Here is a 68,769-nt window from a genome sequence, read left to right as displayed (position 1 = left end):
CAAATATTTTACTTTGTTTAGTACAAATGTTTTTTTTTTATTACAGCCCCACTGTTAAAGGGGGGATTTGGTCAGTATATTCGAAAATGCACTATATCTATGCCAACCACAGGTACTGTGCCGCTATAGGGCTGCTTCTCTGGGTCAGAGGTTGTTCCCTACCTACAAGGTAAGGGAACTGGGGTAAAATTGCTGAGAGTGTTTTAAAGCTGATTGTTATTTAGTTGAGTGACCTATGGGTATCCCCAACAGTTTTGGACTGGCCCTGCAGGGCATTGGGAAAAAAAACCCAGTGGGCCCTGTGGCCCCCACTGACCCAGGCCCGCTCCCCTGCCACTGATAACTGGGCGCCTGTGCTCCCCCTCCCATTGTGGCACCAAGGAGGACGTTCAGGACACTATGGGGAGGGGGGGGGGGGGTGCACAACAGTGTAGCAGATCCCAACTGGGTTGGGGGCCCCCAGGTTGCAGCCCCATTGGGCTCTGGACACCCATTCTAAAAATGCTCCCATGCCCCATGGATCCCTCATGGTAGGAATGAGAATAGCACTCAATACAACACCCAAGTCTAGACATGACTCCTTCAGTTACACTGAGTGGGAGAAACAATAGCTTATCTGAAAGCAGTTGCATTGTGTAGCGCTGGCTCTTTCTAAAAGCATGGGATCAGGTACAATGCACAGATATGGCACCTACACACCAATATTACAGATAAATAACATACAATTATCGTTTCAAGAATAACATTTTGTAAAATGAATTATTTGTAATGTACAATAATAGCAATAATAAGGACACCATAAAGATCATGACAGAATCCATTTAAGATCTTCAGAGCTATGTGTCAGTAAATTTCATTAGATGGTAAAGGAAAGTGTCCATCCTTGCACTAGAAACTGCCAATCCCTGCTGCTAATCCATCATGGAAAAATGAATGCGCTGTGCGGAGGGCATGTTCCCAATGAAGGACATTCTGCCAGCTGGTCCACTGCCTGGAAAACCGAGTCTCAAAACACAGGGCAGGTGTAAGACTACAAGGCGCATTTACTGAGTGTATAAAGTGCAAAAACACATAGAGGCCTGTCTTTTTACCCACAATGCACCATTCTGTTTACAGGATTTCAGTGTAATTACACTTTACCCAGTCAACTACAACATTTTGTAACAGTTTTAGTAGGCCCAGTAGGGACTGGCTCTGGTATAGTAAATGCTGTGCAAGGGGCATAAACCTACAGGCCTATCAATTGCATTTGATCCAAGTGGCAAAAAAATGCAAAGGAAGCCCTGTACTTAAAGAAAAGTTAAAAAATAAATATATTCCTGCATCAATACAAAGTAAATATGTGTCACATCTGTGGGGAAATAACAAATAAAATGCATTGTCCAACTCAGTGGTTTGCTGTAAATAGTTGACACTATTTTTTTAAATATTCATATTCACAACAATGATCTGTTTTTATAGATATCTGTTTGTGGTCATTTTGCTCCATTTATTTTGGGAAAAGCTGCAACTGGGAGCCAAAGGGTGGCCATCTTGTCCAGAAAGGAATACCATTGGCCCATGACAGGGTGCTTTCCCTTACATAAAACAAAGGCAATTTTGACCTACTCTGTTTGTGCTTGACTACTTGACCTTGTAAGCCATAGGCTTTTCAGCAAAACAAAATTCCCAGATAAATAACATGCTCTGTAAGTGTGCCTCAGCTTAGTAATTGGTTGTAGAATCTCTTGCACCACCTTCTGCAACAATTGAATAAGCTTTATCTGTGGAAATAAATCAGTTCATGCTTTCTATGATATTTTCTTGATTTTGGGACTTTTTTGGCTGCTAAGAAGCTTTCTTTGTCTATTCCTTCCACTTTGTCCATGGATGCTCATGGGAATTAGCAGTACAGGTATGGGATCTGTTATTCAGAAACCCGTTACCCCTTATTGGGGGCAGAACAGTCCTATTGGGTTTATTTAATGGTTAAATGATTCCCTTTTCTCTGTAATAATAAAACAGTACCTGTACTTGATCCCAACTAAGATATAATTACCCCTTATTGGGGGCAGAACAGCCCTATTGGGTTTATTTAATGGTTAAATGATTCCCTTTTCTCTGTAATAATAAAACAGTACCTGTACTTGATCCCAACTAAGATATAATTACCCCTTATTGGGGGCAGAACAGCCCTATTGGGTTTATTTAATGGTTAAATGATTCCTTTTTTCTGTAATAATAAAACAGTACCTGTACTTGATCCCAACTAAGATATAATTACCCCTTATTGGGGGCAGACCAGCCCTATTGGGTTTATTTAATGTTTAAATGATTCCCTTTTCTCTGTAATAATAAAACAGTACATGTACTTGATTCCAACTAAGATATAATTACCCCTTATTGGGGGCAGAACAGTCCTATTGGGTTTATTTAATGTTTAAATGATTCCCTTTTCTCTGTAATAATAAAATAGTACCTGTACTTGATCCCAACTAAGATATAATTACCCCTTATTGGGGGCAGAACAGCCCTATTGGGTTTATTTCATGGTTAAATGATTCCCTTTTCTCTGTAATAATAAAACAGTGCCTGTACTTGATCCCAACTAAGATATAATTACCCCTTATTGGGGGCAGAACAGCCCTATTGGGTTTATTTAATGGTTAAATGATTCCCTTTTCTCTGTAATAATAAAACAGTGCCTGTACTTGATCCCAACTAAGATATAATTACCCCTTATTGGGGCAGAACAGCCCTATTGGGTTTATTTAATGGTTAAATGATTCCCTTTTCTCTGTAATAATAAAACAGTGCCTGTACTTGATCCCAACTTAGATATAATTAATCCATATCAAAGGCAAAACAGTTCTATTTGGGTTTAGATAATGTTTAAATGATTTTTGAAGCAGATCCAAGCAGAAAGAGCAGTGAATCCTGAAACATAGCTACAGTTCCTGAAGCTGGAACTAAAAACACAGGAAATCTTCCTGTCGTGTGATGTAGTGATCTGGTCTGTAACAGAGCAGCCCGTTTTTTTTCCAACGCTACCTTGAATGGTTCCTGATCCAGTTCCTATTCACCTGGATGATGATAAAGAAAAGATCAGCTTTTGGCACAGCAGATTTCATTTTATTTTTTATAGGCTGATAAACCCTAGTGTGTATGATGGTGATAGGGACCTATGATTGTAAGCTCAGTTGGGAATGGAACTGATGTAAAGGATTTTGTGACTTTTTGCACTTTTTGCCATATTTTAATAGTCAGAATAATCAGTTGATCTGGTTTGGTAGCTATAACCTTTCTCGAGCTTACAAACTGATTGAAGTTTATGCCATGCTGTCATTTAGTGGAATAATCAGAATGGGGCATTGAAGCTCTGCAGTAAGGTTGCCATTGAGTATATAACTAATATCTTTGATCCTTGCCTTAATCCTATCTTTAGTCTTTGGTGTCTGCCCACAGTCTTACAAATGCTGGTAACATTCTGTGACTACCACAAGGTGGTGCTGGGAATTCAGCAAATAAAGTTCTTTTTTTTTTTTATTGTATTTCTAGTGGAAGAAAAAGTCTGCATACCCTTATATTTGTAATGAAATTCTGAAGTTAGATATTCCAGAATAGGTTGGGTAGAAATATGGGGGTTCATGAGAAATCTGAGTTTTTTTGGGGATATTGTAATGATAGATGTATTTTAAGTTATTGTTGCTTTTCTGATATATTGAGAATTTATTGTATATTTATATTACATAAGAAAAGCTGGGCTTTTCCAAGAAGTGTCATTATGTTGTGCTTATGAGTCCTTTACAAATCATCACAGTTCAATAGTTGGTGTTATTTCTGTTTCTCAGTTTTCCAAATTTTTAGAATTCTAGTCTCCATAATGTACAGTATACGCCACCTCTTCCTGCAATTTCTCACAATATGTTCTTAATTAACTTGGCAGAATGAGGATGGTTAGATTTCTGAAGAACCAAATAAAAGCTATTTCTGATGCCATTCATGACTTACCCTGTGGAGCTTATGAACCACCAGAGCTTACGATCATTATATTAACCAGATAATTGCTGGTAGCTGGAAGCAGGAATTCGGGAGGGTGGGGGGGATGCTTTATCCAAATCTCTTATATATTCCACCCCAAGTACAGTAGGCCACACGTTTCTCTAAAAATAAAATCTGTATTGAGAACTGATAAAATAGTAACCTGAAAGAACTGTAACTGCAAACATGGGTTTTTAATGTACAGTTAATGGCTTTTGTGCTTCTTTGATACCTTTCCTGGTACATTACAACTAAACATTACAAAAAAAACATTAGTAAGTGCGGTTTCTTTTCACACCCCTTTTCTTGCCAAACATTTTTTGCCATCTGCATCATTGCCATCGGCTTTATTGAGTTATACCAGTTGTAAAGATGCAAAATATTGCCATGATATATATCCATTTAGTATGGCATAAAAGTAAATTCATATCCATTGTGGGTATTTACTCAAATGGCAGAAGGGGTTAAAGTAAGAGATATGGAAACCCAGGGTAACTTTAAGCAGGTGTTTTATTTACAGCACATTTTAATATTACATAGCAAAAGCAATACAAATGAATGTTGGTTCTTCTGAAACCAGATCAGACTGGTCCAGTGGCACTCTGTATTTATAGGAAAGCATCTCTCGGCTAGTGCTTCAGCCACCATTAGGCCAAATACATGCAGGAAAATACTTTTCCAACAGCGAGTGCTCACTTTCTACTTCCTGGTTTTTACTTCCTGGTTCTTACTTCCTGGACTGAGAGCTCACTCAAAAGTGATATATACCACAGCACTGTATTGGCTTTTATATTGAACATTGAACACACAGCTGTATTAATAGGCCTATTTTTTGGCATAACATTTGCTGAAGATTCATAAATAAATAAAATAATTTTGAGCATACCATGTAATAATGTCATTGTTATTCATTCAACCAGGGTTGGACTGGAGGCTACCACCCCAGGGGCCCCGCACCCCCCAAGGTGCCGCGAGCTTCTCCCACTAGGGGCCTCCCCATGCCACCATAATCCTTCGCAGGGGCACCCACCACCCGCCCGACGTCCTCCCCTTAGCGCAAAACCTTCTTTTAACATGTCAGGGGAGGGACACTGGCGGCCGGGGTAGTGGTGAAAGGATTGGGTCTGGGCACTGGATTTTTTCCCAGTGCCCTGGCAGACCAGTCCGACCCTGCATTCAACTACTCCCAACAGGTCTTAATGATAATCAGGTTTCCATTTTTCAAATTGATGAATCTTATCTATTAAGATAGCTTGGCTTTCTAAGGCAGCTTGATAAGAGTCTTCACCATACCCTCCATTTACGGAGTTGGAACAGGCCATGTCATGTAAACGGTGCTCAGACCCACGTTTCTCATTTGAAAGAGTCTGTACATGAGGTATTTCCAGTATGAGCTTATAAAAGAGAATGTATTGATCAATGCACATTCCCTGGCCCCTTGTTTCACTAGCGGCTTGGTATCTATGCAAGTGGATTTTTATTTTATTGATGGACTGAATTAAGTGTATTGCGATGTGGACCTGGATAAAAGATCTATGCTATTATGTTATACATTATATGATATATAATTTCAATGTATTCTTTTCTCTCTTCCATAAAGTATATTCCTTTATATACAAGGCCTATTGCAAAATTTAGGACTTTTCTGAAGTCATTTTGCCACAATATTGTGCATTTTAAAATTAATAAAAATATATTACTTAGGTCAGTATCTTGAAACAAGAAAGGCATCAAAGCTTGCCATAAGGTAACCAGGGTCAGACTGGTATAGTGGGACACCAGGGAAAAACCTGGTGGACCCCACCATCCTACCCCTGACCATTGCCTTAAGTGTGAACTACAAGGTACGGGGGGTGGGGGATATTGCGATGTTGGTTATTTCATGTGGGGGCCCCTGAGGTGGCAGGCCGTAAGCCCTGAATCCCCCAGTAACAACATATTATGTTTTTCTAATATTTTCTAATATTTAAACAAAATATTCATAGGATAGTTAACTTCCCCTTCACTAAAAGAGTTGCTCCTGACATCTGTTAAAAAGAAATGTGCAGCTGCAAACATTAAACTTACTGTGTTATGATTTACTCAGCTGCTATGAGCGGCACGCTTACGCTTCCAAAGGAATTTGCCCCTGTCAGCAGAACCGGGGAGCCGGAGCTGCCCAACTGAAGGCATTAGATATTAGCCAGGGATTTGACTAGAAACATAAAACGTTTAATAGAAAGAATACTCATATAATAACCACTGTGCTTTATGCCTAAGCTGCGCAAGGGCTAACATGGCGGCACTGCCATTTCAGCGAATGCCCCATATGTGCAGAGAGAAACCTAAAAGGAACACTGTCATGGGAAAACATGTTTATTTCAAAACCCATCAGTTAATAGAGCTTCTCCTGCAGAATCCTGCATTGTAATCCGTTTTTCAAAAACACAGATTTTTTTTATATTTAATTTTGAAATTTCACATGGGGCTAGCCATATTCTTCATTTCCCAGGGTGCCACAGCCATGTGACCTGTGCTCTGATAAACTTCAGTCACACTTTACTGCTGCGCTGCAAGTTGGAATGATATCCCCCCCCCCCAGCAGCCGATCAGCAGAACAATGGGAAGGGAGCAAGATAACAGCTCCCAGTAGGTATCAGAATAGCACTCAATAGTAAGAAACCCAAGTCCGGCTTGGGACTCCTCCAGTTACATGGGAGTAGGAGGAAACAATAGGTTAGCTGAAAGCAGTTCTAATGTGTAGCGCTGGCTCCTTCTAAAAGCTCAGACTCAGGCACAATGGCTCCTACACACCAATATTACAGCTACAAATACATTTGTTGGTTCAAGAATAAAATGTTAAATGGTAGAATGAATTATTTACCCTATGTTATGAGCATAAAGTGACCCGAAGGGCATCTCCATGACATATATATATATTCATAAGTATGACCTATGGTGAAGCTTTTGGAAAACAACAATAAAAAAAAAAAATAATAAATTTTCTATGGAACTGAATCTGAGCTGAGCTTCAGTCTATTTATATGTTTACCACTGAATCACATCAATATATGTTGTTTTTCTCCTGGCTAAGGCACAGCCATTTGTGCTCTAGCTTGCTGCAAGTCTCCGTAACCTCTCTAACCTGGAAGCAAATAGGAAGTGCCTCTCCTTTCCCAGCACTGTACCAAAGTGAGGCAGGAAGTGGGCACCTTACCTTCTAGCCAAGGTTTGATCATTTAGTTGAACGTTTATTCTTTAGATGTGGGAATATAGCAGATTATGGGCATTTGATTGCATTTTGACAGTTCATCCAGTGAAATCCCCAAAAACCCTTAGAATATGGGTTCTTAACACTCACATTCTTTTCAGTCACAGCAGGAACCTTCTATTGTAGCCAAGGAGGATTATCAGGAGAATTCAAGTTCTCTTTCGGTGACTTTTGTCCTGTGATGTCCCCTCTACTGTTTGTATTAGTGCCAGAACTTTCCACTTTACTTCTTAAGGACTGCTTGTTTCCTATAATCTCGAAGAACCTGTCAATCATTATAAAAAACATGTACTTTTAGTGAAAATGCGATCTTTCCCTGGAATTTCTGTAATTGGAGATTCATCCGGCGGCATGTGTTCAGGCCAGACTATTGAAATGAAGCCTCCTTTGAATAAAGTCAGCCATTTTAAATATTCACTTATGGAAAATGCCAATTTCCCTGGAATTATCCTGAACCAGAAACCAGTTACGAATATAGACCAGACTATTTTAGCTAGCTCTTTAATAAAGTTGTCCATGTTAGTGCTTTTATAAAACTAAGGACAAGTCATGTAATAATTTTTAAATAATTGGCTGGACAGCCTATGATTAAGTGCATGATGCACAAAACGCGTAAGGCTATGTCTTTTGTTGGCCTATAATAAAATATGCATTTCTTTTACACAAGCCTGTTCGTGGGATCCATAAGTGCCTGCTGTTTTGGATGTATTGTGCAAAATATTAGAATTAACAGTGCTAACTACTATTATGTAGAGTTCCATGGTGATGTAAATCAAATCAAATGAAAGGGAATCACTTAGGGGCCCATTCATTAAAGCATGAATCTTCACTGGTTAAAAGCATGATTGGAAAAAATTTGGAATAACCACGATAATTTCTGATGTGCAAAAAATCTTTTCTTGGTCGTACGAAAATATTGTGGTTGCGATCCAAAAGTCACAAAATGTTTCAGATCCAAATGATCATAAACAGCGCGAAAACCTTTCTGAAAAATTCTAGTGCATGATTTTGGAAGCTTTCCACAGGACTCAATGGTACTCTGCAGCTCCAACCCGGCCCAAGGAAAGTCTCCCATAGGGCTCAATGGCACTCTGCAGCTCCAACCTGGCCCAAGGAAAGTCTCCCATAGGGCTCAATGGCACTCTGCAGCTCCAACCTGGCCCAAGGAAAGTCTCCCATAGGGCTCAATGGCACTCTGCAGCTCCAACCCGGCCCAAGGAAAGTCTCCCATAGGGCTCAATGGCACACTGCAGCTCCAACCCGGCCCAAGGAAAGTCTCCCATAGGGCTCAATGGCACTCTGCAGCTCCAACCCGGCCCAAGGAAAGTCTCCCATAGGGCTCAATGGCACTCTGCAGCTCCAACCCGGCCCAAGGAAAGTCTCCCATAGGGCTCAATGGCACTCTGCAGCTCCAACCTGGCCCAAGGAAAGTCTCCCATAGGGCTCAATGGCACTCTGCAGCTCCAACCCAGCCCAAGGAAAGTCTCCCATAGGGCTCAATGGCACTCTGCAGCTCCAACCCGGCCCAAGGAAAGTCTCCCATAGGGCTCAATGGCACTCTGCAGCTCCAACCCGGCCCAAGGAAAGTCTCCCATAGGGCTCAATGGCACTCTGCAGCTCCAACCCGGCCCAAGGAAAGTCACAATACCAAAGCTTGAATGAATTCCGAAATGGTCATAGTCTTTGCAAAAAATACGACTTTTTCTAAATGAAAACCACGAAATTCGCTGCGAATCCATGCCTAGCGAAACATTTCGCCCATCACTAATTGTTAGAATAATGCAACAAATAATGGAATACATAGGGAAACTATTATTAATAATTCTTTCAACATTATTCAATAATATCTAAAATAATAATATCTAAATATAATATCTAATATCAATACTATCTAACAGGGTCGGACAAGGTGCCCCTGCCAGCTGTGCCCCCCTGAACCTCCCGGAGGGACCCCCGCCACCCACCTAACGTGCTTCCATGAGCGCACGTGAAAAGTGAAACACATCAGGGGAGGGACAACGGGGGAACGCTGACAGGGTTCGCATTTGGGCTGCTGTGGCCCACCGTGTTTTTTCCCGGTGTCCGGGCGGCCCAGTCCGACCCTGCTATCTAAAAAGGGGAGTCAGTAGTAACATAAAGTTTGCCCCGGTGCAGCAGACATACAGTGGAGGAAATAATTATTTGACCCCTCACTGATTTTGTAAGTTTGTCCAATGACAAAGAAATGAAAAGTCTCAGAACAGTATCATTTCAATGGTAGGTTTATTTTAACAGTGGCAGATAGCACATCAAAAGGAAAATCGAAAAAATAACTTTAAATAAAAGATAGCAACTGATTTGCATTTCATTGAGTGAAATAAGTTTTTGAACCCTCTAACAAAATAAGACTTAATACTTAGTGGAAAAACCCTTGTTTGCAAGCACAGAGGTCAAACGTTTCTTGTAATTGATGAGCAAGTTTGCGCACATTTTAGGAGGAATGTTGGTCCCACTCCTCTTTGCAGATCATCTCTAAATCCCTAAGGTTTCGAGGCTGTCTCTGTGCAACTCTGAGCTTGAGCTCCCTCCATAGGTTTTCTATTGGATTAAGGTCCGGAGACTGACTAGGCCACTCCATGACCTTAATGTGCTTCTTCTTGAGCCACTCCTTTGTTGCCTTTGCTGTATGTTTTGGGTCATTGTCGTGCTGGAACACCCATCCACGACCCATTTTCAGTTTCCTGGCAGAGGGAAGGAGGTTGTCGTTCAGGATTTCACGATACATGGCTCCGTCCATTTTCCCGTTAATGCGAATAAGTTGTCCTGTGCCCTTAGCAGAAAAACACCCCCAAAGCAAAATGTTTCCACCCCCATGCTTGACGGTGGGGACGGTGTTTTGGGGGTCATAGGCAGCATTTTTCTTCCTCCAAACACAGCGAGTTGAGTTAATGCCAAAGAGCTCTATTTTGGTCTCATCAGACCACAGCACCTTCTCCCAGTCACTCACAGAATCATTCAGGTGTTCATTGGCAAACTTCAGACGGGCCTGCACATGTGCCTTCTTGAGCAGGGGGACCTTGCGAGCCCTGCAGGATTTTAATCCATTGCGGTTGTAATGTGTTTCCAATGGTTTTCTTGGTGACTGTGGTCCCTGCTAATTTGAGGTCATTAACTAACTCCTCCCGTGTAGTTCTAGGATGCTTTTTCACCTTTCTCAGAATCATTGACACCCCACGAGGTGAGATCTTGCGTGGAGCCCCAGAGCGAGGTCGATTGATGGTCATTTTGTGCTCCTTCCATTTTCAAACAATCGCACCAACAGTTGTCACCTTCTCTCCCAGCTTCTTGCTAATGGTTTTGTAGCCCATTCCAGCCTTGTGCAGGTCTACAATTTTGTCTCTGACATCCTTGGACAGCTCTTTGGTCTTTCCCATGTTGGAGAGTTTGGAGTCTGCTTGATTGATTGATTCTGTGGACAGGTGTCTTTTATACAGGTGACTAGTTAAGACAGGTGTCCTTAATGAGGTTGACTAATTGAGTAGAAGTGTCTAACCACTCTGTGGGAGCCAGAACTCTTAATGGTTGGTAGGGGTTCAAAAACTTATTTCACTCAATGAAATGCAAATCAGTTGCTATCTTTTATTTAAAGTTATTTTTTCGATTTTCCTTTTGATGTGCTATCTGCCACTGTTAAAATAAACCTACCATTGAAATGATACTGTTCTGAGACTTTTCATTTCTTTGTCATTGGACAAACTTACAAAATCAGTGAGGGATCAAATAATTATTTCCTCCACTGTATATCTTCTTGCCAAAGTGGCTGGTGTAAGGTGCAATAGACAAGGGGATTTGGTGGCTTTATTGTACTTGAATGGATGTGGATCCCATAATGGCAATGGGTAAAGGTGGCCATACACGGGCCGGTTCTAGCTGCCCATATTAGACCAATTCGGCAGCTTATCGGCCCGTGTATGGGCACTAATGACGGGCCTGCCTGACCAACATCTGGCCTGAAATCGTCCAGATCTCAATTGGGCAGGCTTGAAAATTAGTCGGATCGGGGACCGCATCAGCTCGTAGATGTGATCCCCGATCCAACGGACGCCTATACCCGTCGTTCTAATTCGATCGTTTGGCCACAGGGCCCACCTGTAGGTGGGGATATCGGGAAAAGATCTGCTCGCTTGGCGACCTCCCTAAGCGAGCGGATCTTAGCGTGTACCTTTACTGTTGGGTGCGGGTTGAGTTTTTCCTGACCTACTCCCAAAATATTTGTGTAGATGAGTCCCTTATGATCTTCACAGGATAACCAAAATGCTGCTGGTGTATCCCAAGAAAACATTCTCAAACTTTCCAAAAGCAGCACCAGGTATGCTAGTAGTTTTCTGATTTATGAAGTAAAGGACTTCCATTTAGATCCCTTAGATTCCTCCCGTTATTTAACTGTTAATGTTCCCCATACATGGGCCGATTCTAGCTGCAGTCGGCAGCTAATCGGCCCGTGTATGGGCACTACCGACGGGCCTGCCCGACCGATATCTGGCCTGAAATCAGCCAGATATCGATCAGGCAGGTTAAAAAATCTAGTCGGATCGGGACCACATCGGCTCGTTGATGTGGTCCCCGAACTGACTTTGCCTATACCCGTCTTTATAATTCGATTGTTTGGCCCCAGGGCAAAACAATTGAATTAGCCTGGATTCTCCCAATATCACCCACACATAGGTGGGGGATATCGGGAGAATCTTAAGGTGTATGGGGACCTTTAGAAATAATTGGGGCTTTTTACTTCACTGCTGGCCAGATGTTGCCACTTTACCATGGATAACTTGGTACATTGCCTTTTTCGAACCCTGGATAATTTGGACAACACAGAGCAACGTTTGTGTAATCAGTAGTAGAAAAATAAATAGATGAGTAGCATATCATTGTGAACTTCGTGGCTTAAGAACAGCACCGGTCACATTGCCAGAAATTTGCAATGAATAAAATAAATTGAAATTGCAGTGAAAACCACAGACCTTTAGCGAAGGTTATGTGCATCTCTGTGGTTGGTATGTAAGATTCCTTTTTTCAGGAGACTCTGACCGTTTTATGACAGCCAAATGCCTCTGTGCATACTTCCGTCTTTCCATTACAAGGCTGTTTTATTTAGACTAGACAGACTTCTTGTTTGAAGACAGAGCGAGGTTGCAGCACACACAGGACAAATTTATTTTCAAAGGGGGATAGCAAAATAACCAAGAGCCCCAACCTGACAAATGCGCTATTACACCACAAAGGAAACACTGCCCTTGCTAAGGTAAATGGCAATAGACCAGAGCTGGGCTACATCTTGTCTCTGCTACAGATGTCAGGTCTTTCGTATGTTTGTCAAAGGTGATGCCCAATTGGATGCCTGCAGACTCTGCTGACAGATGGGTGTCTAACATACACAGAATCATATTTGTCTGCACTATGGGATAGAGAGGATACAATCAGTTCATTCTAAAGCAAGCAGATTTGTGTCATTTGCAAACACTTTATTCTAATTGAGTGTTTTTTGTTGGGGAGGTTATGTTTATTTACCAATCAATTGATTGGTAATTGATTTATCTGAACCTGCGGGTGGTATTTAGGCTAATACATACCCTAAATTGAAATGTTAAATATTCTTTAGTGGTTTAGGGTGTAGCTCAGAAATATGGATATTTTGGTTACAAAAAAATGTACTTAAACTGTTGCTTTCTTCTGTATTTACAATATTGGAGGGCCCTCTCTTTAGTAGTAGTACAGGTGGCTCAGCTCAAACAAGGTGTCAGACAGAAGCAATGTAAGGGTGAAGACACACTGAGCTACTTAGTAGCAGCTACTTGTCACGACTACTAATACCCTGCCATAATACTGAGAATTGCCTCTGCTACAGCACACATAGGGGCCCATTCATTAAAGTACGATAGGCACGATTACAAAAAAAAATCATATTTTTTATAAAGTTTAGAACTTTTTGTACTGTTAGCGATAATATCGTTAAAAAAGTATGACTTTTCATGATAAGTTCATTATTGCACGAAAAAGTCGTACTTTACGCAACGATAATGAAAATTCTGAATTCATTCAATCTTTGGTTTCGTCACTATCTTTTGGCCAGGATGGAGCTGCAGAGTGCCATTGAGCCCTATGGGAGACTTTCCTTGGGCCGGGTTGGAGCTGCAGAGTGCCATTGAGCCCTATGGGAGACTTTCCTTGGGCCGGGTTGTAGCTGCAGAGTGCCATTGAGCCCTATGGGAGACTTTCCTTGGGCCAGGTTGTAGCTGCAGAGTGCCATTGAGCCCTATGGGAGACTTTCCTTGGGCCGGGTTGGAGCTGCAGAGTGCCATTGAGCCCTATGGGAGACTTTCCTTGGGCCGGGTTGGAGCTGCAGGGTGCCATTGAGCCCTATGGGAGACTTTCCTTGGGCCGGGTTGGAGCTGCAGAGTGCCATTGAGTCCTATGGGAGACTTTCCTTGGGCCAGGTTGGAGCTGCAGAGTGCCATTGAGCCCTATGGGAGACTTTCCTTGGGCCGGGTTGGAGCTGCAGAGTGCCATTGAGCCCTATGGGAGACTTTCCTTGGGCCGGGTTGGAGCTGCAGAGTGCCATTGAGCCCTATGGGAGGCTTTCCTTGGGCCGGGTTGGAGCTGCAGAGTGCCATTGAGCCCTATGGGAGACTTTCCTTGGGCCGGGTTGGAGCTGCAGAGTGCCATTGAGTCCTATGGGAGACTTTCCTTGGGCCGGGTTGGAGCTGCAGAGTGCCATTGAGTCCTATGGGAGGCTTCCAAAATCGTGCACTGAAGTTTCAAAGTCAGAAAGGTTTACGGATCGTTCGGATACACAAATTTCGTAACTTTCGGATCGCAACCACAAAATTTTCCTACGACCAATAAAAGAATTTTCTCTCAATTTTCGCAAATCATAAATTATTGTTTATGCACGATTATTTTCCAATCGTGCTTTTAACAATCCGAAATTCTTGCTTTGAGAAATCTGCCCCATAGAGTCAATCATCAGTAAATGATCAGCATTGTCTATTTCTGTAGCTGTGACAATTAGCTGCTACTAGTAGCTCCGTGTGTCTTCACCCTTAATGTGAGCAAGGCCTCAAGGCCTAATGGAATACACCCTTGAGCGCATAGAAAGCTTAGGTTTAGCCAGGCCACTTTTTAATCTAGTATGGTACAATTGGCCTGGAAAACAGATGTAACTGCAGTATTTAAAATAAGAACATACTCTCAGTTTGGCTATTATAAGCCTGTACATTTTCCATCTGCTGTGGGCCAAATATTTGAAGGTTTGTCAAAGGATTATATTATATTTAAGGTTATGTGCTGGAGAATCGAATTGCATAAAAAAAATGTCAATTAAATGTACTTGTTCTCATTTTAATGCAGTGAGTAGGAATTTATTTGTGGTTTGCATTAGTTTTGATTTAGATTGTGTCATAGATTTTGATACAGTGCTACATACACATCTAAACCAGGGGTCCCCAACCTTTTTTTACTTGTAAGCAACATTTAAAAATGTTAGGGAGCACCCATGTATGAAAAATGTTCCTAGGGGGTGCCCAAAAAGGGCTGTGATTGGCTGATTGGAACTTGAATAGTGCTTTGTGAATGAAACAGTGTTTGTATATTAAATGGGTGGGGCTTTGCTGGAACTTTGCTGGTAGGGTCATCCAATGTGATCCAATTGTTGGCCCTAGGGCCAGCCTGATATTGTCCATCTCAAGGTGGGCATCTCAGGGAAAAAGGGCACCAAGCAAGCAGATCTTTCAGTGTATGACAACCTTCTCTGCCTCCTGATACAGTGGTGCAAGCCAGCTGGTTAAAACCTACAGGAGAACTGACTCCCTTGTTGTGAGAGTCCACAAACACTGCTTTCAACTGCAATTACATTTAAATGAATAGGAAAATGAATGGGAAAACATGTTTTTTCTCCAAACCCCATCAGTTAATAGAGCTTCTCCAGCAGAATCCTGCATTGTAATCTGTTTTTCAAAAGCACAGATTTTTTTATATTTAATTTTGAAATGTCACATGGGGCTAGCCATATTCTTCATTTCCCAGGATGCCACAGCCATGTGACCTGTGCTCTATTAAACTTCAGTCACACTTTACTGCTGCGCTGCAAGTTGGAGTGATATCCCTCCCCCTCCCAGCAGCCGATCAGCAGAACAATGGGAAGGGAGCAAGATAGCAGCTCCCAGTAGGTATCAGAATAGCACTCAATAGTAAGAAACCCAAGTCCGGCTTGGGACTCCTCCAGTTACATGGGAGTAGGAGAAACAATAGGTTAGCTGAAAGCAGTTCTAATGAGTAGCGCTGGCTGAAAGCTCAGACTCAGGCACAATGCACTGAGCCTACACACCAATATTATAGCTAAAACATGCATTTGTTGGTTCAAGAATAAAAGTTTAAATGGCAGAGTGAATTATTTGCTATGTAAACAGTGTAATTTAGAAATAAATTAACCCATAAAAATCATGACAGAATCCCTTTAAAAATAACTTTATATGTTTATGGAAAGTTTTTAATGAATATGTATGGGAAATTTGCTTAGAATGACATTCTCTTTCACTAGGCAGAAAAATCAGGTGGAGGAGCCCTTTAAAGGATATTACAGTGGGTTTATTTTCTGCTTCTTTTTGAGAACTGTATGTGCACTGTCTGGTCCGGTTACTCTTCCAATTTTTACAGCAAGTGTTGTACAAACCTGGGCTCTTGGAGAAATAAACTGAAAGAGCCTGCCTTCTGGCTGAAATGTGTTTAAATCTTTTCACCATTTTATAGCATTCTCGTCTGAATGACCTTACAGCATCCTTTCTGGCAATAGGTAAATCAATGACACAATGCGCATTCCCGTTACTCACCCGAGTGCAGAGACAGCTGGGTAATGTACCGTATGGGCCAAAAGGAATACACTAAATGATTATTTCTGCTGTAGCTTTTATACATTGTATAGGGTCAAGTATTAATGGTGTAAACGCTTTCTATAGACCTGTAAATCTTACTGTAATGGCAAAGCAGTGATTCTTCAACTCTGAATGGTACTTGTACCCCTTGAGACTCAGCATATCATTATTTCCCCCTAGTTTATATTAAGTTTTCAGATAAGAAACTAGATAAGCATTCTAAATGGCCTTCAGGCTGCCCACTCAGTGCTGTTATACGGGTGTCCAGAGCCCCCCACCCAGGCCTTTAACAAGGTTACTAATATATATAAACATTGGTTTAAAAGTCACCTTGTAATATTTCCAGGGGTACCCAGGGCACAAATAAGCACTCACCCCAAATCTCCCCCTAACTGGCCTTCAGGCTGGGCCCCCTTAGCTCATAACAAGGTTACAGATATATAGAAACATTGGGGTAACAGTCACCCTGCTATAGTTCCAGGGGTACCCAGGGCACAAATAAGCACTCACCCCAAATCTCCCCCTAACTGACCTTCAGGCTGGGCCCCCTTACCTCATAACAAGGTTACAGATATATAGAAACATTGGGGTAACAGTCACCCTGCTATAGTTCCAGGGGTACCGAGGGAACAAATAAGCACTCACCCCAAATCTCCCCCTAACTGGCCTTCAGGCTGGGCCCCCTTAGCTCATAACAAGGTTACAGATATATAGAAACATTGGGGTAACAGTCACCCTGCTATAGTTCCAGGGGTACCGAGGGAACAAATAAGCACTCACCCCAAATCTCCCCCTAACTGGCCTTCAGGCTGGGCCCCCTTAGCCCATAACAAGGTTACAGATATATAGAGACATTGGGGTAACAGTCACCCTGCTATAGTTCCAGGGGTACCGAGGGAACAAATAAGCACGCACCCCAAATCTCCCCCTAACTGGTCTTCAGGCTGGGCCCCCTTAGCTCATAACAAGGTTACAGATATATAGAGACATTGGGGTAACAGTCACCCTGCTATAGTTCCAGGGGTACCCAGAGCACAAATAAGCACTCACCCCAAATCTCCCCCTAACTGGCTTTCAGGCTGGGCTCCCTTAGCCCATAACAAGGTTACAGATATATAGAAACATTGGGGTAACAATCACCCTGCTATAGTTCCAGGGGTACCCAGAGCACAAATAAGCACTCACCCCAAATCTCCCCCTAACTGGCTTTCAGGCTGGGCCCCCTTAGCCCATAACAAGGTTACAGATATATAGAAACATTGGGGTAACAGCCACCCTGCTATAGTTCCAGGGGTACCCAGGGCACAAATAAGCACTCACCCCAAATCTCCCCCTAACTGGCCTTCAGGCTGGGCCCCCTTAGCCCATAACAAGGTTACAGATATATAGAAACATTGGGGTAACAGTCACCCTGCTATAGTTCCAGGGGTACCCAGGGCACAAATAAACATTGGGGTAAAAGTCACCTTGTAATATTTCCAGGGGTACCCAGAGCACAAATAAGCACTCACCCCAAATCTCCCCCTAACTGGCTTTCAGGCTGGGCCCCCTTAGCCCATAACAAGGTTACAGATATATAGAAACATTGGGGTAACAGTCACCCTGCTATAGTAATATTATATATCCATCCAGTAGGTGTATACAGACTTGTTGTGTTTCTCTAGTGCACAAGCTACTGCCCTGTTGGCATTGCTAGTATTCAACCTTTATATATGTGGGGGGGGGGTTAAGAATATTTTACATTTTTAAAATTATTTACAAGAGCACATGGGTGTGATAAGAAGATACATTTTTGTTTGCTTTCAAGTTAAAACAGTTTTAACAGTTTGACTATTACAAAATACAGTGTTCCCTTGTTGCCCTACTACCCCCGACTGAGCACAACCATTTGAAGTCAAAAAGAGAAATCACTCGGCGCAGACATCCAGTAATTGTAGAGCCCCAAATATTTATCGGAGCGGTGGGAAAAGGTCAGCGGTGACTGCGAAACAATAAACATTTTTTTCCTTTTGCTGATGAGCTGCCTTCTCTTCACACAATGTTGCACCCAAGTGTCTGAGACTTTCATCCCTCGGCTCAAAGCTCTGGGGTATTTGAACCCTTCATCAAAGCCTTGTAAGCAAGGAAATCTGTTGACTTTAGGCTGAAGCTATAGACAAAGGATTCCATGGAGATTGAAAAAAAAAAAATTTTAATGTATGAAACATTCTTTTTCAGTTTTGGTTTGTATTTAGTGCTGTAAGTATTTTGCCCCCTCTGGATGCAATTCCACCAAACTTCCTTATGGCTCCTTATGGCCACGGGTCCAGGCTCACCATATAGCAATTTGGTTTGTAAAGCAAAGGCAACAAAAGGGCAACAAAGGGGTAGGGTTACCTTTTCGTGGGTTCCTTACCAGCCAATGATGTGGAGGTGGGGTGGTACCAAAAGGCCATGATGCAAAATGGATGGGGCTATTACACATTTGGAGCGGAGCTGCTCCACCATCGGGCAAAGCAGAGGCAACAGAAAAGTAACAAAGGGTTAGGGTTGCCACCTTTTCATGGGCCTCTTACCGGCTGATGATTTGGAGGCGGGGCCAAAAGGGGGCCTATGACATGTTTGAAGGCAGAGCTTGTACACCATCGGGCAAAGGAGAGGGAGAATGAGCTTAGAAGGTGGTGCAAAAGGGATATTGGGCAGGATGGAGGGGGGTGGAGGCAGAAATGGGGTGGCTCAGGGGCAGGCTGGAGGCTAAACAACTAAAATTTCAGGCTAGGCCTGTGAAATACCGGTTGGGTGGCAACCCTACAAAGGAGTGCAAAGGTAGCCTGCCTGTGTTTATGGAGAGGCAACACCTGACTGGCATTTTGGGGCTGACCCTTGCCACTTACACACCTGAGGAAGGTGAAACAAATAAGGCCAAAATATCATAAATTCAATGTGTAGTAACGTAAAACTCAGTAGAGTGTTATGCTTTAGGAATGAGCAATGGTTGGTGGTTTTGTTACCTCAATAAGTCGCATCTGAGCCCTTTATATTTGGTACCCTTTATGTGATTTACTATAATAATTATGCAGCCCCTGTGCCTGCAAGAACCTTTAGAACAGAGACCTACACCGGAGTAGTAGATGCTAAATGATGGAGCATATATCAACATACAAGTCACATCTGTTCAAAAGGCCCTTAGTTTCACTGGGCATACTGGGTGTTATTATGACTGGTGCAAGGTGCAAACATGTGTGCATGAAAGCAATACAGAAAGTGCTTGAAACAAGTATATGTCCCCCCTACCATTAGTACATCTGGTGACCCTGCGGTGCATTATGTATATTTAAAACACGTTCAGTGCTCTAGGGCCCAAGGAACACTGTACATTTACCGTTAACCTAGAGTACCATACAGGGTTCCGTATGTGTGCTGTGTCCACGTGTACTCTTTTTTTTATACCTTTGACTACAATGATGGTGATGCAACTGGGGTGACATTTACCAATAGTAACAGATTTATTATTTTGCATTTTATCTGTAAATGTATAGCATATGTTATTGTATCTGGATGGATGTAGTTTTTACTTTTCAAACCCATTTGTCTATGGGTTTGAAATGTAAATGACAGTCAGTCTTTCTCCCCAATTGATAGACCCCCACTGTGAGGCCAAACACTGCCCGGAGCCTGTAATCACATCACTGGTCCAAATGACCCCTCGTTGGAGACTTTTTCTGTCTGGGTCATACAGTAGACTGGGTATGCTTACTAGTTGGCTTCCCTTAGGCCCAGCAGTACCAGCTGTGATTGGCCCTAATGTAGCTGAGAGTCTGATTGGTGCCTGTAGTTGTCACCTGGACTGAGACACAATTGGTTCTCTTTGGAGCCTGCCTTTGTGATTGGCAGATGGTATCAAACCACTGCCCATATCTGTGAACTCACATGGCCTCTATGGCCCAAAGTGTTTAGGTTTCATAAGTAAACAAAAGTGAGATAATGTCATCCAAGCTACAGGTATTCCACTAGTTAATTGCATGTAAAAAATGACCAATGTCACTTGAACTTCAGTCTATAGGTGTCTATAATATTTGTGGTCCATATTGGTGGTACATGATGGACTGTAGTCCCACTGGCTGAATGTCACCCACCAAGCTTTTTTTACTGCCCCAAACCCAATCAAGGGCTCCGTATGTATTTATGTGATATCAGTATTTTACTATGATCTGACCCTTACACACATGATGTGCCAAGTCTACCTAACAGCAAGAGTTTAACCATTCTGGTCTAAAGGTGGCCATACATGGGCCAATAAAAGCTGCTGATGAAACATATCAGCAGCGTATCAGCCAATGTATGTATTGGCCAATGTATGGGGCCCTCGGATAGGCCTGCCAGACCGATATCTGGCTGAAAGTTGTCCAGGTTTAAAATCTCGTTGATATGTTCCTCGTCCTAATGGTCTGTATCTAATGATTTAGCCCTCAAGGTGGGCATGTCCTGGAAAAGCCAGTTGTCTGGTGTCAAATGTGTATGGCCAGTGTTGGCACAGGTTCCCAAACTATCAATGTAGCCAAAGCTAGATAAAGGGCAAAACTAGAAAACTATATTAAATGTAACTGTAGTTAGATGAGTAATGGGGTGTCTATAAGTTTATATGTTGCATCACCTACTAATGTGCACATAAGCACTAGCAGTCCTTCCATCACGCTGTTTCCTACATTATATTTCTATGCTCTGCTCTTGTCGCTCATGTTTTCATTGCATATTTTGGTGAACCATTTAATGACTTAATACTGAAAAGCAGAATACCACCCTGCATGGGACGTAAACCTCAAAACCACAACTTGCACATAACATTTCACCTTGTCTTGCAGGTTTTATTTTTGATTGTGGGGTGATTTCGTTTCCCTTGGACTATTAAAGCTGCCAAAGCTTAAGCCATTAGTGAAACACCGGCCTAGAACCAGTTCTTTTAGGCTAAGCGTGTCTAGACATCTTATAAAGCATGCGGTTCAAAAAGAGGTAAAAATGTTGAATGTTGAAGACATATAATTATCATTCCTATAAGCAGTTTATAATGTACTCGGCAGATTGCATACGGCAGTGCTGTTGGGTAGGGAAAGCTGGAGGCAGGGAGGTCCAACCTGAATGATTCTGATGAAACACAGTAGTAGCTTTATATTATTATAGCTGCTTCCAGCATATTTTCAATGCCGGATTTATGATTTCAGCGCCCCATAGGCCACCCCCATACCTACTAGGCCCCCAAGCAGTTATAAGGTTTGCTTTCACTACAGTTGGTTTGTTGGATTTTCAAGTATACTGTCTTTGCCCACTGTGAAGAATTAGCCATACTTTGGTATACCTTTGCTGCAAATGATTGTTGACTTGACCTATCTGTCCTTTTTTCATTCTTTCTAAATGGTTCTTGCTCTTCCTAAGATACTGCTTTTCTTGCTGGTTTTACTACTGCACCCCTGTCTGGGTTTTGGCTAATGTTTCTTAGCGTGGGGCAGGCAGAAAAGTCTGTGGGCACCGCTGGCAGCTAAGCTGGGACATTAAGGTGCCCATACACGTTAAGATCCGCTCGCCTGGAGAGGTCCCAAGCGGGCGGATCTTCTCCCAATATCCCCACCTACGCATGGGTGATATCGGATGAATTTAGGCTAATTCGGTTGTTTGGCCCTGGGGCGAATTCGAACGACAGTAATAGGCGCAGGTTCAGGGACCACATCAATGAGCCAATGTGGTCCCCGATCCGACTAAATTTTTTAGCCCGATCGATATCTAGCCGATTTTAGGCCAGATGTCAGTTGGGCAGGCCCGTCGTTTGTGCCCATACACGGGCCGATAAGCTGCCGAATCGGTCTAAGGGACCGATATCGGCAGCTACAATTGGCCCATGTATGGCCACCTGTAGTCTTTGTTGGTGCCAAAGTTGCTAGGTGGTGGGGGAATTGAGAATGGCTTTATATCAGGGGTTGGCAAACTTTTTGGCTCAGGGGCCACATTGACTTTTAAAATTTGACAGACGGGCTGGGCCGCTGCGCTTACATGCAGTCTTGATGCCAAGTCTCGCTTGATGAGACTTGCGGATTCGGATTTTCCAATCCTTGGCGGGCCGGATTAAAAAGACCAACGGGCCGGACGTGGCCCACGGGCTATAGTTTACCCACCCCTGCTTTATATCAACGGAAGAGCAAAGTCTGTAAAAGTTAACGAGGGAACAACTGGAAAAAAACACATTTAGGAAGACCTTTGTGTCCCTTTATTCTGACAAACTTTTTGGAATTTATAACCTAAAGTTTTTATAGATATTAAGTTAGAGAGCGCGCTTAAATGGTTTAGGATCTTGGATTATACAGTTTTATCTACTTGGGAAAACATATCTAGAGAAACCTAACTGCTCCCAGCTCTAACGTGACAAAAAAGTCCATTGTCTTAGAAGAGCAGATGTGCAAAAGCTTGTATAGTAGGAGGTGGCGGCACTCGTGTGTCATCATTTGCTTCAATATTTGTTTCTCCTCCTTGATAAATGTGCCCTAGTTTCATTACTCCTACAGAGACTTGAGTGAATTCACTGTGAAACATACCCCAGGTCCCAGACCAGTTGACAGAAACAGATTGCTAGGTTGCTTGGTAGAAAAGTCAGCGAGTCAAAGCAATCACTTCATTGAAGTTTTGGTGGTTTTTCAGTAGTGGAGACAGTAGCAATGGCAGTTTGGTACTATCCCAATTTGTATTTGTGGTGACGCTTTCAGTTGTGGTTTTATTGTTGCAATTTGGTTCTCATGTAACTTGAGATGTTCCTATGAAGATCAAGATGTTCCTATGTCAGTAGTAGCCCCAGACCAGTGACACATGTAGACACGACCAGGAGAGACAGCTACTGGAACAAGTGTTGTTTCTGTAAGTCCCACAGGGCTGGAGGTATTATTATTATTTATATAGTGCCATCAATTTACGCAGCGCTTTACAGAATAGAGGGGTACAAAAGACAGAACAGTTAACATGTACATATAAACAATTCACAAAAATGGTTTGCAGTTACATTGGATGAGGATCGGAGACACTAGGGGGAGGGCCCTGCTCGCAAGAGCTTACATTCTAAAAGGGAGGGCTGAGACATAAGGTCAGGGTAACTAGCATGGCGTTGGAGTTCATGTAGGTGTGTAAAGTGACAGTAAGTGCGGAGTGAGAAGAGGAAACCAGTGGTTAGTGAATGTATGGGGGTAAGTGGGTAATCGCATTTCTGAGGGTTTAGGTTATGCTGTGATTCTCCACGTGCTGCAGTACAAATAAAAACAGTACTCCAACCTGTGGAAGGATCACATTTTGGCAGCAAAAGCCACTGAACTAGGCTATAGGGAGGGGTACAATAGGGTCAGAACATGTCTTCCCCAGAAGCACAGCGAGACATAGGTAACCAATCACAGAATTGCCATCACACAGGAACAGAGATACTTCAGTCCTTTGTCAGGTCCACCTATCTACTAGCTGCCTGCCTAGCAGATGGGGATTACCCAGTTTGCCAAAATGGATGCAACTGAGTTTGCACTTCATTGCAAATTGGGTGCAGTTGCACCAAGCATATTCTAAGTCTGTCTTAGGGGCATTACAAGTATTCACAGGTGTCACTTCTGGTGTTTGGCATGCAAAAAATGTCTGTTTGTGATTCTTTTTTAGCTGCAAGTGTGCTGCACCTGTTGACGCAGGCCACTGATGGGAACCACCTGTTGGTAGCTCCAGGATTCCCCTGTGTTAGTAGCACAGCAGCGCCCGACTTGGAACATTAGGCAGGAAGAACGGAATGGTGCCGAGAGCAACTATAGGAACTACAGGAAGTGCAACTCAGTGTGCGGGTTGCCCACTGCGTTTGCAGTCATACCATGTACCAGCCAGATTACCATTCATCTAATGACAGGCAGACTACTGTTTAACACATATACATTGAATTTGTGTTGGTAGGTAGTGTTCAGTTAAGTTACAGGTATCTTACTGTATATGTACATACAGTGTCTTGGTAGAGTACATCCGTGGTTACTCATTCTATCTTGACATGGTGCATATGTTACTAATTCTATATTCAGAAGTTACTTTGCCCACTGTCTGGGTAGGGTCCTCTTGTGGTTACTCATTCTCTATTCCTCCCTCTGCCCTCTGTCTGGGCCGGGTCCATCTGTGGTTCCTCAGTCTGTATGTGCCCCTCACCTTCCCCTCTGTCTGGGCAGGGTCCCTCTGTGGTTCCTCAGTCTGTATGTGCCCCTCACCTTCCCCTCTGTCTGGGCAGGGTCCCTCTGTGGTTCCTCAGTCTGTATGTACCCCTCACCTTCCCCTCTGTCTGGGCAGGTCCATCTGTGGTTCCTCAGTCTGTATGTGCCCCTCACCTTCCCCTCTGTCTGGGCAGGGTCCCTCTGTGGTTCCTCAGTCTGTATGTGCCCCGCACCTTCCCCTCTGTTTGGGCAGGTCCATCTGTGGTTCCTCAGTCTGTATGTGCCCCTCACCTTCCCCTCTGTCTGGGCAGGGTCCATCTGTGGTTCCTCAGTCTGTATGTGCCCCTCACCTTCCCCTCTGTCTGGGCAGGGTCCATCTGTGGTTCCTCAGTCTGTATGTGCCCCTCACCTTCCCCTCTGTCTGGGCAGGGTCCATCTGTGGTTCCTCAGTCTGTATGTGCCCCTCACCTTCCCCTCTGTCTGGGCAGGTCCATCTGTGGTTCCTCAGTCTGTATGTACCCCTCACCTTCCCCTCTGTCTGGGCAGGGTCCATCTGTGGTTCCTCAGTCTGTATGTGCCCCTCACCTTCCCCTCTGTCTGGGCAGGGTCCATCTGTGGTTCCTCAGTCTGTATGTGCCCCTCACCTTCCCCTCTGTCTGGGCAGGGTCCATCTGTGGTTCCTCAGTCTGTATGTACCCCTCACCTTCCCCTCTGTCTGGGCAGGGTCCCTCTGTGGTTCCTCAGTCTGTATGTACCCCTCACCTTCCCCTCTGTCTGGGCAGGGTCCCTCTGTGGTTCCTCAGTCTGTATGTGCCCCTCACCTTCCCCTCTGTCTGGGCAGGGTCCCTCTGTGGTTCCTCAGTCTGTATGTGCCCCTCACCTTCCCCTCTGTCTGGGCAGGGTCCATCTGTGGTTCCTCAGTCTGTATGTACCCCTCACCTTCCCCTCTGTCTGGGCAGGTCCATCTGTGGTTCCTCAGTCTGTATGTGCCCCTCACCTTCCCCTCTGTCTGGGCAGGGTCCCTCTGTGGTTCCTCAGTCTGTATGTGCCCCTCACCTTCCCCTCTGTCTGGGCAGGTCCATCTGTGGTTCCTCAGTCTGTATGTACCCCTCACCTTCCCCTCTGTCTGGGCAGGGTCCCTCTGTGGTTCCTCAGTCTGTATGTGCCCCTCACCTTCCCCTCTGTCTGGGCAGGGTCCCTCTGTGGTTCCTCAGTCTGTATGTGCCCCTCACCTTCCCCTCTGTCTGGGCAGGGTCCATCTGTGGTTCCTCAGTCTGTATGTGCCCCTCACCTTCCCCTCTGTCTGGGCAGGGTCCCTCTGTGGTTCCTCAGTCTGTATGTGCCCCTCACCTTCCCCTCTGTCTGGGCAGGTCCATCTGTGATTCCTCAGTCTGTATGTGCTCCTCACCTTCCCCTCTGTCTGGGCAGGGTCCCTCTGTGGTTCCTCAGTCTGTATGTGCCCCTCACCTTCCCCTCTGTCTGGGCAGGGTCCCTCTGTGGTTCCTCAGTCTGTATGTGCCCCTCACCTTCCCCTCTGTCTGGGCAGGTCCATCTGTGGTTCCTCAGTCTGTATGTGCCCCTCACCTTCCCCTCTGTCTGGGCAGGGTCCCTCTGTGGTTCCTCAGTCTGTATGTGCCCCTCACCTTCCCCTCTGTCTGGGCAGGGTCCCTCTGTGGTTCCTCAGTCTGTATGTGCCCCTCACCTTCCCCTCTGTCTGGGCAGGGTCCATCTGTGGTTCCTCAGTCTGTATGTGCCCCTCACCTTCCCCTCTGTCTGGGCAGGGTCCCTCTGTGGTTCCTCAGTCTGTATGTGCCCCTCACCTTCCCCTCTGTCTGGGCAGGGTCCATCTGTGGTTCCTCAGTCTGTATGTGCCCCTCACCTTCCCCTCTGTCTGGGCAGGTCCCTCTGTGGTTCCTCAGTCTGTATGTGCCCCTCACCTTCCCCTCTGTCTGGGCCGGGTATATCTGCGGTTAGGCATTCTGTATGCACCGCTCACCTTGCTTCATTTAAAGCTCAATGCAAAAGCTGTGCCTTCTTGAAAGTCTTACTCCATTAGCAGGATACTTTAAACCAAATGTAGAACATAAGGGATATACTTTAGCTTTCTTGGAATTTTTGGGTCTCAGAAATCCTTCTCATCTTTTCGAAGAGAACTTGGATTACTTTCTAAAATACCGAAAATATTAGGCTGCTAAACCAGCTCATATTATTGTTTTAATGAAGGAAATAAGTGCGTATTTTTTATATCGGGAAGCTGTTCTTTCCTTTTATTTAGGATTAACAGCGTCTGTTCCACTGTTATAAGATTCGTTGTATCTCTCCCATAAAGTGCTTTTATTGCAGTGACCTTTTTGGCTGCTCGTGGTCTGCTCTCACCAGATACTGTGTGCTTTGGCAGCCAGCACAGTCTGGGCTGCAGGATATTACACCTGGCATAAACACAAAACTCTAGCACTTCTTGGAATTCAATTTTTACTAAAAGAGGGCTGATTAGGTAAAGTTTCAGTGCGCGGAGGATAACTATGTACTGGAACTGTCATGAAAACTCTTAAATTCCTGTCACAGCCGAGGCTCCCTGCTAACCAAACATGTCTTCTCCCAGAAGCTAGGAAAAATACATTACAGAATGTGCTTACTGTGGAGTCTCCTGAAAGAAAATACAGGCTAACGTTAAATGCAATGGTGCCTAATGGTGCTTTATTGTGTGCCATTGCATGCAATTCATTAAATGGGCACGTCACCTTTACTGCAAGGAGCATTGACAAGAGAACCTTTGTGATTAGCATGGCGGTTAGTTCTGCATCCATTCTCTTTCTCAGTTTCCACTTTTATTCTAAAATGTCCATGGCTGGATCTGTGCTCTTAAACTAGCAGTTCTGTGGCCAAAGAAGTCAAAATGCCAATTTGTAGTACCGGGCTTCCTGTGGATAGCTAGATGCTAGGTAGAATTTGTTTCAATTTGTTTGGTTTCCATACTGCTTCATTGCAACCAGCCCTGTGCAGCCTATTTACCCTAACCATTCCCAAAAAGCAGAGTAGCACAGTGAGGTTGGTAGGTGCCATTCCCAAAAAGCAGAGTAGCACAGTGAGGTTGGTAGGTGCCATTCCCAAAAAGCAGAGTAGCACAGTGAGGTTGGTAGGTGCCATTCCCAAAAAGCAGAGGAGCACAGTGAGGTTGGTAGGTGCCATTCCCAAAAAGCAGAGTAGCACAGTGAGGTTGGTAGGCACCATTCCCAAAAAGCAGAGTAGCACAGTGAGGTTGGTAGGCACCATTCCCAAAAAGCAGAGTAGCACAGTGAGGTTGGTAGGCGCCATTTCCAAAAAGCAGAGTAGCACAGAGAGGTTGGTAGGTGCCATTCCCAAAAAGCAGAGTAGCACAGAGAGGTTGGTAGGCACCATTCCCAAAAAGCAGAGTAGCACAGTGAGGTCGGTAGGCGCCATTCCCAAATAGCAGAGAAGCACAGTGAGGTTGGTAGGCGCCATTTCCAAAAAGCAGAGTAGCACAGAGAGGTTGGTAGGTGCCATTCCCAAAAAGCAGAGTAGCACAGTGAGGTCGGTAGGCGCCATTTCCCAAATAGCAGAGAAGCACAGTGAGGTTGGTAGGCGCCATTCCAAAAAGCAGAGGAGCACAGTGAGGTTGGTAGGCGCCATTTCCAAAAAGCAGAGTAGCACAGTGAGGTCGGTAGGCGCCATTCCCAAAAAGCAGAGGAGCACAGTGAGGTTGGTAGGCGCCATTTCCAAAAAGCAGAGTAGCACAGTGAGGTTGGTAGGCGCCATTCCCAAAAAGCAGAGTAGCACAGTGAGGTTGGTAGGCGCCATTTCCAAAAAGCAGAGTAGCACAGTGAGGTTGGTAGACGCCATTCCCAAAAAGCAGAGTAGCACAGAGAGGTTGGTAGGCGCCATTCCCAAAAAGCAGAGTAGCACAGTGAGGTTGGTAGGCCCATTCCAAAAAGCAGAGTAGCACAGTGAGGTCGGTAGGCGCCATTCCCAAAAAGCAGAGTAGCACAGAGAGGTTGGTAGGCGCCATTCCCAAAAAGCAGAGTAGCACAGAGAGGTTGGTAGGCGCTATTCCCAAAAAGCAGAGTAGCACAGAGAGGTTGGTAGGCGCCATTCCCAAAAAGCAGAGTAGCACAGAGAGGTTGGTAGGCGCCATTCCCAAAAAGCAGAGTAGCACAGTGAGGTTGGTAGGCGCCATTCCCAAAAAGCAGAGTAGCACAGAGAGGTTGGTAGGCGCCATTCCCAAAAAGCAGAGTAGCACAGAGAGGTTGGTAGGCGCCATTCCCAAAAGCAGAGTAGCACAGAGAGGTTGGTAGGCGCCATTCCCAAAAAGCAGAGTAGCACAGTGAGGTCGGTAGGCGCCATTCCCAAAAGCAGAGTAGCACAGTGAGGTTGGTAGGTGCCATTCCCAAAAAGCAGAGTAGCACAGTGAGGTTGGTAGGCGCCATTCCAAAATAGCAGAGTAGCACAGTGAGGTTGGTAGGCGCCATTCCCAAAAAGCAGAGGAGCACAGTGAGGTCGGTAGGCGCCATTCCCAAAAAGCAGAGTAGCACAGTGAGGTTGGTAGGCGCCATTCCCAAAAAGCAGAGTAGCACAGTGAGGTCGGTAGGCGCCATTCCCAAATAGCAGAGAAGCACAGTGAGGTTGGTAGGTGCCATTCCCAAAAAGCAGAGTAGCACAGTGAGGTCGGTAGGCGCCATTCCCAAAAAGCAGAGTAGCATAGTGAGGTTGGTAGGCGCCATTTCCAAAAAGCAGAGTAGCACAGTGAGGTCGGTAGGCGCCATTCCCAAAAAGCAGAGGAGCACAGTGAGGTTGGTAGGCGCCATTTCCAAAAAGCAGAGTAGCACAGTGAGGTCGGTAGGCGCCATTCCCAAAAAGCAGAGTAGCACAGTGAGGTTGGTAGGCGCCATTCCCAAAAAGCAGAGTAGCACAGTGAGGTCGGTAGGCGCCATTCCCAAAAAGCAGAGTAGCACAGAGAGGTTGGTAGGCGCCATTCCCAAAAAGCAGAGTAGCACAGAGAGGTTGGTAGGCGCTATTCCCAAAAAGCAGAGTAGCACAGAGAGGTTGGTAGGCGCCATTCCCAAAAAGCAGAGTAGCACAGAGAGGTTGGTAGGCGCCATTCCCAAAAAGCAGAGTAGCACAGTGAGGTTGGTAGGCGCCATTCCCAAAAAGCAGAGTAGCACAGTGAGGTTGGTAGGCGCCATTCCCAAAAAGCAGAGTAGCACAGTGAGGTCTGTAGGCGCCATTCCCAAAAAGCAGAGTAGCACAGTGAGGTTGGTAGGCGCCATTCCCAAAAAGCAGAGTAGCACAGTGAGGTTGGTAGGTGCCATTCCCAAAAAGCAGAGTAGCACAGTGAGGTTGGTAGGCGCCATTCCCAAAATAGCAGAGTAGCACAGTGAGGTTGGTAGGCGCCATTCCCAAAAAGCAGAGGAGCACAGTGAGGTCGGTAGGCGCCATTCCCAAAAAGCAGAGTAGCACAGTGAGGTTGGTAGGCGCCATTCCCAAAAAGCAGAGTAGCACAGTGAGGTTGGTAGGCGCCATTCCCAAAAAGCATACACAGCTGAAGTCACACTGGATCAGAAAGGGGTTCTTGATCGCAAAAAAGTATAAACCTCTGTTCTACAGGATGACCCTGTGATTGGTGAAGTTTTATCCTTTTGGAGCCAGTTATAGGAACTTGTGCATCATATTCACATTAGTTTTTGTATCTTCTCTATATAAAATACATACACATTTGGTTGGCAGCAAAATACAGAGATACAGTAGAAGAACATACTGGGATAGCCGTGTTAGCTGTTAGATCTAAAGCACACATGAATCCAATTTGATCGAACCCACTTTAGCATTTAAAAAAAACCGTACTACGTTAAGCAATTCTCCCCTTGCTTAAAAAAAGCAACGTTTTTTGCATTCATTATACCATTAGGAGCCATTACGTGGTTTTGTGGAACTTCCAGCATTTCTGAGAAGACCTGTGGTTTCAATTTTCTCCAACAGAGAATGTGAGTTGTGGGTGATTAAAGCGCTGCAGCAGTTTGGACTTTACAGCCAAAGACATTTTGGAATACTATTATCTTGCCTAAAAACAGTTATATCGTCCTGAAGGATAATTTGTATATGTAACTGAGCAAAATCCCCACCCCCACACTCATTAATGAAGGATATGAAAAAATATTGCCCCCCTCAGTTGTCTAACATCAGATAATATTAAGGGTTCAGATTCCGTTTGGTAAGATATTTTGCAAAAATGATTCGGCCAAATTGAATCCACGATACTGGGATACTCATACCCTTTCCTAATGCTCTTACCATATTTATAACTCAGATTTTCAATGTAGAAAACTCACTTATAGGTGTTAATATGTTTATTTCATTATTTGGTACATCTTTAAAACAATAGAATAAGTACAAAAATAACCAGTTTGAATTGCAAAACATTTCTGCAGTTGTGGAGTTGTTGTCCGATACTATAGAATGAAACAGTGTTATTGATAAGATTGGTAGGTGGGCCTCTACCCAGTAGTAATGGGAAACTAGTTTGCAGGCAAAAGAACAACATAACCAAGTTTAGAACCCTTGAAAAAACCCTCTAGGTCAGGGGTCCCCAACCTTTTATATCTGTGAGCAACACTGAAAGTATTGGGGAGCAACACAAGCAAGAAAAAAGTTCCAAAGGTGCCAAATAAGAGCTATGATTGGCTATTTGGTAGCCCCTATGTGGGCTGGCAGCCTACCGGAGGTTCTTTTTGGCAGAACACCTGGTTTATATTCAACCAAAACTTACCCCCAAGTCAGGAATTCAAAAATAACTACCTGCTTTGAGGCCACTGAGAGCAACATCCAAAGGGTTGGGGAGCAACATGTTGCCCCTGAGCCACTGGTTGGGGATCACTGCTCTAGGTGTATGTGCAACAATGTGCTGCTAAGTAGAAGTTATTCAACTCTAGGACAGCATCATGGCTCAGATAGGTAAGTCAGATAATTTGATGTAATTGTATCAACTGCACCTTTAAAAACCCGCAGGTACATGTTTTGCTGAATTTGGTCATGCCCCATGCAGTGCAGAAATCTGGTTGGTAAGACAGTTTAGGGGTTTAGGCTGGGGAACAAATGTTTCCTGGACAAGAAGTACTTTTAAACCAAGAAGTTATTGACCACCACCTGAATGAAATGATGGTCACTGTGGTTTCCTTGTATATTAATGCCAATATTCACAACAGAAAAATTGGGCAGGTAGCACTACCACCCACCTGGAAGCTTTGATCTGCTTTTCCGTATCCCACACTCATTTGTTTTATGTCCAACAGCCTAATACAGTTGTTTACAGTTGTTTTTATTTCATTAGATCTGTGTAACCCCCATCTGCAGAGTAGATATCATGCTCTACTGTTATTGTGGTTTGCATCAAAGTGACTATCAAAGTGAAGTATGAAATACCCATGGCTTTGTTCACTTTCTTGTGGTCATTTTAACTTCTACTGTGGACTTTCCATGTCTTTATTGACTGCATAACCTCTGGGTTGATTTTATTATCAGATCCATCTTTGGGGTATATCCAGTTGCTTTCTTTGGTTTTCCCTGTTGTCCTCTTCGAGATCCACCAGCAAAGTAAATGTCCCCATACACTGGCCAATTGTAGCTGCCGATATCGGTCCCTTAGACCAATTCAGCAGCTTATCGGGCACAAACAACGGGCCTGCCTGATCGATATCTGGCTTGAAATTGGGCAGATATCGATCCGGCAGGTTAAAAAATTTCGTCAGATCAGGGGCCGCATCGGCTCGTTGATTGCACCTATTACTGGCGTTCTAATTCAATCGTTCGGCACCAGGGCCAATCGACTGAATTAGCCTGAATTCACCCGATATCGCTCACCCGTAGGTGGGGGATATCAGGAGAAGATCCGCTCGCTTGGGGACCTCGCCAGGCGAGCAGATCTTAACGTGTATGGGCACCTTAAGTCTCCTGCCACCACCAACTTGATCCTATCAAATCCACCAACCTTATTGCTGAACTTCTTCCATGTTTAGTGCAATCAGACCAAACAAGGGCCACTTTAGACTACTTTGTTTACTAATTTCCATGTCTTTGTTAACTGTGTGAACTCTGGGTTAATTTTATGATTATACCCGATTCCATTCACTTGACATACCTCTTGTAATGCTTTAATGCATTAGGGTATGTCCAATCAATGTGTTTGGTTTGCTCTATTGTTCTCCTCCCAGTAGAAGAAGGAGTTTCCTACCAGCAGCAGCTTGATCCTATCAGACACACCAACCTTATTGCTGAACTTCTTCCATGTGTGCCAATCTTTAAGAAGATATGGTCCTGGTAGCTGCTGAAGTTATTAATGGAATACCAGCAACTGGGGCAGTAGGCTTTATTGGTGATTGCTTTGGCTATTGCCCAATTTAAATCCCCTAATGACCAGTTACTATCACAGTGGTTCCTTCCCTCAGTGCTTTCATTCACTATTGTTTGTTTTTTTCGAGTATCCTAATTTTTATGGCCGCAGCAATATAACAGGTTGCAATGAGCTGCAAAAAGAAAATAAACAGTATTGTCTGAGGCACATCTAGGCATCTCTTTAAAGCACCCTGTGTCTTCCCAGGCTTTCCATTACTTTCCCACTATATCTACTTTATATGATTATCTTTCATATTCCAGAAGAAATTAGTTACTACTCAATGGGATTAGTCCCATAGAGTAGGGATTCCAGTGTGCCTAGGTGCAACCGAATATTTGGAGTTGGTCACTTCCGGGTTGGTCCACTGTTCAATCATTGACCCCGATGGGTGAAACACTGGTTGCATTCTGTGTACAAAACTACTGAGTATTAGTACTATATACGACCTCCTCGAGATTGTGCTACATTCTATAGTAAAGAGTTTATCAGTTGTTTTAATCACTACTGATGCCCAACTTATTTGCTTAACCTGAGGGTTGTAGTTCTGTGATACTCTTCCTTCAACAAGCACTATGTCAGCCATCTTGCTGTTATCTTACATATAGAGATAATTATGTCATTTTTTCCCCTTCATTATATGACACAGGAATCAGACATGGGGATAAAGGGACAGACTTATTCAGTGCTGGGAAACTGTGTTTATTGCTTCCAACTCCAATTGCAGGAAGCCAGATTTATACAGATCAGCTGGGATTTTTATTGGAGGATTCTTTGCATTTTAAAGCAGCTGGCTGTGGAGATTTGGGAAAAAGATTTTATTGTGCAATATTGCTTTAAGAATACAAACCTGATGTTGCAGGACTATAGCTCCCAGCATGCCCCAACCTTTATTATATGTTATATTATTCTGGGATTTGCAGTCCAGCAACAACTGGGTAAAGTTTGGTTGAGCAGTGCTTTACACTGGGGAGATTTAGTCGCTGCGATTTTTAAACAAGCAAGTTCCAGTGACAAGTCGCTCGTCTTTTCCTAACATTAATTACTAGTGATTTCCACAACAAAGCGATTCTATTTCCCACAAATCCAGGTGTCATATTCCCCGCGAACAATTAGAAAAGACATTCAGTCAATGGGGAAATCGCAGCGACTTCCCGGTCAGTGGGTTCTACTTTCAGTGATTCCAATAGTTTTGAATGACAGTGCTTTCTTTGTAAAATTGCTTGAAAAGGGGTCTCATAGCGTTTCGAAGAGATTTGAAGTAGTATCGTCGGTTTAGGTAGTGACGATTTATATTCTTCTCTATGTAGAGACAAAACGAGCGACTTGTCGCTGGAACTCGCTTTTTAAAAATCACAGCTAGTGATGGGAGAAAAAATTTGGCAGGCATGGATTCGCTGCAAATTTCCGCGTTTCGCCATTGGTGGATTTTTTCTCGAAATGGGCAACACAATTAGCTGCGGAAAAATTTGCTGCACATCCAAAAATTGTCCCCCACTTCAAAAGATTTGTTGCATGCGTCAAAAGATTTGTTGCGCGTCAAAAAGAATTGTCGTGAGCATCAAAAGAATTGTCTCTTGCGTCAAAAATAATTGTCTGTCATCAAAAGAATTGTCTCTCGGGTCAAAAAGAATTGTCTCTCGTGTCAAAAAGAATTGTCTCTCGTGTCAAAAAGAATTGTCTCTCGTGTCAAAAAGAATTGTGTCTTGCGTCAAAAAGAATTGTCTCTCGTGTCAAAAAGAATTGTGTCTTGCGTCAAAAAGAATTGTCTGTCGCATCAAAAAGAATTGTTTCTCGCTTCTAAAAGAATTGTCTCTTGCGTCAAAAAGAATTCTCTCTCGAGTTAAAAAGAATTGTCTCACATCAGATGTATTGTTGCGCGACAATTTTTTTCCCTGTTTCATGAATTTTTCGCCAAAGCAAAACGGGACAGATTCGATCACTAATCGCAGCGCCTAAATCTCCCCATGGGACACTAACCCTGGTTGCAGTACATCACAAACAAGCTCAAAGAGATGAAGGGATCGTTCCAGGCAAAATCATAGACGTGTGAAGCTCACACTACAAAGTGTTTCGCTCTATTCTAGCGGAATATTCCTACGTCTGAAACAAAATCTCAGTGTTCTTAACACATTAGCACAAACTTGCTGGACTTCGCTGTTTGCCAGCACAGAGCCGGCACTAAATCACCTATCAGAGCACTTTCCCAATCTCCAGCCGTTCCTCTGGGGAAGAGTTAAAATGCAACTTCTGCTTCCAGATGCAATCAAAGACTCACAGGATTAGCCCAAAGTAAATCTCTCCGCCACATGTGGAGGAACAGGTTGCCTGCTGAGGTCAGTCCTCAATCTGCTGCTTTCATTCCCAGTCTGAGCCGTTGCTTCAGGTACAGTAGGAAAGCTCCTTTGGCAATTGCCCGGGGTGATTCTTTATGTATTTCTATGTATATCTTTAGCTTTGGGAAACAATTCTTGTTGCCCCAGTGAGGGGGAAAATGATACCAGGGAATATTTACTTGTATATATATTTATATAACTTGTTCATTTTATAAAGATAGGAACCAAAACTGTATTGAATATTTCTTAATTAACCACAAAAACACCAATTAGATTTCTTTTGGCATTTTTAATATTTCAATCATTTTTCATTTTCGGAAAGGTATAGAAGTATTTTTACGATATCTTTTTTTTATGTAGGGTTAAATGAAGCTGATGATAGAATAAATGCGAATAGTTTTTATTCTGGATAATATGTTATATTCATTATTCCTTATTTTTTTCGATCCAGAAGGAAAGCTGATCAGATACAGAGCAGCCGACTGAGAGAATGACATTGATACACCTCCCCATCTTTTTCTCCGGAGTTTTCCTGTGGATTACACCATTATTGAGCGCTTTTCTCTTGGACAGGGCTACTGAACTGCTGAGTCTCTCCAACAGGAATCAAACGGAGCACATGTTTGGCTCAGGGATTCCCAGAATCAGGCGGAAACGTTACATTTCTCCCAGAGACATGAGCGCCTTGTTGGACTATCATAACCAAGTGCGGTCTAAAGTATTTCCTCCAGCTGCTAATATGGAATACATGGTAAGTTCATCTTCCAAGTGGGAATTAGTGATTATATCAGGCTCTTACTGAATTTGCTGCCAGTGGCTTGGGCATCTTTTTTTAAGCTGTCACTTTGTGTTTATTTAATGGAAACTACTAAAGGGGAAGTTAACCCTTTTTTCTTTTTTTTAACTTAAGCTTTAGTATGTTATGGATTGATCTATTCTTATCAGTTTTTTAATGGGTCTTCAACAGGGGCGGGCCAAGCCGGCCGGGCGCCCTAGGCAACCCGGTCGGCCAACTCCGCCCACCTCCCAATTAGATCGGTAGTAGCACTAGGGGTAGGCAGGAGAGGCTCCTGCCTGGCGCCCCTCAATCGTTGCACCCTAGGCAGCTGCCTCTTCTGCCTACCCCTAGTTCCGGCCCTGGTCTTCAAATATTGTTGGAAGCAGCCTGGGATAGGAATGCAACAAGTAAGGGGTGTGCTGAAGAACAATCACATTTGGTCTTCAAAGATTGGGGTATTGAGTTAAATTATTTGTAATGTTGAGTGAATCTGTCCCATTTTGGCTTTGCGAAACTGTGCAAAAATTCACGAAACGGCAACAAATGTGTAAAAATGATGCGCGAAATGTGTAAAATGACGTGCACAAAAAGAAATGTTGCTTGCGGTTTTCGCAAAGCAAATTTTTCCACGGGGAAATTCACAGCGAATCCATGCCTGGTGAAAAATTTCGCTCATTACTAATTATTTGCCTTCCAAACTTTCTTTAGTTTGAAATGTATAAGGGCTCTCAGGTTGCTTGATTTGTCAATAGCAGAACCCAGAGAACTGAAAATGTTCAGGTTTTTTAGGCGAAGCGAAACAGGACAGATTGGCTCATCACTATAAATGACCGCCACTGTGTTTAAGTTGTCATTGTGTGGTCCCACCCATTCAGTGATGTCATTGTGCGGTCCCACCCATTCAGTGATGTCATTGTCCCGTCCCACCCACTCAGTGATGTCATTGTGCCGTCCCACCCATTCAGTGATGACGTTGTGGCGTCCCACCTATTCAGTGATGACATTGTGCCGTCCCACCCATCCAGTGATGACGTTGTGGCGTCCCACCCATTCAGTGATGACGTTGTGGCATCCCACCTATTCAGTGATGACATTGTGCCGTCCCACCCATCCAGTGATGACGTTGTGGCGTCCCACCCATTCAGTGATGACGTTGTGGCATCCCACCTATTCAGTGATGACATTGTGCCGTCCCACCCACTCAGTGATGTCATTGTGCCGTCCCACCCATTCAGTGATGAAGTTGTGGCGTCCCACCCATTCAGTGATGACATTGTGCCGTCCCACCCATTCAGTGATGTCATTGTGCCGTTCCACCCATTCAGTGATGTCATTGTGCCATCCCACCCATTCAGTGATGACATTGTGCCGTCCCACCCATTCAGTGATGTCATTGTGCCGTCCCACCCATTTCAGTGGTGTCATTGTGCCATCCCACCCATTCAGTGACGTCATTGTGCCGTCCCACCCATTCAGTGATGTCATTGTGCCATCCCACCCATTCAGTGATGTCATTAAGATTTTTTCCCAAGCTATAAAAATGGTGGAGGACAGCAGGCCCAATGGATGTGGGGTGGGTTGGGAAGGGATGGACATTTCTTGGAAAATTTCTGCACCATGCACATTGTATCACTAGTCGACATCTAGTTTCTAGTTACTCTTAGGTATTTGCATTCCCATGATGCATCTCTCCCAGGGGCTTTTGGTTGTGCGTGTTATAAGACTTTTATAGCTATATAGATGGATTAATTAGCTAACTCCAATGCTGTATAGACCACAGGATGCCACAGTCTTACATACAATCCATTTGTATTCTCTGAACCCCGATCTTTTGTTATTCTCTAATTAAATTCCCCTATTTCAATATAGCTGTGAAGCATTTGGTCATTCTGCTGATTTCAATTAGTGAATTCTAGGTACTAAGGGAAGGCAAATGCTATAACTGGGGTTATAATTGACATGTAAGATTTACAGATGTGTCAGTAAGAGCTGCCATACCCTGATGGGAGTAAGGCACCGTATGTATTTGGCGGTGAGCTTTGCTTAAGCAAGCAGTGCAAAGTAGATGTCAAATGTATTTGCAGTGGGACCCTAATACTTAAGAGCACCCCAACAACTTGGGGTTACTGGCTTTCCTGCCATTGTTTCAGGCTGGCTGCCATCAACCTTTCTTGCCACCTCCCTCAGTAGTGTTGGAATCCCCTTGCAAGAAGCCAGACAGGAATGTCGTAGGAACCCAGGTTGGGGCCTGATATAATTGTAGGCATGACTAGCCGGATAGGGCAGAAATGGAGCATTTCATATTACAGACAACCCTGTACAGATTGATACCATATGTAACTGCCAATATCACTATTTTCGTGCATTAAGAACAATTCAGCATGAATAGCCCCTTACATTTGTAGAGTCTGTACAGAGGGATTGCATAAAGCTATGCCATTATCCGGAAACACATTACCCAGAAATTCCAAATTACAGGAAGGCCATCTCCTATAGATTATTATAATTATAAGCAAATAATACTAATTTTTAAAAATAATTCAATTTTTCTCTGTAATAATAAAACAGTACCTGTACTTGATCCCAACTAAGATATAATTACCCCTTATTGGGGGCAGAACAGCCCTATTGGGTTTATTTAATGGTTAAATGATCCCTTTTCTCTGTAATAATAAAACAGTACCTGTACTTGATCCCAACTAAGATATAATTACCCCTTATTGGGGGCAGAACAGCCCTATTGGGTTTATTTAATGGTTAAATGATTCCCTTTTCTCTGTAATAATAAAACAGTACCTGTACTTGATCCCAACTAAGATATAATTACCCCTTATTGGGGCAGAACAGCCCTATTGGGTTTATTTAATGGTTAAATGATTCCCTTTTCTCTGTAATAATAAAACAGTACCTGTACTTGATCCCAACTAAGATATAATTACCCCTTATTGGGGGGCAGAACAGCCCTATTGGGTTTATTTAATGGTTAAATGATTCCCTTTTCTCTGTAATAATAAAACAGTACCTGTACTTGATCCCAACTAAGATATAATTACCCCTTATTGGGGGCAGAACAGCCCTATTGGGTTTATTTAATGGTTAAATGATTCCCTTTTCTCTGTAATAATAAAACAGTACCTGTACTTGATCCCAACTAAGATATAATTACCCCTTATTGGGGCAGAACAGCCCTATTGGGTTTATTTAATGGTTAAATGATTCCCTTTTCTCTGTAATAATAAAACAGTACCTGTACTTGATCCCAACTAAGATATAATTACCCCTTATTGGGGGCAGAACAGCCCTATTGGGTTTATTTAATGGTTAAATGATTCCCTTTTCTCTGTAATAATAAAACAGTACCTGTACTTGATCCCAACTAAGATATAATTACCCCTTATTGGGGGCAGAACAGCCCTATTGGGTTTATTTAATGGTTAAATGATTCCCTTTTCTCTGTAATAATAAAACAGTACCTGTACTTGATCCCAACTAAGATATAATTACCCCTTATTGGGGGCAGAACAGCCCTATTGGGTTTATTTAATGGTTAAATGATTCCCTTTTTCTCTGTAATAATAAAACAGTACCTGTACTTGATCCCAACTAAGATATAATTACCCCTTATTGGGGGCAGAACAGCCCTATTGGGTTTATTTAATGGTTAAATGATTCCCTTTTCTCTGTAATAATAAAACAGTACCTGTACTTGATCCCAACTAAGATATAATTACCCCTTATTGGGGTATGTCCACAAATAACCCTTACTGTGTTGCACACAGATTGTGTGGGGTGCAGGGTGGGGTGTCTGTGCTAGGTGCACGTGATAAGGTCCAGTATGTACAGTAGAGTAGCAACAGAGCTAAAGAGTCTCCTTGCCTTGGTCTTGACTAAAGGTGGCCATACACAGTAAGATCCACTCACTTGGCGAGGTCGCCAAATGAGTGGATTTTCTCCTGATATCTCTTCCTATGGGTGAGCCATATCGGGCTAATTTGGTCATTTGGCCCTGGGTCCAAACTATTGAATTAGAATGGTGGGTATAGGCACCTGTCAGTTCGGGGACCATATCAACTAGCCGAAGAGGTCCGATCCAAAGAAAGATCAAACCTGCCCGGTTGAGATCTGCCCATTTTAAGGCAAGATTTTGGTTGGGCAGGCCCGCCATTAGCACCCATAAACAGGCCGATAAGCTGCCAAATCTGTCTAATGCACCAATATCGGCAGCTAGAATCGGCCCTTGTATAGCCACCTTAAGTCAAGCAGTTGATATCTAACATCTAGGCGAGGTGCAAAAGCCTTATTAGGGCATCATGTCTATATAAGTATAGCAGACAGCCCTCTGAGAAGGTGAAAAATATAAGAAGGCAATATCATGGCTATTGTCATGAGTCCATTGCCAGAAACCTTGATGTTCCTTGGCCCACTGTACACAATGTTATAAAGAAGTTGGAGGTCCATAGCTATGTAGCAAATCTTTCTGGAAGTGGACTTGGAAAAGACTGAACAGAAGGATTGTATGGATCTCTATTTAATGCCAGACAGATTCAAGCTGATCTTTAGAGACAAGAGACAACTGTTTTCAACAGGCATCATCTTTTGCCAACTAAGTGAAAGAGGACTCTATTGTAGAAGACCTGCTGACACAGGAACATAAAAAAAAGCCTTAACTGGAGTTCCTCAGAAAAAAAAAATGTCTGGAAAAGGCAAATGTCCTGTGGACAAATGGGAGCTTTCTGGTTAAAGCACAACAAAGCCTTCAAAGAAAAGAACACCATCACTGTAGGCAAACATGGAGGAGTATGGCTGATGCTTTGGGGTTGTGTAGCTGCCCCTGAAATATGTGCCTTGAGTCTGTGCGTGGCATTATGAAATCAGGAGACTACCAAGGCATTTTGGAACCCAGTGCCAAAAAAATATGGGTCTTCATCACATATCATGGGCTTTCCAGAAAGACAATGACCAGAAGCACTCTTCACAAAGCCCCTAGGAATGGTTAAATATAAAACATTAGGCTGTTCCAAGGCACTGAATCCTGATAAAAATCCATCTGAACACTTAAGAAAATATCTAAAAACTGTAGCTGGGGGGAGACCCCCATCAAATGGAATTGGAGCATTTGCAAAAGAAGAGAAACTGTCAGTTGAGAGGTGTAGAAAACTCATGCATAGCTATAGGAAGTGCTTTATTTCTGTTATTTCCAAAAGGTGTGCTATTTGTTATAGCAGCGTTTTTCAACCGCTGTTCCGCGGCACACTAGTGTGCCGCGAGATGTTGCCTGGTGTGCTGTAGGCAGGGCCGCAATTTTTACTTTTCCCTTTAATAAAATCCGGGCCCTGTCATTGGTTGCGCCCCGTGTGTACGGGTGACGTCAGTAGGCACGGGGCGCAACGTTATAAAAGGGCCTGTGTGCGGTCGCGTGTAGGCAGAAGTGCAGAGGCGGCGCGCGTGAGGGGAAGATGTTGCTGAAGCCGCCGAAGAGCAGAAGTAAAATGCTGCTGGGCACCAATGTATTAGGGGGGGCCACGGGGCACACTGACTTATGGGGGCACTGCTGCTGGGCACCAATGTACTAGGGGGGCTGGCTCTTGGCACCAATGTACTGGGGGGCACTGCTGCTGGGCACCAATGTACTAGGGGGGCACTGCTCTTGGCACCAATGTACTAGGGGGGCACTGCTGCTGGGCACCAGTGTACTAGGGGGGCACTGCTCTTGGCACCAATGTACTAGGGGGGCACTGCTGCTGGGCACCAGTGTACTAGGGGGGCACTGCTGCTGGGCACCAATGTACTAGGGGGGCACTGCTCTTGGCACCAATGTACTAGGGGGCACTGCTGCTGGGCACCAATGTACTAGAGGGGCACTGCTCTTGGCACCAATGTACTAGGGGGGCACTGCTGCTGGGCACCAATGTACTAGGGGGGCACTGCTGCTGGGCACCAATGTACTAGGGGGCACTGCTCTTGGCACCAATGTACTAGGGGGGCACTGCTGCTGGGCACCAGTGTACTAGGGGGGCACTGCTGCTGGGCACAGAGTTAAATTTTTTAACATTTTCTAATGGCGGTGTGCCTCGTGATTTTTTTCATGAAACAAGTGTGCCTTTGCCCAAAAAAGGTTGAAAAACACTGTGTTATAGTATTCCGCGTACTTTGGGGCATATTTATTATCGTGTGTAAGCCGACATCACTGGTGGTGTTGAACACAGCAACCAATGAGATCTTTGGTTTTGTTTTCTAACTTGTAGGTGACTGTTCAAATCTAATGGCTGATTGGCTGCTACTGGCAACATCACTGGTGATGTTGGCTTACACACTATAATGAATATGCCCCTTTGTGCGTGTTAAAGAGACGGTAGCAGCTTATGTCATCATTCTCTGTAGGATGTAACATCGCCATCTAGTGGTTATTAATAGATAAGGCATGTACTAAGCAGATCTGGTAACCCATAACAACCTATAAGATATAGGACCATAAATATTGCCAATCTGTTGATATTGACTAGAATTGTGATCCCCTTTGTGAAACACAACGTTCCTTTTTTTGTATCCAGACCAAACAAAATTATAGATTCCCCCGTTACAGAAGTCTGTTACTCAAACAACCAAGTAGCAGGCTGTTCAAGAACGGAGTCCTATCTGATGATTTTGGAGCTGGGGAAAAAGTTCCTGTTCGGTCTGGCAATGGACTGCAGGATTTTTCTTGTCTAACTGGGAAATCTGCCCTGGTATGTTGGTACCTAGGGGTTGTAGCCATCCCAAGACCGTCAGTTGGACCATTCACTTCATTTTATATTTTTGCAATGAATGAAAAAAATTGTGGTTTGTGGACCACATATTTGAAATATAAGAAATCATATTACATTGAACAGGGAAGCACTATAAAAAGATTCTAGGAAAGGACCATTATAGGGGAAACTTGTACCAACATGATGGATGGCGTAGGGTACGTCTACTTGCACCAACAAGTATTCTTTTGTGAGGGAGACCAATTCCTCCCCAAAATGTTGATTACTCTGACTTTGATGAGGGAACTAAATGCAGAAAATTGTGTCCCCTTGACTGCTGTATATTTATGTATTAACAGCCACGAGCTATAAAAAGTTGGCCCAGAACCCAACTCTAGCCCACCCTTTCCCTACCCGGAACCATGTAAGTCATTATACCCATGCCCAACCCTCCGGGACTTCAATAAAAAGAGGTGCAGCAAGCATGGGTAGAACCCAACCCTAGCCCACCCCTTCCCTACCCGGAACTATGTAAGTCATTATACCCATGCCCAACCCTCCGTGACTTCAATAAAAAGAGGTGCAGCAAGCATGGGTAGAACCCAACCCTAGCCCACCCCTTCCCTACCCGGAACTATGTAAGTCATTATACCCATGCCCAACCCTCCGTGACTTCAATAGAAAGGGGTGCAGTAAGCATGGGTAGAACCCAACCCTAGCCCACCCCTTCCCTACCTCAAACTATGTAAGTCATTATACCCATGCCCAACCCTCTGTGACTTCAATAGAAAGGGGTGCAGCAAGCATGGGTATAACCCAACCCTAGCCCACCCCTTCCCTACCCCAAACTATGTAAGTCATTATACCCATGCCCAACCCTCTGTGACTTCAATAGAAAGGGGTGCAGCAAGCATGGGTAGAACCCAACCCTAGCCCACCCCTTCCCTACCCCAAACTATGTAAGTCATTATACCCATGCCCAACCCTCCGTGACTTCAATAGAAAGGGGTGCAGCAAGCATGGGTAGAACCCAACCCTAGCCCACCCCTTCCCTACCCCAAACTATGTAAGTCATTATACCCATGCCCAACCCTCCGTGACTTCAATAGAAAGGGGTGCAGCAAGCATGGGTAGAACCCAACCCTAGCCCACCCCTTCCCTACCCCAAACTATGTAAGTCATTATACCCATGCCCAACCCTCCTTGACTTCAATAGAAAGGGGTGCAGCAAGCATGGGTAGAACCCAACCCTAGCCCACCCCTTCCCTACCCCAAACTATGTAAGTCATTATACCCATGCCCAACCCTCTGTGACTTCAATAGAAAGGGGTGCAGCAAGCATGGGTAGAACCCAACCCTAGCACACCCCTTCCCTACCCCAAACTATGTAAGTCATTATACCCATGCCCAACCCTCCGTGACTTCAATAGAAAGGGGTGCAGCAAGCATGGGTAGAACCCAACCCTAGCCCACCCCTTCCCTACCTCAAACTATGTAAGTCATTATACCCATGCCCAACCCTCCGTGACTTCAATAGAAAGGGGTGCAGCAAGCATGGGTAGAACCCAACCCTAGCCCACCCCTTCCCTACCCCAAACTATGTAAGTCATTATACCCATGCCCAACCCTCCGTGACTTCAATAGAAAGGGGTGCAGCAAGCATGGGTAGAACCCAACCCTAGCCCACCCCTTCCCTACCCCAAACTATGTAAGTCATTATACCCATGCCCAACCCTCCGTGACTTCAATAGAAAGGGGTGCAGCATGCATGGGTATATAAATAAGTGGCAGAAAGAGGAGAAATCTAAGCACACTGGTGTCACTGGTGGTGTAGCTTCGAGAGACAGAGTTCAGCCCATCCGTGACCTGCTTGAAGAGTGTTTCTTCAGTCCAAACTGTCCTGACCCACAGCTGGACCTGCAGATCCTGCGGTTTTAGCTTGCAAGCGTATTCCCAATGGAAAGCCTCATTAGAAATGTTATTTTACAGCATGCTGTTCTAATTATACTGGGTTCTAAATATGACATGGTATTTAATTGCACAGAACCTAAGAAGTGGATCCTGTTTCCATGTTCCCAGCTCTCCAGGAATCATGCAAAGTTCATTGGCGAAAGCGAACACATCTGTTTATGTTTGAGCAATACTGTAATTACGCTCTTCATTTCCACCTTGGCTTTTGCGTATCTTGCCCGGAGCTTTACGTTTGCCATATATAAGGTTTCCTTCATAAGCCAATACTCCACTTTTATTTTTGCATTCAACCTGTTTTACATCAGTCGTTATATATGAAATGAAAAGAAATGTTTTTCTTTTATGCTCATAAATAAAGTACTATTTGTAGATAGTTGTACAAACTCATTAACATTTTCCCGGACGGTCATAAAGGTACATTTGTAGAACAGTAAATTGAAGTCAACTGACATCTGAAACCTTCCTGCAAGCCTAAAATAAAATATATAAATATATATCACTGACTTTGACATATTGAGCTAATTAGAGAACGCTTTGGAGATGCTCTGTTATTTCTTTGGTTTGACTGTACATTGGACGTTCTCCATGATGGATATATATTAAGTGCCGTCCAAATATTATTCCTTTCAGCTGGGCTCACAACTAGGAGGAAGTGGAAAGCTTGTGGTGTTTGTCATTTAGACTTTATATTTGTGTAGATCTTCCAGATGTTTTACTCATAAGAAAGCACAGCTGGGTCATGTCCAAAGTCTTCTCTACAGAGACTGGCTGATGGGCCACTGGCTGCTACACTCTAATGGGATAATGTAATAAAAGGCATAAAGATGGCCCAGGTCTAGTAACCCGTAGTATAATTCAGATATTCGCTTTCAAATAGGTGACTGATAAATGGAACTGGCTCATTGGTTACTCTAGTTTAGGGGTCCCCTCATTTAGGTGGCCATACACAGGCCGATTGTAGCTGCCGATATCGGTCCCTTAGACCCTTAGGCAGCTTATCGCCCAGTGTAGGGGCACTAACTACGGGCCTGACTGACTGACATTGGGCTAGAAATGGGCCAGGTATCGATCGGGCAGTTTGGCCCCAGGGCCAAACAACCAAATTAGCCTGAATTCACCCGATATTGCCCTCCCATAGGTGGGGATATCGGGAGAAGATCCACTTGCTTGGCGACCTCGCCAAGGGAGCAGATCACCTTTTCTTACTACTGAGCCACAGTCAAATGTAAAAAGACTTGGAGAGCAACACAAGCACCATAAACGTTCATGGAGGAGCCAAATAAGGGCTGTGATTGGCTATTAGGGGCCTCTATGCACACTATCAGCTTACAGGGGCTTTATTTGGTAGGAAATCTTGTTTTTATTCAACCAAAACTTGCCCCCAAGTCAGGAATTCAAAAATAACTCCCTGGTTTGGGGGCACTGAGAGCAACATCCAAGGGGTTGGGGAGCAACATGTTGCCCTGAGCCACTGGTTGGGGATCACTGCTCTAGTTGAACAGAACTGTATCAGACTTATAATATTAATGAATAAAACAAAGGATTGTGTGGAAAGAATTTGCCTGACTGTAGTTTGAAATTTTGCAGTGTAGGTAAGTGCATATGCTTGTAACCTGCTTTATGTGAAGGTTGGATATCAGTGGTGCGATATAGAGTTTATGAAGTGAGTATTACTATTCTTGGAAGATGAGTTGCTTTTTAAGCTAATTTAGCAAACTCCAGTTGGATCCCCATCTTTCTCCACTAACAGATCGTTATCTTGTAGGTCCTTTCTGCAGCGCTTCCTGAGCTTATGCTTGTTCTTTGTTTGCAGAAGAAATTACGGTTGCATTTGTTAATGTTTGTCCATAGATACTCAATATGAAATATCATGAATAAAAACATTAATATTAGATTTATGAAGTATGTGTTTTGCATGGGTACATAATGTACCCCCTACTGTAAATGATAAGGATATTAGGAGTCACTGAGGGGTTCTGTGCCCATATAAAGGCACAAGGCTGCAGGCTGAGTTATACAGGGAACTCTGAGTATCACTCATGTATTATAAGGGATAATGTACCCCCTACTGTAAATGATAAGGATATTAGAAGTCACTGAGGGGTTCTGTGCCCATATAAAGGCACAAGGCTGCAGGCTGAGTTATACAGGGAACTCTGAGTATCACTCATGTATTATAAGGGATAATGTACCCCCTACTGTAAATGATAAGGATATTGGAAGTCACTGAGAGCAATAGAGCAATAGTAAATGCCCCCCCATCATAAGTAGCAATTAGCATGCTTTTTTTTAACTTTGCATATTTTTGTACTTTTTCTGCTTTTATTAATATTTTTTCTCTCTCCCCCTTTCTTGCATGGGTTGTAACATAAGAAAACCAAAGAATTTTAGATGACTCAATTAGAATCCCATGACTGGCAGCATCACAGCAAAGCTTGGCAGAATTATTATTTGCACTTCTAGCATATCCATAGCCACACGATGTGTTTGCTACAGAAACCCTATAGTTTATATAAATAGGCTGCTGTGTTGCCATTAAAAAGGAGAAAAGGCACAGGTCACATAGCAGATAACAGATTTGCTCTGTAGAATATACAGTATCTGTTATCTGCTAAGTAACCTGTGCCTTTTCTCCTTTTAATGGCTGCCCCCATGGCTACACAGCAGCTTTGTTTATATAAACTATAGTAGGGCAAACACCCCAGTTGTACCAGTGCAGGGCAACAGTACATTATATCATAATTACTTTTATAAACTTTCATATTTTGGTGTCACTCTTCCTTTAATGAGTCTGACAGGTATCTAATGCTTATACGCTATGACTAATAGAGTGTTTTACAATAAACATTAAGCTATAAAGAGAAATACACTGATTTCTTCTGATTGTCTATAGGTGTGGGACGAGAGGTTAGCAAAGTCTGCAGAGTCGTGGGCAAATCAGTGCAAGTGGGACCATGGACCCAATCAGCTTATGCGCTACATAGGGCAAAATCTCTCTGTTCATTCTGGCAGGTAATGTATTTCTCTTGTTCCTTCTTAAATACTCTTAAGGGCACTGGGTTTAGGAATAATTCAACATATCTGAGTAGGCTCACAAATCATTATCTACCCCCTTGGGGACTAAGCACCAAAAACTTACTAATTGCTTGGATTAAGATATGTCTTGGTTTTTGAGTATATAGTAGGAAGAAAAACTCCCTGGGGTGGTGGGGGGGCGGGGTCATTACCTAAGTAGAATATGACCTAGAACAATATAGGGTCAGATATTAATGCCACTGACACAAGTTCATGAGGACCAAGGGGTGCAAATGAATGCTCCTTTGTGCTCATTCATGAAGCACTTGTGCCCATGGCATATCTGAACCCTGCATTTCATGCCGCATTGTGAAGGACTATAAGACGCAAGTTCAGGGCTATAGGGCACGAGTTAAAGGGCAGGAGAGGGGACGTGCAGGTTTCTCTATTCTGATCAACCTAAAAGCAAGCAGTACTGTATTATGGAAGCACCTAAACCTTTTCACCCTGCCCAGTGCTTGATTTATAAGTTCTGCATGCAAGAGGAGTGGAAGTATATGTTTATTACATTTATCTTAAGCTTTGGACTGCTCTAGAACCTGTACCTCAAGCAGCAGGCCAGGCTATAGCTCTCTGATGGCAGCTTACAGGGGACAGGTAGACTTTAGAAAACACTGGCAATGGACTTGACTAGAACCCTGTAATGGTAGTGCCCAGAGTATACATTGACCATGCTGTGTATGCAGTTGGTACTGCCTCCCACTAAGCTAAAGTAAGCATTAGAATGTATGGTTCTTCTGTATGGTTCTTCTGTATGCTGCATGTAAGGTGCCTAAGCAGCAGATGAAGGGGAAAATAAGGACTCTTGTGGCTGCTTCATTAGGGATGAAAAATGCACGTATTTTAGTCTGTCTGAATATAATACCTCCACTTCTTTAGGAGTGAAAATGTTTAGCCTGGCAGTACAACTTGTACAGGGATAGGAAATTTGTTTACCAATTGTCTTGTTTTCCAGATATCGGTCAATAGTGGATCTCGTGAAAGGTTGGTATGATGAGAGGCAGCATTATTCCTTTCCCCATCCGCGAGAGTGTAACCCCAGCTGCCCTAACAAGTGCACTGGCGCAGTGTGCACCCACTATACCCAGGTACTAGATGAGTCCCTTCTCTCTGTGCTTGCCTACAGTGGGAATTCCATCAATGTAAGAAATGTTAACAGCGCTCATGGTTTGTGGCCTATCTGCTCTGATAGGATCAAACTTGATCAGATGACTTTTGGCCAATGGTCAGTCATTGGTCATGGCCCTTCTAGGGTTCTGTGCAGTCCTACTATCTTAATTGGTCTTTGTGGTCAAATAGCTTACAAACCGGCCATCTTTACCAATGATGACTGGAGGATTGCTCATAAAATGTTATTATGCTTCTTTATATGAAAGATTCTTTTTGCTTTCCTGTTTTCTCCCCTAAAATAAAAAAGAAAAACAATGGAGTCCTGTACTAGGCAGACCCTTCAAGCTGAGCCAATAACACCTTTATGAAATCCTCGGAAAGCACACCAACAGGAAAGTTACTATTTACCCAAAGGATAGTGATTTACTGGGCCAACAAACATCAGTTTTGTTCTGCTATCTTTAAATGAAATCATGATCCTGATGATGGAAATCATTAGCTGTTCCAGAGAATGTTCTCTTTATATTTCCTTACACTTTATATAAGCAAACACATCAGTTGAGTTCCTTGTTGGGGAAGTACAATTCAACTCAGTAGAGTCTTTTTTAAACTGTGTAAGGCGGCTCTATTTACCTTGATTCTATTACCAGTGGGACTAATTGGTTTCCATGATTGGTTTACTCTCACATCAAGGAATTATAAAAAAGAAAAAAAAAATGCATATAATTCCAAGTTCTTGTTTTCAAAAGGTATATAAAAGTGCCCAAATATGGGACCAAAAAGATCACCTGATTTGGTAGATTGGTGCCATCTTTATGGTCTTTATTATTCACAAAGTCATCCCAGTACATGGACAGGAAAAGCACATGTTATCTGGGCACACAGTGCCTGAAATGAAAAAAAATGTGTGTGTCCAATATGGCACCTGTTGGTAAAAGTAGTAATTGTAGCCAGAAACCCTTGGTTCTATAATTGTTGTTTTAAAGTTAGGATACTTGCACTTTGCCTCAAAAAAGATAGGTGCAGTCTATATAGAACAGGCAAGCCAACAACCTGCTATCAAGGGTTACCAACTATCCTTATACAATCATGGGGGTTATGGGGTGACTAATCATCATGTAGTAATCAAGTTTACACTTTGACTTAAATGACTTCCAGGTTGGGTGACAACACTACATGCTCTACTTTGCCTAAATGCCCAGTATTTCAGCTCTAAGGAAAAGCCCTTAGCAGAAATGTGTGTCGGTGATCTCTAGTACGGGAGCTTTTTGTGCACTAGGCCTTCTAATTGTCTGGGGCAAGTCAGAATTCAGGCTCTTTAGCACTGTACCAATCATCAGTTAAGAAGACCATACACACTAAGATCTGCCCCCTTGGCGATGTCGCTAAGCGAGCAGCTCTTCTCCCGATGTCCCCAGGTAGGGATAGGTGATATCGAGCTAATTCGGTCATTTGGCCCTGCGGCCAGACGATCGAATTAGAGCAGCAGGTATGGGTGCCCATCGGTTCAGGGACTACATCAACGAGCCAATGTGGCCCTCGCGAAAAATTAAACCTGCCCGATCGAGATCTGCCCGATTTTAGGCCAGATGTTGGCCGAGCAGGCCCAACATTAGTGCCCATACAAGGGCCGATAAGCTGCCGAATCGGTCTAAAGAACCCATGTTGGCAGCTAGAATAGTTCAGTGTATGGCCACCTTTACTGCTTGATTACTAGTGCCAGGTTTTCCTTGGTTGAAGTGAGAAGTATTGCCTCAATAGGGACAACTGGTAGCCTTTTAGCATAGTGGGTTGTTGGTCAGTACTCTAGACCAGGGATCCCCAATCTTTTATACCTGTGAGCCACATTCAAATGGAAAAAGTGTTGGGGAGCAACACAAGCCTGAAAAAAGTTAATGGGGGTGCAAATAAGAGCTATAATTTGCTATTTGGTAGCCCCTATGTGGACTGGCAGCCTATAGAAGGCTCTGTTTGGCTTTATATTGGGTTTTATGCAACCAAAACTTGCCTTCAAACCAGAAATTCAAAAATAATCACCTACTTTGAGGCCCCTGGGAGCAACATCCAAGGGGTTAGTGAGCAACATGTTGCTCAAAAACCACTGGTTGGGGATCACTGCTCTAGACAGTACTTCTATTGGTCAGTGCTCTAGAAGTACCTCTACTTTACCTGAGGCATAATGGCAAGATTTCTACCTACAATTAAGCCTACTAGCAAGTTTCCATATGCAAGATATTGTTACAAAATAAATAATTGTCTTCAGTTTCTATTTTTTCAATACATTTTTCTATAATGGATTATAAATGACATGTCAGTTTTACTGCTCTGTAGACTTACTTGTAGCTTAGTTCATTGACACCAGCGCTCATCACCTCGACTGAAACAACAAGGCTTTTATTCAGTAACACATCTGTTCCATACCTGCCCACAAGGTGTTCTGAGGTTTGGTTTTATTCCTGTTAATGATGGTAAAGGCCATCTGAGAAGATTGGTTTCCTGAGACCCACATTTTGCTCATTCTTAATCCTTAACTGTAATAAAACCCATGTTGTCCTTGGCAGTCAGTCTTAAATCCGTTCTTGGGAAAAAGTACAACTCCAGGCTGTCAGAAACTGCTGACTGTCCAGTCTTTTCCATGTGCATTCAGTGTAACCCGGGATGTCAAATAAACCATTACAGCATCATCTCTGGCCAACAGACAGATATTGAAACCAACCTTTGACGTAACAAATGTACCCATCTTCTGTAGGGATTTTGTGAAAGAACTCATTCAGACATATCCTGACATTGTTTATATTGGCTGGTTCATTTTTCCAACAGCTGGTACGCTGGCTGTACACTTAGATTCAGTTCTAGCTTTGCAATAATCTTTTTCCTTAGCCTTCCTAAGTAACTGTATAGGGGATTCATTTCATATTGTGTTGTATTTATGTTGCCCTATTTTTCTTTTCTGCTTTAGGGCATGTAAATTGTGTGTTCAGAGCACAGTTTAGGTACAACGTACCCTGGTACATGTAGACACACTTCAGCTTAAAGCATGTCTGGCCCCTTCTTAAGGTGGCCATACATGGGCCAATTCTAGCTGCCAATATTGGTTCCTTAGCACGATTCGGCAGCTTATCGGCCTGTGTATGGGCAAGAACGATGGGCCTGCCTGACCAACATCTGCCCTGAAATCGGGCAGATCTCGATTGAGCAGGTTTGATTTTTAGTCGGATTGGGGACCGCATCGGCTCATTGATGCCCCTGGGCCAAACAACCCAATTAACCCAATATCACCCACCCATAGGTGGGGATATCGGAGAAGATCTGCTCTCTTGGTGACCTCTAGAATGCAGGTGTATGGCCAACTTTAGAGTGCACTACATTCAATATGAATGTACGACCATGTATACGGACCCTTAGATCAGAGGTTTTCCTGCCTTAAATGGTTATTTTAGTCCAACAATCAAGTGTATCCCAAACTTTCAAGCTCAAGGTCATCAACTGTTTTGGTCTTCACCCTTGGGGGCAGCCATACAGTTTGTCTATATCTGGGTAGGGAGGTTGTACTGCCCGTTATCCAGAAACTTTTTGGCCAAGTAGTGCTTGTCTAGCATCCAGGCTTACTTACTACTTACAAATGGGTTCTTCTACAACACTTATCAAAGATAAACTCTCCATTCAGCAAACAATTGATCAACACTGAAGGTATCAGGGTATAGAAAGGCAACATCTAATGCTGGAGGTTACTGAAAATGCAAAGGAAACTTGGTACATATCTTATGTGTAAACATTTTACAATCATCCCGCTTTATAAAGTTATGTATTTAATATACTACACTTTATACAGTCACACGTTTATTTTATGCTCTCCTGGACACTGTGAAAACAGTATCAATTCTGGGAAAACATTAATTGAGGTTTATATATATATATATATATATAGATGCTTGGTACTCAAATTTCTTTGGGCTCTGACAGTGGTCCCGATAAGTATGTGGACTGACACAATTTAGAGAGTAAATTTTGGTGCTTTATACATTATATATATTGGTCATATGCTTTAGCTTCTGTTTCCATGAGCCTTTTTTCCTTCCGACAGCTTGTGGCTATGGCATAGCAAGCTCTAATGTTCGGGAGATTTACTTGTCTTTATTTTAATAATAACGCCTAACAAGGGACCATTACCCGGTTATGATTAGTGCTACCAAATCACTTACCCTTATCCTACCATGTAGCCACACAGGTTTATCTCGCTCTTTTTATTACTATGTTCTTTACATATATTAAGTTACATTGTTTTCTTTCTTGTTGGCAATCCACATTAGCACTTTCTGTTTCGTTTATTTTGATCTCTTTAATATATTATTTGTTGTATTTCGTGAGTTTGGGGTTGTTTGTGTACACGTATTGTCTGATGTCATCACATTTGCATTTTTGGGGGGGTGTCCCACACGTTCACGTTATTGTCTGTTGGTGTTCCCGCCAAACACTGTTTATAAGGTTTTTTTCTCACTTGTATTTGTAACTTTGACAAAGGCTGGTGTTGCAGCCAAAACGTCAGTTCCCTTGCCTCTATAATAAAATTTACAAAATTGAACCTAAGACCTGCGTGAGCGGTACCTTCTTCCAAGCATCTGTGTACATACTAATGGGACTGCACCCAGGCACCTTTATTCGCTTTACACGTGAGTGCCGGCTTCTGCAGCATATTATATATATATACTGTATATATATACATGATCTAAAGTCACATAATTTTAATAATTCAGTTAGGCCAAGCCAGGCACTTGGATTGGTATTTCAGGCCCGAGTCCTGCCTAAAAAGGCTAGGATTTGGCCGATTTCCGAAACTAATCCAGTTTTATGGCAGGCATAGCTAACCCTTACACTCAGTTCTGCAACTACAGTGCAACATTCTTTATAAAGATGCTTTTTTGAGGTTAATGTCAAACTTTATATTGGCAACTGAAGGTTGCCAAGAATGCTGGACATTTAATATGAAAGGCACATGTCGGCCATGACACCCATTAATGCCTTCTTCATGTATTAACACAAAATCCCACCCTTTATCACTCTTTTGTTAAAAGCAGGAATTAGTTGTAGCCATTGGCTTTCATTTTCTCACTAATGATACACTTATTATAAAATGAAGAGTCATAAGATGAAGAGTAAGTTCTGTGTTCAACAGGAAGGCTTTCTCTACCCATTAAAATAGCAATGACTCCCAATGGTTGGTTTCACCACAAACAAACACCTTCCCAATGTGAAAAATCTTGTTTTAATCAAGAAGAGAATCTGTAAAACCTGAAGTTAAAAAATATCGTTCAGGCACCACATTAACAAAAGGTCTACCTTTTATTTCAGATGGTATGGGCATCGTCCAACAGAATAGGGTGTGCCGTCAATATCTGCACTAATATAAACGTCTGGGGCAGCACATGGAGGCAGGCATCTTACCTAGTGTGCAATTATTCTATAAAGTAAGTATTTTCCTTCAATGTGCCATGTCCAGAGTAAACCTTTATCCTCATGAATAATTACAAACTCAAAGTGCCCTATGACTGGAACATTGGAGCCCATAAGAGATTCATTGGCATTTCTGAGCTAAAACATGGACCGTTAACCCCATTGTTGAATTAAGAGTTAATTGCCATTAATGGTTGTGGTTTTTTTGGGGGGAGGTGAATAAACAACAACAAAAATATATACAGGTATGGGATCCCTTATCCGGAAACCCGTTATCCAGAAAGCTCCCAATTACGGAAAGCCCATCCCCTATAGACTCCATTTTAATCAAATAATTCAGAATTTTTAAACTGTTTTCCTTTTTCTCTGTAATAATAAAACAGTACCTGTACTTGATCCCAACTAAGATATAATTACCCCTTATTGGGGGCAGAACAGCCCTATTGGGTTTATTTAATGGTTAAATGATTCCCTTTTCTCTGTAATAATAAAACAGTACCTGTACTTGATCCCAACTAAGATATAATTACCCCTTATTGGGGGCAGAACAGTCCTATTGGGTTTATTTAATGGTTAAATGATTCCTTTTCTCTGTAATAATAAAACAGTACCTGTACTTGATCCCAACTAAGATATAATTACCCCTTATTGGGGGCAGAACAGCCCTATTGGGTTTATTTAATGGTTAAATGATTCCCTTTTCTCTGTAATAATAAAACAGTACCTGTACTTGATCCCAACTAAGACATAATTACCCCTTATTGGGGGCAGAACAGTCCTATTGGGTTTATTTAATGGTTAAATGATTCCTTTTCTCTGTAATAATAAAACAGTACCTGTACTTGATCCCAACTAAGATATAATTACCCCTTATTGGGGGCAGAACAGCCCTATTGGGTTTATTTAATGGTTAAATGATTCCCTTTTCTCTGTAATAATAAAACAGTACCTGTACTTGATCCCAACTAAGACATAATTACCCCTTATTGGGGGCAGAACAGCCCTATTGGGTTTATTTCATGGTTAAATGATTCCCTTTTCTCTGTAATAATAAAACAGTACCTGTACTTGATCCCAACTAAGATATAATTACCCCTTATTGGGGCAGAACAGCCCTATTGGGTTTATTTCATGGTTAAATGATTCCCTTTTCTCTGTAATAATAAAACAGTACCTGTGCTTGATCCCAACTAAGATATAATTACCCCTTATTGGGGGCAGAACAGTCCTATTGGGTTTATTTAATGGTTAAATGATTCCCTTTTCTCTGTAATAATAAAACAGTACCTGTACTTGATCCCAACTAAGATATCAATAACACTTATTGGATGCAAAACAATCCTATTGGGTTTATTTAATATTTTATTGATTTTTTAGTATACTTAAGGTATGGAGATCCAAATTATGGAAAGACCCCTTATCCAGAATCCCCTTGGTCCCAAGCATTCTGCATAATGGGTCCTATACAGGTATCGGACCCCTTATCCGGAAACCCGTTATCCAGAAAGCTCCGAATTACGGAATGCCCGTCTCCCATAGACTCCATTTTAATCAAATAATTCAGAATTTTAAAACTAATTTCCTTTTTCTATGTAGAAATAAAACAGAACCTTGTAATTGATTCCAACTAAGATATAATTAATCCTTATTGGATGCAAAACAATCCTATTGGTTTAATTAATGTTTTATTAATTTCTTAGTAGACTTAAGGTATTGAGATCCAAATTACGGAAAGACCCCTTATCCGGAATACCCTTGGTCCCGAGCATTCTGGATAATGGGTCCTATACCTGTACCTGTACTGTAATGTAATAATGGTAAGTTATAGCCCAGATATCCCAAATGGATAACAATGGGGTGTGATAAGACCTTCATAAACCAAAATGAGACACAATGGGGTCTGATTTGAAACCAGAATATTCAGTTGTTTTCCACTGAATTTTATTTTTATACATTTTTGTACAATGCAGAATTGTCTCTAAATATTGCAGTTGATAAAGGTTAAATAAGTTATCACTTCTGAAACTTTCCATTGATATATTAGGAAAAATGCCACCACTATATCCCATTTCAGTTTCTTCATCATACACAGTTTTCTTTTACTCATTGTTTCAAAAATACAATTTTCATCATTGGGAAAAAGTGTTTTAGCCGTCTGTTGAGGAAAAGACAGATTGAACTGAGGTTTAAATTAGAAAATGTCAAACTGCTCTTTTTAAATACAATACAGTGCATTACAAAGTGGTCAAATATTATTTTGTGTTATCCTCAGGAAATGCAAGGAGCCTGCATGAATTTAAAGGTTTACACACAGCACAGAGTAAATTAGTACATGATAACTTTCTGTACAAGGATTGTCCTTTTGCATCAAATCAGTGCTTTGATGGCGCAGACATCTGAAGGATGGAATGTCAGATCAATAAACAATGTAAATGTTCTACATCACACTGCCTCCTCAGATTGCTCTGCATTGAACCATGACTGCCCCTCCAAGGAAAAATGCACTGCTGTTCCCTTATACAAACCATTAGAAAATGATTCTGCTTAATCACAGGGCATTGTTCCAACAAAAAAAAAATTTGTTTGGGGAATAGAATATTGCTTATTTTGGCAAGAGTAATGACATTTTGTATTTATTTACTCATTAAATCTCCATATTTACCAAGAAATTAAAACTCAAGGTAAATTAAAACTTTTCAGTAATATTTATCTTAGTGATACGTCATCGATATCCCTACACAAACATCAGTGAGATACCTACACAAACGTCACTGAGATACCTACACAAACATCACTGAGATACCTACACAAACATCAGTGAGATACCTACACAAACATCAGTGAGATACCTACACAAACATCACTGAGATACCTACACAAACGTCACTGAGATACCTACACAAACGTCACTGAGATACCTACATAAACATCACTGAGATACCTACACAAACGTCACTGAGATACCTACACAAACATCACTGAGATACCTGCACAAACGTCACTGAGATACCTACACAAACATCACTGAGATACAAACATCACTGAGATACCTACACAAACATCACTGAGATACCTACACAAACATCAGTGAGATACCTACACAAACATCAGTGAGATACCTACACAAACATCACTGAGATACCTACACAAACGTCACTGAGATACCTACACAAACGTCACTGAGATACCTACATAAACATCACTGAGATACCTACACAAACGTCACTGAGATACCTACACAAACATCACTGAGATACCTGCACAAACGTCACTGAGATACCTACACAAACATCACTGAGATACAAACATCACTGAGATACCTACACAAACATCACTGAGATACCTACACAAACGTCACTGAGATACCTACACAAACGTCACTGAGATACCTACACAAACATCACTGAGATACCTACACAAACATCACTTACATACCTACATACACAAACAAACATCACTGAGATACCTACACAAACATCACTGAGATACCTACACAAACATCACTGAGATACCTACATACACAAACATCACTGAGATACCTACACAAACAACACTGAGATACCTACACAAACATCACTGAGATACCTACACAAACATCACTGAGGTACCTACATACACAAACATCACTGAGATACCTACACAAACATCACTGAGATACCTACACAAATATCACTGAGATAAACATCACTTAGATACCTACACAAACATCACTTAGATACCTATACAAACACCACTGAGATACCTACATATACAAACATCACTGAGATACCTACACAAACATCACTGAGAAACCTACACAAACACCAATGAGATACCTACACAAACACCACTGAGATACCTACACAAACATCATTGAAATACCTACAGAAACACCACTGAGATACCTACAGAAACACCACTGAGATACCTACACAAACGTCGCTGAGATACCTACATACACAAACATCACTGAGATACCTACACAAACATCACTGAGATACCTACACAAATATCACTGAGATACCTACATAAACCCCACTGAGATACCTACATAAACCCCACTGAGATACCTACACAAAGACCACTGAGATACCTACACAAACGTCACTGATATACCTACATACACAACCATCACTGAGATTTCTACACAAACACCACTTAGATACCTACACAAATGTCACTGAGATACCTACAAAAACGTCATTGCGATATCTACACAAATATCACTGCTCTCTATTATTGTAATACTGTTGAACCTATTGTCTATCTCTGTCACTCTCTCTCACAAGGAGTTTCATCATTATTTTTTTATCTGACAGTTGATAGTAAGTGTTTGTTACTGTGACACTTGATTTTGAGAGAACTTACTGGGGAAGCTGCATATGCAATTATGTCTCCATATAACTAATATTGTAGTTTTTGCTTTAAATCCATTTACCTAACTTTATCCTAATGTTCTTCTTCCAGAGGCAACTGGATAGGAGAGGCTCCATATAAGTTGGGACGCCCTTGCTCTGCTTGTCCGCCCAGTTATGGAGGTGTCTGTAGCAACAACATGTGTTTCTCTGGAGTAAAATCCAATAAGCTGACCTGGTTTTAATATGCTATTGTTCTGAATACTTGGGGGCAGAGGGTTACATTTTTGTTTGGGGTGGCGACTGATAGAAATATATCAATATATAGCAGTGGATTCTAAATATGAATTAGTCTCCACCTATGTGAATACTCTGGTATGGATTTTTTTAAGTAAAATAAGTAATTTTTTTCAAGGCCACCAGTCAACTGTCTTATATTTGGAAGACCTTATTTTCATCAGAAGAGATGTTTTCCTAAATGACTTCACTTGCATGATGTAAGAACAGAATGTGCCTTAATGCAATGTGGCCTGCATATATCCGCCACTCAAAGAAGTATATGAACATCCATACAAAACCAGAGTGAGATCCTTTACTATATAGTGGTAGTGTGGCCCTAATAAATTGTTATTAGAAGCACTGAGAATAACAATTGCCATTAGAAGGAAGCTAATATCCCTTGCCTTTTACCTGTGAATTACAATTGCATTATTTTTTTAGATTTATGTATTTTTCTAAGTTGCCTTCCAACCACAAGCCTGGCTTTTTAAAAAGGGCAGTTTGCAACAGGGACTCATAGCACTAAAGAGAAATACTTAACAGAAAGTTCCAGTCTCTTAATTGGCAACACCAAGAAAGGCTGTGGTATCAGCCTGTAGTGGGTCATGTAGATATTTCTCCATGCAGGGTCAGACTGGGGTTTGAGAGGACCACCAGGGCTGGTACTCCAGGGGACCCTCACCCCCTCAGGGGGCCACAATCACCCGCCTGCTGGCTCACCCACCACTAGCCCCTCCCCCTCCCAAATATGTACCTTATACTTCTCCATGACTGGGGGAGGGAGGGCAGTGGGGGAGCAGCAGAAGTGGGGATCAGGTCTGGGTTGACGGGGCTCCTGAGGGCCAGGGCCCACCGGATTTTCTCCCGTCGGCCCAGTCTCCATGTGTTGGAACAAAGTTGTAGAACAGTTTTGTGTAGCTTCTTAATGCGTCATTAAGATTAATGGGCGTTAAGACAATTTATTGGTAGAAGGAGCTTTTTGACCTAAATGAGATAAGCATCCAAAGCTTTTGACTACCAAAAGTGACACAATGGGGGGAATTCACAAAAGTGGTGATATTGAGACAAAATAAAAATGGAGATAGATTTGTCGGATTTTCCACCTATTTCACAAACCTCTATCTCCACTTTTGTGAATTTGTCTTTTAAACAGACAGTTTTCAGATTTTGTCATTTTCCCAACATTTTTTTTTATGAATTTGCCTTTAGCTCTTAGTAAATCTGTCAGTGCCATCAAACCCAGTCCCACATCTACAGCAGGATTTTGCATTTCATATGCCATTTGTCATTTCACATTGGGGGCATTTCCTGAAGGGTAATTTTAGTTTGCCCAGGTAAACTATACATCATTTTTTTAGGACAATTGGGCTTTCTAATATTTTCTATATTTCTGTGTAATTCCCCTTCTGAAACAAGATTTAAGGGTCTAAATACCTTCTTCTCCATCCCCTACTCATTACTGGTCAGCAGCAATCCGGCCCCCATACCAACATGATCAGTTAATAGAGGTCCAACAAGACTAGGGCCCACTGAGTTTTTATCCAGTGCCCTGTTGGGCCAGTCCAATACCCCAATATCCCAGTTTGGGCGCCAGTGTGCCTGTGCTGTTTGCTGATCACCAAATGGCGGCTGGGAACATGTGGGGGCCAATGCTGTCAGGCAGCTCTGTAGTTCTGGACAAGCTATGGGAGCACAGATAAGTTGGGGCAAATGTCAGTGAAGTGATTAAAAATGTTTACAATATATTCACACAAAATGTTATTATTGCCTCATTGATTAAGCTAAAACTGGCATAATCATGCAAAAGTGAGGTAAAAACTTTTTATATATAAGATATAAATTAAACTTTTTTTTTAATCAGTGTTTTACTTGTTTATAAAACGTTAATGAGGCTTTTTGCACCTATTGTTCTAGGGTTAGAGAGAAACTTGTCCCCTAACAATAGGCTGCTAATCCCCATTAATATGTTAATGATCCCCCAATGGGGCTCCTACCAGAGGTGTGAAATGGAGACTGGGTGAAACAAAACAGAAAAGATTAGAATTGGTCTGGCAGAGTTACACTGAGCTTTACTCCATTTTGAAAATGTCGGGAAAAAATGTCGTTAAAACGTCGTAAAAATGTCGTTTAAACGACAAATTCACAAAAGTGTCTGTAAACTGTCTTTCTTTCACCAAAAACGGAAAAGTGGCGGTTGAGTCGGAATTTAGGCGGATTTCTGTTTGTGAATCTGGAGAAAGTGTTTTCCACCAGTTTTTCCACCACTTTTCCACCAAAAAAGGGCTCTCTCCACTTTTGTGAATTCCCCCCAATTTGTCCAAAAGTTGGATTGCATGGAACTAAAATGCTTCTTATGTAAAAACCAGCTTGAATGTGAATCTTGGTGATTACAAAAACAATCTGAACAAGTCAAAAGGGTTGAGGAGACCGCCGCCTCATATGTATGCAAATAGGTCAAGGGGATTCTGGGAACAAATTCCTTAAGGCTCTTAGAAAAATCCCATTTACATGGGTTTATCCTATAGGCTAAATCTCACCCACTGGGTTTTTAAAGCAAAAGTCAGGATAATAGCTGATCAGATTCCCAACTACAGACCGGTTTCACCCTTCTTAAGCCTTAAGGAATTTGTTCCCAGAATCCCTTTGACCTATTTGTATACGTATAAGGCGGTCTCCTCAACCCTTTTGACTTGTTCGTGTATCCCCACTCCTGGCTCTACCTAAGCTGATCAAGAAGGGCAAAACTGGTCTGTAGTTGGTAATCTGATCAGCTATTATCCTGGCTTCTGCTTTAAAAACCCAGTGGGTGAGCTTTAGCCTATAGGATAAACCCGTGTAAATGGGATTTTTCTAAGAGCCTTAAGGAATTTGTTCCCAAAAACTGGTAATGCCCCAGAGCATTGCAGCAATGCTGGTTAGAGAGGATCCAGTATTTCCCTTGATGTTTAGCTTAGTCTGCCGGCTAATCAACTACATGTTTTGTACTGGGTGAGGCTGTAGAGCAGCAATAATAAGTGTGAAATGTTCACAACAATTTGTTGAACTTTGATTTGAACGTATAAATCACAAAATCCAGTTGCCAGTAGCATCCAATAAGCTGTTGGCATCCATGTTAGTAAATCAACCTTCTGAGTCTGTATTCTCCTTGTTAATGAGTTTTTATTGGAAGTAATCTAAGAAATGCCTTTGTCACTGGCTCTTGCTAGATTTCTATACAAACACTGCACAATTGATGTTAGTGTTGGGGTACATGTTGGGGTACAGTCAAATCCACACAACTTAACAGGTGCATTCAAATGGGGTTCAAGTCACACGTGAGATTTAGTCCTTGAGTGATTTTTTTTTACTTTGTGTGAAGCATGTGTATGAACTCAAATGTTTTGTATATTCTGTATTAATTTTGTAATAAATAGGATTTGTTTCTCTTCTTTGTATGATTCTTGTTTCTATGGCGATTGCTTGTTTAGCACTTGTTTAGCTCTTGTATCTAATGTAAACCATTATATATGTGTATCATTAAAATATATATTTGTATCATGAGAGTTTGATAAAAGCATTATGTATCAAGTGAATATAGTTCCAGTCTACTGAACGTTAAGTTGTTCTTCTATCCATTTTTGACCCCCATTTTGGAGATTTTATGACCCCAAACCCAAGTGCTAGAGCCAACATCCCTTCTGTCTAAGGTCTGGCTATACTCTGGACCTACAGGGCTAATGACTTCTCTCGCCCAGGCCTCATAAATAATGAATACATTGTTGCTGACCAATGGCAGCACTGTATTTATGGGGGGGGGGGGTCACAGGTCCATTGTGGGGCAGGGTGCAAAGTGGAACAATCATTGCAACTTGCCCCTGTTTTTAGCACCTTGCTCTGCCATCAGTAGAAGGTCCCTATGATCTTTTTTATATCTTGTCAATGCAAGATATTAGAACATGGCTTCTGAGGTTGTAGGACCTGAAAAGTAACAAAACAACAAAGGCCAAAAGGGGACAAAAAGCCTGTCCCAATGCACAAATTAACTGACAATCTTTCATTAAGGCCTACAACCACACCATGGGCGTCAGCAAATAGGGGTACATTGTCCCACATTGCCCAGTGTGTCCTTGATTCTTCTCAGCTTCCTGCTCGTTGAGAAATAAAAACAAGATGGTCATGTGTTCCACTGTGGAAGGCACAGCCATCTTGGATTTTTTTACAGAAGCCAGGCAGAGAGAGAGACCAGCAGTGTGGGGGCAGCAGAAAAAAAAGAACTTTAGCAGGGCCACCAACAGAAACTTTGGTGCCCCCCATGAACACAAGCACAAGGTACCAAAATACTATGTCCATGCCCCTTGTGTGTGTCCTACACAAATCAACTAGCAAGTAGGTAGGTTTTGCTAGAAGAAAAGCTTGAACTTGTTGGATGTATTTTTTCAACCACAGCTACTATTATATAAACCTACCAATCATTTTACTGCAAAGCAGTGGTGTAAATATAAAAGAAACAGATCCTGCACCTGCTGGAGGGCCCAGGAACTGTAGGGGATCCAGTGGGACTAATAAGTCTATATATATATATTTATATATATGCTTCAGTATATGTTAATGGAAAAATGTCATATTTTAGGAGCCCAATGATCTTGCTGTGAGGCCCAATAACCAGTCATTCTGCTGCTAGAAAGTCCACATAGGGGACATTTATATAATTCAGTAAATAGATCCCAAAATGAACAGCTGATATTACTTTATAATAAGTTATTTATATAAATAGTAAATAAAATAATTCCTTATAACATGTTAATTAGTCAGTCAGTTCATTGGGGGCAGTGGAATTTACCGTAAGTTTTTAATACATTAGTAGTCAGTGGAGTTTGCCCCTCTCTGCCCTTATCAAGCTTCTCTGCATTGACTTTTGCTTGATACGCAATTACAAATGTTTCTAGGCAAGTTACGTTAAGTTTCTAGGCAGTTTTTGCAGAAGTTACCGGACTCAGCACAACTGTAGACCCTTTCCCTCCGATGGTGGCCCTGAATTTTGGTGATGGATTTCTGCCTGGGCAAGTGTAGGTGAGGGAATGTTTTCAATCTACCCAATTCTGCATTCACTGGGGTGCTCATTGGCCACTTTTCAATGATCTTACTGGCTTGTCTGGGGAAAAAGAGTGCTCATTGCCCATTTCTACAGTGATTATACTGGCATGGCTGTGGTTAATATGCTGATTATCCATCCAGGTTGATTTAGCTTGATGACGTTGCTTCCCCTGGGACTTTCTGTGGACGTCCATGGGCCATACCACTGTGGCGGGCACTTAGAGACCTCATTCTAAGTCTAAAGGCAGGATATTTCAAATACCCTACCCTGCTGGTGATTGGCATCAGCTAAGAGAAGAATGCAATGTAGAATAAGTGACTCACTTTGTGATCAATAACGTTGTAATATTTACTGGAAGACTAGGAACAATGGTCCTTATTGATCTTTTGTGCATACTGTGGGAAGCAAGGATCGAAGGGAGACAGTCATTTTATAGGTAAATAGAAGTGTTCCACACCCTGTAGAGATACTGACGGCATTATTAAATACATGAAGAGTTGGAAACCCATGGTTCTCTTAATCTTGAATGTCAATCATGCTTCACCAACACCATATTCTGGAGTATTCTCAATAGCCAAAATGAAGATTTTCATGTTACAGAGGCAGATTGTCTCCTGGATAGATTATTTGCCTACTTTGGCAAGTCCTCTGTTATAGTTAGCCTCTAATACAGCGGCCAAACTACGGGCCGCGGGCCCCCAGTGGAATTTACCCAGCCCCCGCTGCGTCCTCCCACCTGGCAGTGGAGAAAGAGGACGCAGCGGGAAGCGGCACAGGGGGGCTGAGATGAAGGACGGACCGGGGGGAACTGGTACAGGTAGGACTCAGCGCCGGGGGGGAGGAGTTGTGAACAGTCTGGTTTGATGGCGGGATATGAAAGAGGCACCCCCTCCCCTGCAGCTGCTGCGGTGGGTTGGTAGCTGGTGATGGCGGTCCGGCCCTCTAACAGTCTGAGGGACCCTTGATCCGGCCCCTTGGGTCAGAAGTTTGGGGACCCCTGCTCTAATAGTTTGTCTTTATTGTATTTTTGTAGATAGGCCCTTCAGAGTTATACACAACTTTCAAGGTCTTTCTGGTCTTATTAGTAATTATAAAGATCTAAAACTACCGCAAGGATTTCAGGTAGGCCTACACCAAATTATACCCACAAAAGGATAACACACTTGAAGTTCCCTATGGTTTGTCTTTGGCAATACTGAAGGAACCCAATAATAACTGACATATCTGAGCTAAAGTTGGACCCACAAAAAGAAAGCATCTAAATAGTGCAGCACCCAATTATGGCATCTTAATGCTAACGCACCACTCAAGGAAAGAACTTGAAACCTTGAAGTAATGGGAAGACATAGCATAATAAATTGGTAGCCTAAGAAGTTAAAGAAATCCTCATGGAACGTGTCAGAGGCAGCTTATAGCCTTTTTCACTAGGGAGAAACATCAAAAGAGACATAAAATACTGCATCAGTTTTCTCAACATTAACGGAATCTTCTTTAAGTCAAGATGGTTGGTGTATAAGGCAAAATTGACTGTGTTCTTTCTTTGGCACCAACCCCCAAATAGTATATCCTTACGTTCTGGGACAGCAACCAGTGAAAGTGCTTGCCATTCACCCCAGCTCAACTTTCTCTAACCTGTCTAATCCGAAAATTGTTACTGTGTTTGATACAATTTTATTGGTGTGTGTATGGCCATCTTAAAACAGAATGGTGTGGGGGGAGCAGGGATGCAAAAACAATAGGATAGGGCTCCCTGCATTCACAGAATTCATTCACCATGTCAGGTCTGGGATTCAAAATAGGCCCTGATATTTTAATTACACAGCGACCCAAACAGCCCCCCCAGCCCAATAAATAGTGAGTGTCTATGGCATCTTACAGCAGCCCCTCTGGCATTTGCCTGAACCCACAGATTGCCAGTCTGGGCCTGGGCCCTGGCATTCCAAGTACCCAGAGGCCCAAACAGCCCCCCCAGCCCAATAAATAGTGAGTGTCTATGGCATCTTACAGCAGCCCCTCTGGCATTTGCCTGAACCCACAGATTGCCAGTCTGGGCCTGGGTCCTGGCATTCCAAGTACCCAGAGGCCCAAACAGCCCCCCCCCCCCAGCCCAATAAATAGTGAGTGTCTATGGCACCTTACAGCAGCCCCTCTGGCATTTGCCTGAACCCACAGATTGCCAGTCTGGGCCTGGGCCCTGGCATTCCAAGTACCCAGAGGCCCAAACAGCCCCCCAGCCCAATAAATAGTGACTGTCTATGGCACCTTACAGCAGCCCCTCTGGCATTTGCCTGAACCCACAGATTGCCAGTCTGGGCCTGGGTCCTGGCATTCCAAGTACCCAGAGCCCCAAACAGCCCCCCAGCCCAATAAATAGTGAGTGTCTATGGCATCTTACAGCAGCCCCTCTGGCATTTGCCTGAACCCACAGATTGCCAGTCTGGGCCTGGGTCCTGGCATTCCAAGTACCCAGAGGCCCAAACAGCCCCCCCAGCCCAATAAATAGTGACTGTCTATGGCATCTTACAGCAGCCCCTCTGGCATTTGCCTGAACCCACAGATTGCCAGTCTGGGCCTGTAATGCGATGTAGTGCTCTGAAGAACACATTGGCTCTAAAGCCCAGAGACCCAATGGATGGCAGCGAGTGAGCTCTACTCTACATGGAGAATCTCAGTGGATATAGTGTAGGGTGAAACAATGTGTATGACAAGCTCTTATCTGGGAAAAAGTAGAAAGAATGTAAAATATTTCAGCTTAGTTTTGCAAACCAATAACGTTGTTGTGTATTGTCTAATCTTCCAGTAAAGCGCCATTATTTTATTATTTATGGATGGAAGATAAAGGCAGCCCACTGCATTCTATAGTAAGAATTTCTAAGCCATGTATAACGTACTTCACTAGTTTTCTTCAGTGTTTGCTTTGCCTTCATATAAAGCTTTGCAGAGAGCTTTATATGAAGCCACCCATGTCAAACACCTAATAAAAATGTCACCAAAGTATTAAAACAGAGGTTCTTCATTCCCCTGAACTAAATATTGAGATTTCACTGTCTAAGCTAATGAAATGATTTTGTTGGTATTTTTTATTTTAAACAGAATTTCTGAACTTTTAAAATGGAAAAATGTTAAATCTTCTTAAATTCTAGGTGCCTCAATATTTTGATTTTTGAAAATTTTTGCTAAAACAGGGTCGGACTGGGCTGTCGGGACACCAGGAAAAAACCCAGTGGGCCCCGGCCCTGTTGACCCAAGCCTGCTGCCCTGCCTAGGCCGCTCCCTCTCCCCCAAGCCCACTCCCCCTCCCCTGTCCAGGCCACTCCCTCTCTCCCAAGCTCACTCCCCCTCCCCTGGCCACTGCCTCTGCCCGAAGTCGACTCCACTGCCCGGGCTACTCCCTCTCCCCTAAACCCACTCCCCTGCCCGAGCCACTCCCTCCCCCCTTAGCCCACTCCCCTGCCCAGGCCACTCCCTCTCCTTCTAAACCCACTCCCCTGTCCAGGCCATTCCCTCTCCCCTAAGCCCACTCCCCTTCCCAGGCCACTCCCTCTCCCCTAAGCCCACTCCCCTTGCCCAGGCCACTCCCTCTCCCCTGCCCAGGCCACTCCTTCTCCCCTAAGCCAACTCCGCTGCCCAGGCCACTCCCTCTCCCCTACCCAGGCCTCTCCCTCTCCCCTAAGCCCACTCCCCTGCCCAGGCCACTCCCTCTCCCCTAATCCCACTCCCCTGCTCAGGCCACTCCCTCTCCCCTAAGCCCACTCGCCTGCCCAGGCCACACCCTCTGACCTAAGCCCACTCCCCTGCCCAGGCCACTCCCTCTCCCCTAAGCCCACTCCCCTGCCCAGGCCATTCCCTCTCCCCTAAGCCCACTCCCCTGCCCAGGCCATTCTCTCTCCCCTAAGCCCACTCCCCTGCTCAGGCCATTCTCTCTCCCCTAAGCCCACTCCCCTGCCCAGGCCATTCTCTCTCCCCTAAGCCCACTCCCCTGCCCAGGCCATTCTCTCTCCCCTAAGCCCACTCCCCTGCCCAGGCCATTCTCTCTCCCCTAAGCCCACTCCCCTGCCCAGGCCATTCTCTCTCCCCTAAGCCCTCTCCCCAGATTTGCAATTGCTCAGTGGAAGATGCTTCTTTGCAGATATTTATATGAATGTGTCCTTTTCACATACTGCATTGCATAGGCATGGTTTTATTCATAACAACAGCTGCTTCATTCATTCATCCAGCCCATACATGATTTTATTCACAAAGGAAACTGTTTTCATTCATTAAATGATGGAAATTCCTAAAACAGAGTTATATACTGTATCTAGAATAAAGCAGATCGCATTGTGGCAACACAACATCAGGATCCTCCCCACTGTTAGCAATACAAATTGTGTGTAAATCCCTGTACTGGTGATTTAATTATACTGTTTGCTTCAAAATGATATTAAGCATGTCCTCAGCTGAGAAGCTCTGCACTCTCTCCAGCTCATTAATATCCTTCTTAAGGACTGGAGCCCAAAACTGCCCCCTATACTCACGGTGAGGCCTTACCCGGGACCTATAAAGAGGCAAAATGTGAGAAAAATGGTAAAAAACATCCAACTATCAACATTGCCAAGCTTTGAATATTTACTTTAGCCACATGATAACTTTAGGGGATTTGGAGTTATTGCAATAGTAAGTGTGTTGACTAGCCCTGGACCATTGATAGTTGTATGGAAATGCCCAGATTGATCTATAGAATGATCAGAGTTCCTTGTGTGCCATGGCTTCAAGCTAGTTATGACTGAAGTCATGGCCAACATCGGGAGGGGGGCCCCATGGGATCCAAAATATAGGAATAACAGGCATGAAGGGGTGGGACTGTCGGTGGGATTTTGGCATACTGGGGTGTGACCAT

The 68,769-nt window shown here is 43.1% G+C and overlaps 1 protein-coding gene across 1 annotated transcript; it reads left to right on the top strand.

The window, feature by feature from the left end:
* Positions 1–34,930: 34,930 nt before the first annotated feature.
* Positions 34,931–59,919, top strand: r3hdml (R3H domain containing-like). Its single transcript, XM_018097855.2, has 6 exons — positions 34,931–35,143; positions 35,545–35,844; positions 47,461–47,579; positions 48,598–48,730; positions 54,102–54,217; positions 58,650–59,919. The coding sequence occupies exons 2-6, from the start codon at positions 35,584–35,586 to the stop codon at positions 58,780–58,782; spliced, it is 762 nt and encodes a 253-aa protein (XP_017953344.1). The 5' UTR covers positions 34,931–35,143; positions 35,545–35,583; the 3' UTR covers positions 58,783–59,919.
* Positions 59,920–68,769: the final 8,850 nt, after the last annotated feature.

Source organism: Xenopus tropicalis, chromosome 10 (genome assembly GCF_000004195.4).
Source record: "Xenopus tropicalis strain Nigerian chromosome 10, UCB_Xtro_10.0, whole genome shotgun sequence".
In the NCBI taxonomy this organism is placed as follows: domain Eukaryota; kingdom Metazoa; phylum Chordata; class Amphibia; order Anura; family Pipidae; genus Xenopus; species Xenopus tropicalis.
This window is presented reverse-complemented; position numbering and strand designations above follow the sequence as displayed.

Bases quoted from the DNA above. Each gene is read 5' to 3' on its own strand.
- r3hdml (XM_018097855.2), top strand. From the start codon at position 35,584: ATGACATTGATACACCTCCCCATCTTTTTCTCCGGAGTTTTCCTGTGG. The intron at 47,580-48,597 runs GTAATGTATTTC...CTTGTTTTCCAG, and splicing joins CTCTCTGTTCATTCTGGCAG to ATATCGGTCAATAGTGGATC. The intron at 54,218-58,649 runs GTAAGTATTTTC...TTCTTCTTCCAG, and splicing joins GTGTGCAATTATTCTATAAA to AGGCAACTGGATAGGAGAGG.